Here is a 71090-nt window from a genome sequence, read left to right on the forward strand (position 1 = left end):
TGACAAGAGATGATTGCAAAAACTTGACATTTATGGACTGCTAGATTTATTGTTAACGATAACAAATTAACAACAATTTTTATTGAGGTTTTCCAAATAACTCATATCTCTCTCTCTCTCTCCTCATAACTGAAATTTTCAAGTGAGCAGAGGCGAATGTTCTGGGGCAATAGGGGGTATGTGACCCAAAAAGTATTTTGGTTGGTTGGTTTCTGTCTGTCCTCATTCTTGAGCAATTTCTCCTTCACTCTCCCGCTCTCACATTCCTTCTCAACCAAACCCAACTCTCTCTCTCCCCACCACAAACCCATCTCTCCCTCTCTCTTCTCCACCTCCGCTCACGCCCCCACTGCTTGCAGTTATATAATAATTAATTAAAACATCAATGATTGACCAATTAATTAAAAACACTGCCTTAATTAATTGATTATCAATCCATTAAGATAGTGAACTAATAGAAGTTTGGCACAGAAAATTTTCATCGATTTTCATTGGTGACTTTAGCACAAGAAAGTTGCTTGTCATAACTTTAGCACAAGAGTGACTTTCAGAGTAATAGCAAATGGATTGTTAGCAAATCTTCTAATGGCAAATGGTAGATCTAATGGAACGAGAAGACGGTAATTTGCCGTGATCGAAGGCAAATCTTTTGAGTTCGAGTGGGGGAGAAATGCGTCAAGGAACGAAGAGGTAGGAATTACAGAGAGAGGGAGGGGAGGAGTCTTTGTCTGCTCAACCTCGGTCTGAAACAGAAAATGGTTGGGCGGTTTGCTATGTCAATTCAATGTTCTTTGGGCTTGATCAAGGCAGGAACATCGGTAGGAAACTTAGATGTCTCTGGACAGTTGTTTGGGACCGTCAGACACAATGATAGAGGCGAATTCTTGCAGGTGATGTTTTTCTCTAGAACTCGTTTAGAGAGAACCAAAACACTATGCTTCCCAGCAAGGAAGGACAGCAATGGATGGGCTGACGCAGGTGCAAAGATATTGAAACTTTTGAACCCCCAATCAAGTGTCGTGGTCTCAACTAATCATGTCTTAAGTAATGGAAAACCACAAGGGCCAAACCTGGAGAGGAGAGATTTAAATCCTACATCTGAATGGCGAGACCTTACAACTCTAGCGTGGGAGGGTGGCGTGCCAAGAGTTACAGTGAGATCAACGGGGTCTGTCCTCAACTCTTCCTAGTGGACTTTGACAGTGTTATGTTCTTTTTCTAGTAAAGGGACATCGAACTGGGTTTGGGTCAAAAGTAATCTTGAAATAGTTTTCAGCCAAGTTGACTTCAGGATCATGGAAGAAAGAGATGAAGCGCTAGTCTTTTTTCAATCAGAAAAGGATGTTGAGAGACTTATCAAGATGCCGCATCTTCAGTGTGGCGAAGGAGAAATCATTTTTAGGCGATAGAACCCCGAAGTCGGGAGTGTCAATGAAAATCGTTTGAAGTTGACGAAAGTTTGGTTTTCCTTCTCAGGAGTCCCTATTCACTTGAAAACCAAAGAGATTGCAAAGGCTCTAACTAAAGCATGTAGTAGCTCGATGGACCTAGACGATAACTCTCTAGATGTGTGCAGAAAGAAGATTCGGGTAAAATCAAAGGTGGGAGATGTAGGGTTGGTTCCTAGAATTATTCGTTTGGAGGAAAGGGGGTATATGTTCCCTATTTGGGTTGAGATGGAATTAGATGGGGGAAAAGGAGGGTTGATATACCTAGTTGGCGAACGTTGGTAGTGTGGTGGCGGAGAATGACACCGGAGAGGGAGCAGGAGATCATGGTGATGAGTATAGGAATATAGCTAGCAGTCCAGGTGGCAGCCATACACTGGACGCATCAGCTAGTCTGTTGGGCATCGCGGTAAATGCTCAGAATTCAAATTTTGAATTGGGGATATTGTCGCAGGAGCATCCTTTAGTTGTACAAGATGGTGACATCCCTCTAGCTGGTGATTGTCAGCATCACGTTCTGGCAGAGTGTGAGGCAAGGGATATTGAGATGAGTAGTACTGAACAACCTCGAGCTGTGTACCAGGGTGTGATAATGTGGTTAGTGAATAGGTGGCAAAACATGATAATATTGAGAGTGAACAGTGGCGAACGGGGTAATGTTGAGGTGGCCACACAATCTGTACCTCAAATAGTCCAGCTAGAACACGAGTCTTTAATTGTAGCACAAAACAGGATGTATGGGGCCCATAGAACAAGGGGGAGGAGACATCTTTCGGTGGGTCAAAAAGAAACCCATATGGGTAAGGGTAGGAGATCTCAGTCAGTGGATGCATATGAGCTTCTACCGTGGCCTAACAAAATTAATTTGAGAATGGGTATTTCTACTGCTTACAAAGGTAGGGGTAGGCCTGCGAATCTAGCCCACCATAGAAAGAGAATTGAGGTAACATATCCAGACCCATCTTTGAGTCTTAATGAATCTGACTCTTCGATCAATAGAGCAGATAATGCTCTTCCATGTCGTGAACCGATTGATGGCCAACCTATAGAAGCTCCCAACGACACTCCAAGTATGGGAAATGTGGCAGAAATTGCTAGTAACTTATATAGGTGTCAAAATCCAGGAAATGTGAGCGATTGGATTAGATTTATGGTGGTTCCTCTTGCCGTAAATCTCGGTATTTCTACTCGGTCGGGCAAAACTGGTCTAGAAAAACTGTTTGGGGAGTTGCACGGCAGCAGCAATGGTGGCATTGGACATGTTGTGGTGGACATGGATGACGTAGGAGGTCAGGATTCGACTATGGCGGGGGATAATGTAGATACCCATGTCGATTAAATTTGTGTCTTGGAATTTAAGGGGTCTTAAAAACGATGAAACATGCAATAACTTAAGGTTACTGATAAGGAATCATAACCCTGTAATTTTATTATTACAAGAGACCAAACTGGGGGAGGGACAACATTCTGTTCTTGGGGATTTGTGGAGACAGCCATGGGAGTATGCATGTGTTCCAGCAATGGGTTTAAGTGAATTGTCAGGGGAAATTATGGTGGTATGGAATTCATACTTAGTTAAAGTTACAGACAGCTTGTTTGGGGCATACTCATTATCTGTGAAGTGCAATCTTAAATCGAACGGTTTTTCTTGGCTTATGACTGGGGCCTATGGTCCAAATAATGATAGTAGTCGCACCCATTTTCTGAATGAGCTGGAAGATATAAGGGCGTGGTCTGATTTACCATGGTGTATCGGTGGTGACTTTAATATTATACGGTTTAGTCATGAAAGAAGTGGTGGGAGTAGACTTACAAAATTTATGTGTAAGTTTGATGATTTTGTTTCTAGGAACTGCTTGGTCGACTATCCTTTAATTGGGGCCTTGTATACATGGACAGTTAGGTGAAGTTTGAGTAGGATAGATAGGTTCCTTGCTTCAGTGGAATGGGATGAACAATTTCCTCAAGCTAAGGAAATTGCCTATCCAGCTATCCTAAATATATGTCTAACCACTGGGTTATACTGTTGGATTGCAGTCAGTCGACAAGAGGACCTTTACTGTTTCGTTTCGAGCTTATGTGGTTCGAAGATGAGAATTTAATGCATTTGATTGATGAGTGGTGGTCTTCCTTTGCTTTTGAGGGTCCTCCAAGCTTTGTGTGGTGGTGCAAGATAAAAGAACTCAAGAAAAAATTAAGGGTGTGGAATAAAGAAGTCTTCAGTAGGGTGGACTTGCTTATCAAATCTAAATCTCAAAAGATTGACAAGCTTAACAAAAAAGATGAAACATCTACACTATCACTAGATGAAGAAGTGTACAGGGCGTATCTTCGGAGTGAGCTGAGAAGTCTCATGAGGAAGAATGAAATATGCTGGAGGCAGAAGTCTAGAACTCGGTCATTTAAAGAAGGTGAAGATAATACTAGCTATTTTCATAAGTTTGCTAACACGAGAAAAAGAGTTAACAGTATAAACCGTTTGGTTATTGGGAACGACGAAGTTAGCGATGAAACAGCCATTCAAGATCATATAGTTGAGTTCTATGAAGCGCTTTATTTAGAAGATCCGATAGTGAGGCCAGAGATGGATGGAGTGGAATTTAGCCAAGTTTCTGAAGAGCAATCAGCGGGTATTGAAGCCCCAATTGATGAAACTGAGATATTTGCTACAATTAATGAATTGGGTGGGGAGAGAGTTTGTCACACCCCGAATTTCGATAGAATTCGAAAAAATAATATTTGTTCCCGACTCTTCGATTTTCGAGGTGTGATGTACTCTCAACTTCCAAAAACCCATAAACAGTTTAAATATGCGGATAATTAAAAACCAATAAAAAATTTAAATTAAACAAAATTCCTCTTCATTACAAAAATTCACAAATAAGATTAGGTTACAAATCTCTTTTCAATAACTTTTTATTTAAAATTACAAATGAAAATACAAATAACATTGTCTCAACTGAAAATCTATATCACCTCAAGGGAAAACAAAATCTATCTTGAAATGTGACGCTAACGCAAACCACAAGTAGCAACCAACCTTCTTCAACACTAAACCTGTTAAGACTTATCAACTATGTATATTTAATGAACACACCCGATAAGCAAACATGCAAATCGGGTCAGCATTATAAAAATGCTGGTGTGAGTAGCTCTAAAATACAATATATACTTATACATATACATACACAATCCATCAGGCAGTTAGTTCCTCCACCGAGGCGTCTTAACTTCCAACAACTAATACGACATTCTTAACTACAAGAAGTAAGGCAGGTAGTTACTCTACTGAGGCGCCTTAACTTCCCACTAACCACACAACAAACCATACGCATAATAAATAAGGCATGTAGTTCCTCTAATGAGGCGCCTTAGCTTCCCAATAATAGTAAGGCATTTAGTTCCTCCACTGAGGCACCTTAGGTTCTAACTAAACCAATAACCAGCCAAGCATATTCTATACTTACCGCATTCCATGCTCAATTACAGAGTGGGTTGTCTCTGCACAAGTAGTTAGTTTGACCCACCATTCTGCAAAACCATATACATTCATATATTTAAAGATATTTAATTAACCAACATATTACCATAATTATATTATTTAAGGTTTTCTTTGTGTGTGCCTAAAATCACGTCGTATCTATGTCTTACCTAGTTTCCCTGGCTACCACAATCGCTACCCAACGCCGAACATGTACATCCACATGCCTCCCCTCACATAATGAACCACTTCGTGCGTAGCTACCCTAAGCGGGATATCGCATACCATGTAACCCTCACACGAAAGCCATTAGGGTGAGTACTGCCACTATTCGGCATAAAATTAAATATCGTGCGTCTCGTTCTAGTTTTGCGAACGGAATAATCAAGCCACTATTCGGCTACGCCAGAAGGGTCATTCAGATTCACTGAAACGCCAGAAGGGCCAATCACATTACTTACGCCCGAAGGGCCATTCAGATTCACTGAAACGCCAGAAGGGCCAATTATATCACATAAACCCATCACTAGGGCCAAATCACATGAGTTATGGTAGCTAGGTTCTAGGATTTTCGTTACGTAATTTATTCAGATGTCCTACCTTAGTATCTCATAACCATTTCATTCTATCACGTGTCAAATAAATTATTGCACTAAACCACCATATTTGGAAAATCTCAATAATAATTCTTGTTCTATCTCATGCCAGTATACTTAATTGTACTGAAGCTCAACGTTTCTCGTTAGAATAAAAATCCACATTATCACGTGCCAGTACTATTCATTGTGCGATATCCAAGCATCTCTATATCAAATCTCAAAACTTATTATTTCACATGCCAATCATATATTGCACTACACCGTATGGAAGGTATCAAGCCTTCATAAATACTACAATTCATTTAAGTGACAACTCATAATAGTAATCAATCATGTAATGTATTCGTTCAATATATTTATGCGAACTCAATTCACCATCAGAACCCAATACTAAAGTCCATGAATCTAAGTCCGTATGTAGTTTAATTATCATAAAAACGTACATATCTAAGTCTTATAAGAATTCTCCTCTTGTTATGTGCCAATATTTATATGTTTTACACACTACTTACGTCAAATCTTAATTAGATAATGACAAACAAGGTTATACAATTTTCAACAACATTTTATTACTACATTTTTCCATATTCTTAAATATGTGAAAATCTGGAAAAAGTCAACATTCCACAGTCAACGGTCAACGATCAATGGTCAACGGTCAATGTCAAAGTCAACCTGTCATTGTCAAAGTCAAACTCTCATTTCCATGTTCAACAGGTTCGGGGTCATAGCCATGGTTCATGGCTAAGGTCAAAGGTGCATGTCTCATGGGCTCATGACTAAGGAAATGGTTCGGACCCAACTAGCCGAGCCCAAACCCAAACCTTATAACTCGGCCCCAAAAGTCTAAACATTTAAAGACACAATTAGATCTATTTTAATTATATGGACAGACATACCCCAAACAAAATAGAAACTGGCCCAAAGAAAACACTAGTTAGGTTCGGCCCAAGCCCAAAAGTCTAAAACCAACTTATTTATTCCACCTGACCCAATTGGGGACATAAGGACCAGCCCACATCAATTAGAAACCAGCCCAAAGAAAACTAATTAGTTTTGGCCCAAACAACTTAAACTAAACCGGGCCCAAACTAAACAATCTAATCCCAAAAACTGAAACTGGCCCAAACCAAATAGATTTCGGCCCAAGGCCCACGAACCAAACAGTCGTCTCTTCCTCCTCCTTCTTCCTCACAGCAGCCTCCACCACCGGATCGACCACCACCAGCTCGTCTCCTCTCCATCCCATTTCAACCCAGCGGTTGGGCTCCTGAAGAAAACCCCTAAAACTTTAATACCTACAACAATCGAGTTTGTTAACTTCCGAAAACACTCCCTAACCGATCTCAACCGCCATTAACAGCCATTACCAACCCTTCAAAGCTCCGAACAACACCCAATCTCCAGCACGCCATCGCCCCACTACCAATCATCCATCAACCAACCCATAACACCATACAACAGTTCAATTACTATACCACCACCATAGCAGTATCACAGTATCACACTTGCGCCCCCATTATCGCACCTTCAAGCTTCAACAGCCTCATCCAATCAACCAACAACCCACATCAAATACTTAACCCCCAACATCAATCAACAAATTCAAAACCACAGCAAAGAAAAAGAGTTCAAACAGAAAACATGACGATTTCTTTATGTTGGGCTTTAACTGCCATTAACGGGCCATAAAGCTTCGACAGCCAATTCAGAGTTTCAGATGTAACAGTTCATCAATACAATAAGAGGAAAAGATTATCGACAGTAGGCGTACAAAAAAAATACATTTAATGGAAACAAAACTCTAACAGCAGTAAAGCTTCGTCCCCTTAGGTTTGGTGAAATAGATAAAAATGTAGCTACTCACCTGTATTAAAAACTCGACGAATCCCTCATCGTTTGAATCGTCGCGCTCCAACGCTCTAGCAATCAAGCTTTTTTTTATCTCTGCCTCCATTTTTATTTTTATTTTTTTTTATCTAAAAACTCTATTCTCTGGAAAAAAAAATATGTATATATACTTGGGTTTGAAACCTAAGCCCAACACAAACTCGGGCCCAAAAATCAGGCCCACGTATCCCAAATCCAGTCCAACAAATTTTAAATAAATAAATACAAATTACAAATACGGGAGTTACATAGCTCCAGGGCCAGACGGTTTCCAAATGACCGTATTCCGGAAGTGTTGGCAAACATTTCGGGTAGATTTTATGGCTGTTGTATCTAAATTTCAGGAGTTTACGTCTATGGACAGAAGAAACAGCTCAACTTTCATTACCTTAATCCCTAAAAAGGAGGGTGCATTATCTGTTGGTGTATAGACCAATTAGCTTGGTCGGTAGTATTTATAAGGTAATCTCCAAAGTTTTGGCTACACGGATTAAGGCAGTTTTACCGATAATTGTGTTGTGTGTGCAAAGTGCATTCATTGGTGGTAGACAGATATTGGATGGCCCTCTTGTTGCCAATGAGTGTATCGACGCCCGTCTTAGAATGAAGGAGTGTGGCATATTATTGAAAGTGGATATAACCAAAGCATACGATTGTCTTAACTGGGATTTTCTTGATTACTTGATGAGAAGGATGGGGTTTGGTGATAAATTCAGAGGGTGGATCAGATTAAGTATCTCTTCTGCCTCTTTTTATGTGCTCATTGAAGGTTTGCCTATAGGGTACTTTAGAAGCCAGCGGGGTTTGAGGCAAGGAGACCCAATATCTCTGTTCTTGTTCAATATTGTGATGGAGGCTCTCAGCCGTTTAGCCTTAAAAGTTATGGACCTGGGATATATGAAAGGCTTTAAACCAGCTTTTACTGGTCTGGAGGTAGGCATTCTACAATACTCTGTTTATGATAGATGCTTCAGTGTCTCAACTTTTGGTTGTCAAAGTGGTACTTCTGATTTTTGAGGCGTTGCCAGGCCTCAAGGCTAATATGACGAAGACCAATATGTATGAAGTGGGTAAGCACTACACCATAATAGGATATTTGCAACACGCACCTTTTTTGCTTTGCAACGGTTATTTACCGTTAGTAAGTTACCAACGCTATATAAGCGTTAGCAATGTTGTAAAACGTTACTTTATTTTTTTGAATTTCTGGAATTAATTGCTAACGCTTGAAAATCGTTTGGGAAGTGTTACAAATTCAAAAAACCAAAACAACATCGAAATTTCAAAAAAAGAAATCGCGCTCGGTATGTAAAAATAGAAAACCTCTCTTTCTCTCTTACAGCCGCTAGGTTAGGGTTTTCTTATCTTTCTCTCCTTCAACCCCTCCTCTTCTTCCCCAGAACAATCACTTCCTACCTTCTTCTTCCTTTTCTAATTCCCAACAAATGGATTGTGTTGAAACCAATCCATCCCGTCTTCTTAAAAAAAAAAAAAAAAATCTTGACAGAGCTCGAAGCTAATAATAATAAATCAATCAATGGCTAGAAAATCATCAATCTCTTCCTCATCATCCAATAATCATTGGAGATATATTCACTCATATTATTATCTGAAACGTCCTAAACGATTAGCTTTCCTTTTCATTTCATTCGTTTTCCTCACTTTCTTCATTTGGGATCGACAGTCTCTCATCAGAGAACACGAGGTAACGCTTTATTCTTCTTCTTCCTTATTATTATTATACTTTTAACTAATTAACATGATTATTGATTGGCAGGCAGAGATGACCAAATTATCTCAAGACTTGCTTCCATTGCAGAATCAGCTGCAAGAATTTAAATCTGCTTCAGGTGAAACTATGATTACGAATGTTCTTAAAGATGATCCGGTTGATGTTCAACGGAGAGGGAAAGTCAAAGAAACTATGCTTCATGCATGGACTTGTTATGAAAACTATGCTTGGGGACAGGATGAACTTCAGGTTTGTTTTTCTTTATTTCCAGTTACTTAGACTACTACTTCTTCATCACGTTCAATCTTCTTGTTTGCAGCCATAGACGAAGAATGGTGTTAATAGCTTTGGCGGCCTTGGAGCAACTTTGATAGACTCTCTTGATACACTATACATTATGGGGTTAGATGAGCAGTTCCAAAGGGCTAGAGAGTGAGTTCCACCTTTCTATTTTAGAGCTCAAAATTAGCAAGGGAATTATCTCATCTTGTTTATCTCGTATTGATAGTGATTGCACAGCAGGAACCCATATTGTTGTTAGAGGAAGGCACATAAAGGTGAGTGTACTTAGTTTGCTGACTCCAAACCAATTAAATAAATGTTATGGAGGCATCCCCAGACATCCTTGTCTCACCAAATCTCTCGCATCCAGTTCAGATTCCCAATCATCCAGGCGAACCAAACAACAGGTATGAAACTCAACTTAACGCATGGATAGTGTCGATTTTTGTCCACAGTTGTACTTTGTTTGCTTAGTTTAAATCATTCAGCTAGAATGCCTGCTGCCTCTCGTTATACATTGTTTTTGTAATTATATTTGTAAAGTATTAATGTCTAATGATACAAGTAATAATCTGAGTTCGAGTTACGTAAATATGTGACTTGGGTTCTCTAATCTTTGTCCTCCTCGAAGTCTATTGCAACGAAGTCCGATCGATGATTCTATGAAAATTGTATTTTATTCTTTTTCTGTTCCATTTGACACGGTGTTTGCATAGTTAGAACTAATAAACATATTTTCTTCTCTTGTTTATCCCAGTAGAAGTAAAGAAAAGGCATCTCTACAGTTTGATAATCCCTTTGATGCTCGACGGACAATATTCCCAAGAGCGGTGACATTTACTGAAGGAGCCTCGTATAGTCTTATCATACTTGTTGGGCTTGGTGTTGTTCTTCTGTCAGCAGGATATCTTTGTTTTAAAGAGCTTATCTTCCAACCGAAAAGAGTGAGTGTATTGTATTCCTTTCCCTTGAAATATCTTTTGTCTAAATTTTGAAGGTCAAAGGAGTTGATTATGGATTAAAATTTAACTGCAACCTCATCACTCCTTTTAGGTACAAGGTTTATGGGAAGGCTCTGGAAAGGGTACAAGACGACGGTCAGGTTGGTTGAAAGGCATTTCGTTTCTAGTAGGAGTTGCTTTATAGTGAGGATTCCTTGAACTTAACATGGATAGTTCTAAACGGTTGGGGGTGGGGGGATTGACTTTTTTTTTTCAGCCTTATTTTATCGCATTAAATTTTATTTGTTTTCTTACAATGGTGCTTTGAACTGATTTTTCATCTGCTGAGTACTTGTGGCAGAGTGAAATTTCTTATCTCTTCGAGGGTTTCTTGAGTTTGATTTAATTCAACGTGCCATAAAGGGTGTAAAGGTGTAGTGTAGACTCTATTTCATGGCTTATTGATAAATTCTTAGCCCTGACTCATTCCTACCTTACACACTTTGGTTCATGATATGCTTCATGCAGGAGATCAATCATGCGGGAGCTGGTGGGATATGGGCAGAACTTGTAAACAACAGAGGTCAATTCTAAATTCCTAAAAACAGTTTGCAAGTAAAATAGATATTTATGTATTAACATGAGTCACATGCCCACTAGATTCCAGAACATATGATACAACTTAAAAAGGAGTTACATGCCACTTCAAATGAACCTTATATGTTGTTCTCTTGTTAAATTCCCCTTCAAACTTTGTTGTGTCTCTGAAATGTGGTGACACATGTGGTTTTTCTGCCTAGCAGTAAGCATGCAACAAAAGATATAGTGCTTTTTCTTTGGCTCAATTTTTTTGTAATTTATAAATGATATATTATCTTGATAGCCGAATCCCTATCTGATCCAGCATGCTTAATTCCTTATTTGAATATAAGGACTTTTACTCTTTAATACTTTATTAGAGTCTTCACAGTTTTGATTCTTATGTATGTATAAATTTTACATGGCAGAACATCGAACAAGAAAAGAGAGGAAGTCTAGGATCTATTAACCAAGTAAGTTTGTCTTTTATGTTTTTACTCTCAATCGTGATAGTGTTGTTTGTCATTAATTAGTAAGTTAAGGATCAATTAGGTTGATTAGATCTTTTTGTGTTTTGTAGCTCTCTGTCACGCTTGGCATCATGTTGGCTTATCTATTGGGTCTTTTTGACATTATTGTCTTTTTGGTCATGGACCATATATTGGAATAGCTGATGGTCGTGTCATTTTTTGGAATAGTGAGTAAAGATGTATCAATTTTAATGAATTAATTACGACTAGCGGAGATTGCACCTAGAACAATTCATTATTATGTGTCAAGTGATTCTGTAGGTCAATAAAAGAACGTATTATCTTTTAACCTTCAATTTTATATTTTTTTTTTGTCTGCTTACTATTTGTTTGATCAAATGTTTCTTTGGTAATTTTACTGTTTTGTTATGTTGTTATACGTGTTAGGCGCTTATCTTATCTAAGCTGGAAATGTTGAAACGTCGTGGGAAAGGACCACCCAAGAAGGGACAAGGAAGGCGAGCTATCAAATGTAGCAAGTAGAGGTAATAAATCGATATCTAGATTAGTCCACTTCACTGTTTGAGTTGATTATACATAATGATATCAATTATTTCATTTGATCGTTAAATTCTGTCGACTAGGTTGTCTGGATCTCTTCACAAAGACGATGCCGCATATGGGCGCTGAGGCTAACAAGCTTTTAGTCACTTGTTCTCTTTGAGTTTAGGGTTGTCTTTCCTTAAACTATGTAAGCAAAAAAACTCATTCCAATTGATGATAGCATTTGAACCTCTATCTGTTTGTTTTTACGTAGGAAATGGATTGTCTCTGCCTTTAGTCAATTTTTTTACAAACATTGCGTGATTGTTTGCCAATATATATGGTTTAATCATAAGGTGAAAAACTTACACAGACAATGGCTTGCAGAAAATGTAGAGATGTTTAACTTTTAGTCAATTTGAACTGTTGAAGCAACACCTAGATTGCCAATGTATCACCTCTTTTACACCAAAAAAAACACAGCTCTTTTAGCACACATGGCGATGTAATGCATATGGATGGATGTGCAATGGCGATGCATCAGCTCTTTGACTGAGCTTATGTTTGAAGAAAGAGAGATGTTTGGTTTGTGGATGCCATTCATTTTTTGTAGGTTTAGCTGGTCTCGCTACAAAATATGAGAATTTTTTTTTTTATCAGCAACCCATTAGCAACGGTTTATAACCGTTACAAACGATTTTTAAATTAATTTTTTTAATTAACTAACAAATTTGCAACGGTTAAGAACCGTTGGTAATATTTTTAACAAATTACTAACACTTAAAAAGCGTTTGTGAAATCAAAAAACCGTTGCAAATGTTTTAAATTTGTGTACGAGAGTTATAAAAAAACATTGGAAATTTCTATTTGCAACAGTTAATAAGCGTTGGAAATTTCTATTTGCAACGCTTACTAACCGTTGCAAAAAAATTCCAACACTTTACCCATGCCATATTTGCAACACTAAAAAAGCGTTGCAAAAATTATTAGCAACGGTTTTTTGTCGTTGCAAATAGCCTGTTATGGTGTAGTGAAGGCTGATAACCTGGAAGAGTTGGCTCAAATTATGGGATGTGGTATTGGTACTCTGCCTTGTCGATACTTGGGATTACCTCTCGGTGCATCGTACAAGAATAAGAAGATATGGGATCCCGTGATAGAAACCGTTCAAAGAAGAATGGGTGGGTGGCAGAGGAAACTTCTTTCTAAAGGTGCGAGATTGATTCTTATGCAAAGTGTGTTAGCTAATTTGCATGTTTACTATATGTCCTTGCTTACGATCCCGGTTAGTGTGGCTGAGGGAATCAAAAGAAGGGTTAGAGATTTTCTTTGGGGTTCCACATAAGCTAAAAGGAAGTACCATTTAGTGAAGTGGAAGATTGTATGCACACCCAAGGAGAGTGCGTCGTGGTCTTGGTTACCACAACCTTGTGACAATGAATAAAGCTCTTTTGGGACGTTGGTCGTGGAGATATGGAAATGAGGTTGATCCTTTATGGAAGAGGGTGATTGTTGCGAAATACGGAGTTAGTAGGTATGGTGGATGGCCTAACCAGGTTACACACTCACATGGTGTATGTCTCTGGAAATAAATTCTTGCAGCTCTCCCTGACTTTTGAAATGGCATATCCTTTGTCTTGGGGAATGGTAATAGCATTCAGTTTTGGTCGGACCCATGGATTGGTGCTGAACCGCTACGAGTGAAGTTTCCTTTCATTTTTCAGGCTTCAAGTTTGAAGAACGACATGGTTAGTGAGTTTGGCAGTATGGATTCGACTAGTATCTCGTGGAATCTTCATCTCAGGAGAGCTAGCAATGACTGGGAAATGCAACAATATGCAGAATTTACTGCTATGTTAGGCAACATTGTCTTAACAGATCAACGGGACTCATGGTGTTGGCGTTTGACTAATAATGGTGTTTTCTCTGTGAGTTCCTTCTATGACGCCTTGACGGGAAGTAATACTGGCAATGCTCACGGCAGTACAAGCTTCCCCACAAAGTTGGTCTGGACAGTCCCCATTCCACTTAAAGTCAAGTTCTTCTTTTGTGTAGTAGTGCATGGACGAACTTTAACAGCAAACTCTATTATTCGTAGAGGAATGGACATCTCCCCTATAAGTTCTATGTGTCAAACCTTTCACGAGAATATTTTTCACCTTTTTTTCATTTGCTCTTTTACACTGGAATTGTGGACGCTTATGATGCAGCCAGTATGCATTGCATTTCCTTGGATAGCTCGGGTAGATTCTTTGGAAGTATGGCTAGTGGCATGGCCTAAGCTCAGAGGAGTCAGCTTCGCTACTAAGGTATGGAGAATGACTCCGTACGCAGTGATTTGGGTATTGTGGAAATCAAGGAACAATAGAGTCTTCAGAAACAAGTGTGTTACGGCTGAAAGAGCTTGTGTGGAAGTGAAGGCTTTCTTATGGTATTGGTCCTCGGCAACACTAGAAAGGAAGGACTACAGGTTCAGGGACTTGGTGTTTAACTGGCAGGGGATCATAAATAGTGCTTTGTAAATGGTGGAGTGATATCCTTCAGGTTGAAGTATTCTTCTAGTTGGTGTAGCTCTTTGTTTCTTTCATGTTTGTGGTAAGGGTGATCCTCTCTGTCACCATAATACATCAAGACTGTTGGTTTGTGTGGTAAGTATATATAGGTATGTAATTGATCCCTTCCATTAATCAAATTCAATTATCAAAAAAAAAAAAAAATTAATTAATGGATTTTGGTTAAGTTTGTTAGAGCATTTGCAATGCAGGTGATAGTTTCCCCCCCCCCCCTCTATCACCGCCACCTCATCACTTTTCACCCCCCTTTTCACCAACCCGGTGAAAAACAAGGTGAAGTTGTGCAATGCAGAGGTGATAAAAAATATTTCGGACGGGATGTTGGATTCCGTCTGGAGGTTTTTGATACGAGACGGAATGTAACATCCCGTCTGATATTTTATAACGAGACGGGATGTAACATCCCGTCTGATGGCTCAATATCAACAGACGCGAACAGGCTCCATTTTCACTTCATTTCCAGCCAAAATTCCGATTTTGTAGCCTCCATTAACAACCTTTTAACACAAATTTCCATTCATAATGACTTCTCCACCCCCCAACCCATCCCCACCAACCTCACCACATGAAGAGCATTCCCGATGGTTTGGAAATGTTAAAATTTCCAAAAAAAAGGGGCAAAAAGGATCGTCGTCGAGAACGCGTAATGTGGGCGAGGAGGACGAAATTGAACTTGGGTTTAATTTTCCACCGCGTTGTGAAATCGAGGAACACCCACCATTAGCGTCAACATCGGTCCGACACGTAGCAAATCGAGTGGTGGAATCTCAAGTAAGTTTTTGATTTTTTTTTTTATGTTAATTATTATTATTTATGTTAGTTTATATCAAGTTTGTTGTTGTGTAATTAGTTTGAATTTGTCATATTATTTTTAAAAAAAAATAGTTGTAATTATATCGTATTGCGTGTTTGTTGAATGTAGGAAGTACACTTATGGAAAGTGCGTTGTGCACTTTCAAATATTGTGTCGTGGTGGCGTTGTATGAAATCAAAAACGGATCCTAATTTTGTCACGGTTACCGATATTATATCCGCCACACCATTTGGGAGTTTTTTGAATTCTAATTTGGGACAAAATGATCAGGCGTTGTTGTTTGGGATAGTTGAGCGGTGGTGGCAAACTACCCACACATTCCATTTCCCATGGGGTGAGCTTGGGATTACCCCTCTTGATTTCACAATGCTCACGGGTATCCCAATTGGTTATGGAGATGCCGTTCCTTTTTGATGAAACTTTAGAGGTTTTACTACGGCGATGAGTTTCTTTGAAGGTTTTGATTTGGTTGAAGATGATGAGCAATCTGAGTTTTGAGATTATCGGCCGAAAGCAGTTTAAGGGAGGAGCTATAAATATGAGTTGGTTTACTTGAGATATTTGAATAGACTCAAGGAGAAGCCGAAAAGACTATCATATTGGTGAGGAGTCGATCCACGAGTATGTGCGTGCCTTCCTCTTCTACTTTGTTGGTGCGGTATTATTTGGATATCTTTGATAGTTATTTACGTGTCGGGTGGATGGCCACTGTCTCGGGCGTAGAGAGGATGTGGGATTATGATTGGGGTCAATCCATCTTGGCATACCTTTACCGGGCTAGACCTCGCGAGTTGAGACGAAAGCCGCTAAAAGGCAATTTGTCGCGGCTTTGTTTGGATTATACCGTAAGTCTTATTTATTAAGTTATTGTTTCATTTCATTTATTTATCTAATTATTAATGTTGACATGTTTATATATATATTGATATTGTATTTTATCTATTGATGATGATATTGGTGGTATGCGAGCATTTTCGTGTGATGCATCCCCGTGTTGAAGAGGTTGGAAGAGGATGAGATTCATGACCTGATTCCACGTATTCAAGCATGGGGGTTTCATCGTAGGCAGAGGGGGTATGGGGACCTATCGCATAATATTCATAACACTCGTCAGCAGATTGAGCTTTTAAGAGCTAGTCGAATTGAGTGGCAACCCTGGGCCGAGTCCTTCATCTTTCAGACCCCTTATGCGGATATTCCAGATGTTCCAGAGAACACTGAGTACCGTAGACTATCATATATGTGTCATAGAGCAAGGTTTCTTTCTCAGCGGCGAATGATACTTATAGGGTCAGTCACTGCATGGTACCTTGGGGACAGATGTTGGCGGCAAGTATCTGGAGAGATTGTTATACCTTACCCACCACCTATAGATATGACAGCCTCTGATATTCTTCCTGCTGTTCTTTCACACTATAGAGCAAACCCAAATGAGTGGCCAGACGCATCAGCTTTCAGTTTTACGGGCGACTATGACTTATATTGGAAGAGGGTTGGTCGAGGTCTCTTGCTAGGTGCGTTATACCGGGGCACCAATTTTGAAGGGGTTACTTCTGGAGCATTGAGGCCCGACATTCATTTCCCAGGAGGAGTGGAGTTGCCACAGTCACAGCCCATGGTGTTTCATGATATTCAGATGCCGCAAAGAACTCCACAGATATTTGATGATGATGACCTTTGGCATTGGAGCATGATTACTTCTCAGGGGCAAGATATGAGAATACCTATTCCACCAGTAGATGCCGCAGTGGTAGCAGATTTGTCAGTACAGTTCGAGCAGTTAGCCGAGGTTAGTATGATTTGAATTTATTTATGATTTGTTATTATTAGTATTCACTATAACCCCTAACTTTCATTTGTTTTGTTAAACAGGATGAAGTAAGGTCAGAGCTCCTTAACTACAGCTCTCTCAGTTATGCCATGCGTGAGTCCTTCATGGAGTCCTCTCGTCGCAGTTTTGAGTACTTACAAGAAGAACGTGTCGAACTTTGCGTTCCGAGAGGCGTGTGCAAGAGTTGGAGAATGCTGGAAGTGGAGTACCTCAAGCTCAAGCTCAACCAGAGAGGCGACAACGACGTAGGGGGGAGAGCTCTTCAACCGAGCCTTCTCGTAGGGGGAGGAGGTCTCAGTAGATATTTTTTTGTAGTTTGTAATAACTGTGCGCCATTACTTGTCTTATGGCGTTTGGGATTGTTGTTTGTAATGAATTTTTGATTAGCAGGTTTTTCTTTGATGAGTTTTGGATATGAATATGTCATTAAACAAAGGAGGTTATGTCCATTTTTTTTTAGAAATTATAAGTTAGTTTTTTACCGAAGTTTACGTGTTAGACTTGGGTGTTGTTCATGATTGTTGTTTGTCTTATTTATTATTTTCAAAGTATATTCGCAGGTTTTTATATGAATATGTCAATAAAACAAATGAGGTTATGGCCAAAAAATTAAAATTTATAAGTTAAGATGTTTCCAAAATGGAACATTCGTTTATTTCGTTTCACATTCGTTTCACTTTCGTTTCACATTTGTTTCACTCATTTCTGCCTTTGTTGAAACAGAAAATTTTTAGTTTGGAATATCACTCATTTTGCGGTGGTTTGGTTCCTCGGCGGTTCGGCGACAGAATAGTGTATGGGGATACCGGTGGCGGAATGTAACATCCCGTCTGGTTTTTATAGACCGAGACGGAATGTAACATCCCGTCTGGTTTTTAAGCCCTCCTCCCTGCACATTTTACTATTCCAAACAATGCAATTATGGATGGGGATGGTGGCCCATTTGGAATTATTGAGGGTACATTTGGATAGACATTTGGATACAATGTGTTGTCACTTGGAGAGTGAACAAAAATCTAATAAAATGTGTTGTCAATTGGTAAGTGGAGCAAAATCGAAGTATCACATGTGACCTTACCTTTCATATTTCGTTTTACTCTTCTTTCTTTTAGATCAAACAAACAACACAGCCATCTTCTTCCCCACAACCAAGCTAAAAATAGGGAAAATGTCTAGAGAAGAAAGAATTGCATATAACCAAAGGTTATGGGGAGGATCTAGTAGTAATAGTTAGATGTACGGTTTCACCGGTCGCCTTACGGTACTTCACAAGATGACTACATGGAAAGAGTAAGAGATGAGCATAATGATATGATGAGGCGAAGGAGGAGGAGGAGGTTGCAGTTATTATCCACTGCTGGGGCATTAATGACTCAAGCAGCCATTGAAATTGAAGATGTGGATACAGACAAACGCGGTGGATCTGTGAAAGGCAGAGAGTACACGTTTAGAGATGGTGGTGATTTCAGTAAACAAAAGATAATGAGGGATTACTTCACAACACCTTGTAGGTGGCCTCCTCATAAGTTTAGACGAAGGTACAGGGATGACAAGAGAGCTTTTTATGTATATGTTGCATACTGTTGCATCATTCGACGATTACTTTAAAGACAAGGTGGATGGATTGGGTTACGGCAAGCAATTTACGGGTTACAAAAGGGACTAGCTGCGGTTGCACAATTAGCAACCGGTTGTTCTTCTTCGATTCAACGGATGAGTATTTACAAATTGGAGATTCCACAGCAAATGTATCTATGAAGCGTTGGTGCAAGGCAATTATCACGGGCGTTTGAGGAAAGAGTACTTGAGACGACCAAGTGAGGCGCATTAATCGCTAGGATATTAGCTGAAAATGCGGCAAGGGTTTTCCAGAATGCTTGGATCAATCGACCGTATGCACCGGGTGTGGAAGAATTGCCCAAGTGGATGGGCTGGAACACATGTAGGGTACAAGAAGGAACCAACTTTGATACTTGAAGCCGTTCGCGGACAAACATTGTTGGATCCGGCATTGCTTCGCCTACCAGGTTCGCGATAATGACATTAACGTGCTTCATCGTTCTCATGTTTTTGAATCATTAGAGCAAGGTGAGGCTCCTGGCATTGCATTTAATGTGAATGGTAATGACTATGATATGGGATATTATCTTGCTGATGGTATTTACCCAAAATGGGGCACATTTGTTCAAGCCATTCGTTATCCAAGAAATAAGCATGAAAAGATCTTTACTCAACGCGTCAAGAAGTCGCAAGAAAGGATGTTGAAAGGGCGTTTGGAGTTTTGCGAGCACGATGGCATATTGTTAAGGCTTCTGCGTTGTCATAGTGTTGTTGTTCTTGGAGATATAATGAAGGCATGCATTATAATGCATAATATGATTGTTGAGAATGAACGTGAAAGTGGAGTTTGGAATTGGAAAGGTCGAGAAAAAAAAATATACCGCTCTTTTCGGGAAGATGATGGTTTTCATTTTGTCTATCGATGATTGAAGCAAGAAATAAGATCGAAATGAAGTTACACATACTAATCTTCAAAAGGACTTAGTTGAACATGTTTTTAATTGGACTGGCATTGAAGAAACAGCAGATCCGGTACCAATTTATGATCCAAATTGGTCGGATCCAGATGAGGGAGAAGGAGGCGAAAATTAAAATGGAAATGAAAATGTATTTCCTATGTATTTCCTAACGTGAACTATTAAGTTCCAACGTATTTCCTATGTATTTCCTAATGTATTTCCTATGTAGTTCCAACGTATTTAATCAGTTGTATTTTAATAAACTATATTACAATGTATTTTAATTTTATTTGTAATTGTATTTCTATGAAAATAATTATATTGGACAGAACATACATAGTGCATTAATTAAAAAAAAACAGTTAGATAAAAATACATAGTTTATTAATTAAAAATACAATGAAATTAAAATACATAGTGCATTAATTAAAAAGACAGTGAAATTAAAATACATAGTGCATTAATTAAAATACATAGTGCTTTAATTAAAATAAAATACTAGATAATTAAAATACATAAGCTTAGTTAGAGCTAGAACCACCTCTAGCTCTTCCCCATTCAGCACGTATCGGGATGGAGGACACTTGTATCGGTCGCTAAAATCTTAGCTTCATATTGCATCTTTTGAAGCCGATTTTTTTCCAATTGAACCTGATTTTTTTCTGCTTGAATCCGATTTTTTTCTTCTCTTGCCATCACAGTTCTTTGACCATATGCAAGTTCCCTTTCCCTAAGTTCTAAGCATTTTTGTGTTTCATTTGCATCCTGTGAAAATGTATCCTCTAAACGTGTAAAGTAACCCTCCAACATACCAAATGATTTTTCTTGGTTCCTTTTGGACTTGGCTTTCTTCGATCCAAGAGGGGCGCTCCATTTCTTTTGGACGCTCTATTTCTTGAGAACCCTCCAATTCAACTCCACCAACACTTGGTGAATTAGAAGTTGAATCTTCACCATCATTTTTACGACCTTTTCCCTTTGTGGGGCGGCTTGACCTTGCCTCAAAAACGTTACTCCACTTTGGATTATCCTTGAGTATAACGTAACAATGATCAAGTGAAAAAGCCGATTTTTCTTGTAGTTGGTACGTCATCCTTGCCTCGGACAACTAAAAAAAAAAATGGTGGTAATTAGACTAAAATAATCACTAGGACTAAGATAATTAAACTGCAATAATAATTAGACTAAGATAATAATTAGACTAAGACTAAAATGGAAATAATAAATACACTAAAATAATTAGACGAAGACGGAAATAATTATACTAAGACTAAGATAATCAATAAATTCCAAATTGACAACGTTGTAATTACCCGGCTTTGTATTGTTGTACCACTTGCATGTCGAGCCTCCACCGCATTCACAATTGCAACAAATTTGTTCATCATTTTTGAAATATATTTCCACCTTCCGCTAATTGAATCGAGACCTATCCGACCCGTGCTTGATTGAACTCGTTTGTTACCGCGATTTCAAAATCCTTTTGCATTTTGGAAAGCACCAACAATAGAGTCTTCACTAATTTTTATCCAAGCAAGACATAGAGCTTGATCATCGGACATGCTAAAGTGAGCTCTCGCTTTTGCTTGAGTGCTACCACTTGCTTGAGATGCTTGAGTTGATGCCATTTGATATTTGGTTTTTTTAAGAACTGATTTTAAAGAAGAAGAAATATGATATATGATTGTTGGAAGTGTGAGTTGAAATGAAACAAATGTTGTATATATACCAAAGTTTTTTATTTTGACCGTTATGACTTTTTGACCGTTGGTACACTAGCCGTTAGGACTCCGGACGGGATGTTGGATTCCGTCTGGTGAGTTTTGTAATCCGCATCGAATCCAACATCCCGTCCGGTTAACAAGTCGATGATAAACTTCGGTGGTTGGTTTCACCTTGTTTTGAACTCGGGAAAACTATCACCGAGTTTATCACCCAGCATTGCACAGCCCTTTTGGAGGAAAGTAGGTGATAGTTATCACTTCCCCCCCTCTATCACCTGCATTGCAAATGCTCTTAGTGGCAGGCGGACGACTACTTAAAATCTGGGCTTTTTCCCGAAGCCGACGCAGGCCCATTATTGCGAAAACAAAAACAGCCCAAAGAGGAGAAAGACTCGATCGAGCCCTACCACGCCACACAGTCTAGTACTCTAGTCACTAGTGAAAGAAGTAAAGAAAATAGAAAGAAATGGCAGCAGTACATTTTGGGAGAACGAAGAACATAACGAACAGGTCAAAGAAGTATTTAGAAGAAGCATTACACAAAAGATTATTTAGAGATGGAAGTTCCGATAAAGCCATACGAACTGAATTGAATCAGTTTTTAGATAGTAACAAACGTGTTTATAAATGGGAAGTCGGTATGTCTGTCAAAAAACTCCGCCAACGAAAGCGTTTCGCTCCTGCCTTGAAGGTACAATGCCCATAATTTCATTATTTTTTTGCCCATTTTAAATTTATGTTTTAGAATATGGAGTGTCATGTTACTTATATAAATGTGACTCAATGATCAGTTTATGCTAAAATAGTCGCTGGGATTTACTCAAATCTCAGAGGCACCAGTATCAGCAATTTAGCATACCTGTCCAAAGATAGTTTGATGAGGGAAAGCCTGAATTTTAAGTTAGCTTGTAGTTCCATATGAAGGTCCTGAATAGTTACTTGAAGCATATCTAAAGGAATTCTGTAGTGAATTATAGTTTGTTGATGCAGAATCGGTAAAATTAGCTAACATATGTAACTTAGATAGCGGATTTTTTTTCCCGGTAAGCATGACTCATCCACTGATGAGTGATGACAATCTACAGCTAGATGTCCTGTTCTACATAGATTTGACAAATTGGTCTGTTCCTTTGATGAGTGTAATTGCTCTGCTGAAACAATACTTGATAGTGATACCTTCCTTGTCCTCTGCAATTGTTGCTAATACCTATATAAGTATCTCTATTTGACTGATTATGGAAATTCTGAGGTGTAGATTCTCTCATTTTAGCGAAGGAATGTGCTGTAGTTTCATTTATTTGAATACTTTTAGTCGTCTGTTCCAATGAAAATTCTTCACTAAAGAAGTAGACTGCGTAATTCATCTGAGCTCACCTGTTCTCGGTGAATTCGCACTGAAATGCTTTTTATTCACTTGGCAATCCATTGCGTACGTTCAAATACTAACTCCGTGACTCAAGTGTAATTGGAATTTATATTTTATCTCTGATCATGGTTTCATATTTTGACTTTTTTAATTATTTTCTTATTTGGAAGAAGTAAAAGTTTGCCAATGTTAGACTTGTCATTTGATTTTCATGAATGTCTATATGACTTGTTTAGATGCTAACAATTTCTGCTGTTTCTTTTGAAACTCTGCTTTCCAAGGCACAGGATACGAACTAACAAATCTGGTTCTATGCAGCTTGCGGAATCAATGGCCAAACGTGGCATGAACATGACAGTCAGTGATCAAGCTATCCACCTGGATATTATAGCCAAAGCCCGAGGCATACCTGCCGCCGAAAGTTTCTTTGTGGGTCTCCCTGAAGCATCAAAGAATCATCTCTGTTATGGTGCACTTCTCAATTGTTACTGCAAGGAACTAATGACAGAGAAGGCAGAAGCCCTCATGGAAAAGATGAAGGAACTGAGGTTTGATTCAACCTCGATGGCATACAATAGCTTGATGACCCTCTATACTAAAGCCGGTCAGCCAGAAAAGGTCCCAGCCATCATACAAGAAATGAAGACCAGTAATGTTATGCCAGATTCTTACACATACAATGTCTGGATGAGGGCTCTTGCTGCTGTCAGTGACATCTCTGGGGTTGAGAGGGTCATCGAGGAAATGAAGAGAGATGGTCGAGTTGCTGGAGATTGGACCACATACAGCAACCTAGCATCAATATATGTTGGTGCTGGCATGTTCGAGAAGGCAGAGACAGCACTCAAAGAGCTAGAAAATAGAAATGCTTGCCGTGATCTGTCCGCTTATCAGTATTTGATTACTTTGTATGGTCGTACCGGGAATCTGCTTGAGGTGCATAGGGTATGGCGGTCCTTGAGGCTGGCATTTCCAAAAATGGCAAACTTGAGCTACCTGAATATGATTCAGGTGTTGGTAAACTTGAAAGACGTGCCTGGTGCCGAGAAATGTTTCCGTGAATGGGAATCCGTGCGCTCAACCTATGACATTCGGATAGCAAATGCCCTAATCGGAGCTTATGCCAAAGAGAGTTTGCTGGAGAAGGCTGAAACACTCAAGGAGCGTGCCCGAAGGAGTGGAGCAAAACCGAATGTTAAGACTTGGGAGATTTTCATGGATTATCATTTGAAGAAACGTAACACAAGTTTGGCAGTAGATTGTGTTACCAATGCAATTTCTATTGGGAGGGGGGACGGCAGGAAATGGGTACCACCACAAAATGTGGTCCAGACTTTGATGTCACACTTCGAGCAAGCTAGGGATGTTGAGGGTGCAGAGAGCTTTCTGGAGACTCTGAAAAAGGTTGAGGATGTTTTTGGAGCTGATGTGTTTGAATCACTAATACGCACATATGCAGCTGCTGGAAAGACAAGTCCTTCATTGCGCCGCCGGTTGAAGATGGAAAATGTGGATGTGAGTGAAGCAGCTAAGAAGTTGCTTGAGGTGGTTTGTGTTGATTAAGTTTTGCACTATAATACAAAGAGGTCTGTCATTGTCTGACTTAGATGTGCAGAAACCGAAAATATTTTGTAGGGGTTACCACATATATCCACATCATACAATGTGGTTCGGGTATAGGCATCTCTACCTTTGTTTGATCCATTACCTTGTTTAATTCATGAGTCCTGTTACGGACAGACCCCATATTGTGTTGGGCAGACCCCGAGTTGGGCGGGGGTCTGCCCATTGTGTTGGGCACAACTTCGAATCATACACCCCCCAAACCAAATACCAAGAAACCGGAAAACCGGCTACAACCCTTCGCCCTTCAAACCCTCGATTTCACGATTTCTCTCGACCAAAAACCCACAAAATCAAACTCGCGATTTCTGTTTCAATTCTTTGTTTCCATCGAACTCTCGATTCTTTATCTCGATCTCGATCTCGATCAAACCCAATTACTGCTCAATCTTCGTCGATCAACTAAGCAGTGTTTCACTAAAACCACCATTAGTGAGTTCGGTGAGTATATGAAACCACCTCAAGCTCTTTTATCAACACCAATTTCAAAGTGAGTTTTTTGCTTTCAAAGTGAGTGTTTTTATGCATTGTAGTTTGTTCACACATTGTAGTTTGAGTGTTCAAGGTGTTTGTTTATACATTGTACATTGTATTTGGTTGGTTCATACAAGTCAAAAAACAATGTCGTAGTTCATACAATGTCGTAGTTTTTTATGCCGTAGTTTCAAAGTGAGTTTGTTCATGTATCGACCAACCAAATACACGTAAACACGCTTCAACACCAATTTTAAAATGTTAAGTTTGTATGAAGTGTACGTAAATTGTATTAAGTTTGTATGAAGTGTTGTAATCTTTGTGCGACATTGTTACTTGTAATTTGCTAGACTAATTTGACGTTATAGATTGTGTTTCTATTAATATCTTTGTGCGGTATTGTTGGGCGTTAATTGAATCGAGTTAATATTTGTATTGGGTTAATTATTAATTGATGATATATTAGGTGGAAGTTTTTCTTGTGGTTTCCCATTGACGTTAATTGAATGTGTATTATTAAGTCTTAGATTATGTGTAATACTTCCATTTAAGAGTTGAGTTTGAATTTTGAATAGTGCGGCATTGTTGGCTTATTTTGGTATATATATTGAAAAATGACCTTGTACTAATTTTGAGAGCTAAGTTGAGTTATTGTTCTTTTATCTCAAGACGTTATACTAAGTTTTTTATCTCGAGACGTTATACCAAGGCATGTTTTGTTGGCAATAAGGAATGATGAGGAATTGGGAAGTTACTTGCTAGTGTAACTATTGCACATGGTGGTGTTTTGCCTAATATTAATCCTATTTTGTTACCAAAGAAGAATGAGAAGGCTGACAAGGTTGAAAAGGCTCCTAAGTCTCCTGGCAAAGGAACTAGGTCACCCAAGAAAGCCTGATGTTGGGGTTTTCTTGTTGTGACGGTGGAAGTTTAGTTTTTATGTAATGTTGGGGTTGTTTTTATGTTTTTAGATTGAACGTGAAAGAAGAGTTTAATATAGTAAGTAGTAGTGGTAGTGTTGTTGTTTAGGACTTAGGTGATGTGGAATTAAAATGAAGGAAAACATCTTGTTTTGTTTCTTCTATGGATTTGTTTCTTGTTGTGTGTATTTGAATCTTACAAATTTGTGCATCTGGGGTTTTTGATATAACAAGATTATAGTCTACCACACATAATCAATCAATTTACACATTAGGATCTCATATTTTTGTAAGGGCCCATATTTTTTCTCGAAAGCTTTATAGTTGGACGTCTCAACTTTTTCTAAGGTCCCTGAGCTTACTATATGTTCCGATTGTTTTCAATTTGAATTAGTTGAATGTGTTATGGATATGCATGTTTTAGACTTTAGTTAGTGAACTCCAAAGTTAATAAACACTTACAAGTTGAATGTCTTAGTATTAGAAGTTGTGCATTTGCTTGTTAATAAACAATTTGAATTAGCTGAATGTCTTGTTTTTAACTCCTATTTATTTTGTAACAATGCCTCGAACAAAGAATGTAAATGTGAAGAATGTAGCAAAAAGTGTTTTCACGGGTGCTAAGAAGTTGTTAGATGGGGGGAGTAGCACTTCAGGTCGCGATGACCCGCCTGAGAAAAAGAGAGGAAGGGGAACAACTACCTCGGCATTAGTTCGTAGAGGGGATTGGAAAGCGGATGATCCCAGTAATATTGTAAGTGGTGTAGAGTTAGGAAATCAAAAAATAAGAAAGGAGACAGTTATGAGTGATGTATATGTAAATGTAGATGTAGATGTAGATGTAGATTTAGATGTAGATGTAGATGTAGATGACGATGACATAAATATTGATCGTGGGAAGATTGTAGTTGTAAGTCATGCTGATAGTGAAGAAGATGACGAAGAGGGTGTTGATGATGTAGAAGAGAAGAATGACGAGGAGGAGGAGGACGCGGAGGAGGAGGAAGAGGAGGAGGAGGATGACGAGGAAGTCCCTGAAGTCCCTGTACTTGTACCTCCAGTGAATATTGTGAGAAAGTCTAACAATGAGTTGGAGTTCCAGATAGGCGTTTATGGAGGTGGCCTTCATGTGTCACATCTGTTATATGATTATGCGGTGCACGTGGCTCGCGATGTTTGGGAGGGGCAGGTAATATTATCATATATTGTATATTAGTATTTAAATTTTGTATTATGAAACCTTGTGCATATATTAATACTGAGTTTTTGTTGTTTTAGGCGGAGCGAGGGGTGTTGAAGTGTCATGGGCACCTAAACAAGTTGGTACAATGGGATATCGTCGGAGAGTGTTCAGACTGTTCTAATTTTCATGTGGAGCTTCAAAGGACCGGCTTATGTACTCTGGTCTTAGGTGTATACAGGCATAAGGATCCTATGTTGGTCTCTGCGTTTGTGGAGAGGTGGCATCCAGAGACCAACACGTTTCATATGTTGTGGGGCGAGATGACAATCACGTTGGACGATGTTTTCCAACTCCTAGGAGTTCCGATCAGAGGCAAAGCAGTGACTGGGGACACTGATTTGACCCTGGAATAGACAAAAAGACTCCTCCACAAAGGTCTTGGCATACCCATGGACAAGATAGATGCGGAGATGAAATCCAATAAATTCACTTCCAAAGTTAGGATGGATTTCTTGATGAAGCAGTTTGCTGGGAAGGTAATGGATGAAGATTTACGGGATGAAAATGAGGTTGTTGTGAAAAAGGCGTCAAACCAAAAAGAGTTGCAGTTTGCTGTGAGAGCTTATCTGTTATTTTTCTTTAGATGTACTACCTTTACCGACACGTCTGGAACTGCAGTTCCCATTTGTTATCTGAGACTGCTTATGAAATTTGCCGAGATCAGAGACTACGCGTGGGGTGCAGCCTTACTGGCTTACTTGTACAGGGGTCTTGGGATTGCCACAAGTGCCAAGGTGAAGGGTGTTTCAGACTATTTCACTCTCTTACAGGTATAAGTTTTTTTGTTTTTCTTTTCAATGTCAATTTTATCTATCTATTACAATATTAACTGGGTGTCTACATTAATCTAGGCATGAATTTATGAGTACTTCCCGGTGTTCAGGCCATTCCCAAACGAGGACTATCAGTTGAGCATATCGTGTGCTCATGGTTACTCAGTTACTCAGTCTTTTTATGCTAGCACAACAGCTGCATTGAAGCATACCCGAGCGAAGATTGATAATATGACTTGTACTGATGTGAGCATTTTTGTATGTAAATAGTTTTATTTATTAATTGATATTATTAGTATGTGGTTAATGATTAATTTCCTCGATCATATGCTATTTGATAGGTTGAATGGTATCCCTATGCTGAAGTCCGAGCTACACGGGCGGTGGATGAAATAGCATTTTTCGAGGGATTTATATACTTTATTGATAATGTTGAGCAGTACAATGTTTCGAGGGTTGTGCGTCAGTTAGGTCATATGCAGTTTGTACATTCAGATCCCTCAAGACCAAAGACCTCGATGCGAACTACTTCCGGACGCTGTGCAAGGCGAAATTTAATATTATGGCTTCCCTCTCGGAGTAAATGGCGTAATCACTTGATACAACTTGAACATCGAGGACCCATTCCGTCTTATCCATAGGAGTGTGTTAGTAGATACATGAGTTGGTACGAAAACAATAGTCATATTCGAATGATATACCCTGATCATTCGAATCACTACTCCCTACAGAGTCTTTCATATCATAATCTGGTGAGTTAATACCTTACAACGTTAGTTTTGTTTTTTTTTTGTTTTGGTATTTTATAAATGTATATACTAATGTAGTTTTTCGTTTTGGTATTTTATAGCACCTCATGGTCGATGAAGTTTCTCACTTGCTCATTCAAGGCCTGCAATTGGGTGGGACTGCGATTCCAGACAATGCACGGAACGAATTCATGGAGGCATACAATTTGACCCAGTGCAAGTTCATTGGCAGACGATATCGTGAATGAGCATAGGTGAAGAAGCAACTTGAGCATTAATCTCAACTCTGGAGTTCTAGTTTAGATTGCTTTTGTTGTACAGAGTGACGTTGTGATATTTGTACCCAAATACTTGTTTTTGTCGTATGTTATTTCAAAATATCATTTGATGTTATGTGAATTTGGTTTTGATGTTATGCGATTCCATTTTATTTCAAAATACTTGAATTTGATGTTGCGATTCCATTTTATGTGTTTGGTTTTGAATTTGGAAGTGTTAGAATTGTTGGAATATAGAATTTGGAAGTGTTAAAATTGTTGGAAGTTGAATATGGAAGTTAAGAAAAAAATAAATCGAGGTTCGGCAAATTTCAGTCGTCCCAAACGACATGGCCACCCGATCAAGAGGCAAAAAAACAGAAGTTTGGGATTTTTCAAAGTTCAAATCCCAAACAACATGGCCACACCGTTGGGGACTTCCCCAACGGTGTGGCTTAAGTCCCAAACGGTGTGGCCATGTCGTTTGGGATTTGAACTTTAAAAAAACTTAGTTATGTTTTTTTGCCTCTTGACCGGTGTGGCCACTCCGTTTGGACTTAGTCCCAAACGGTGTGGCCATGTCGTTTGGGACTTGAACTTGGAAAAAACTTAGTTCTGTTTTTTTGCCTCTTGACCGGTGTGGCCAAATCATTTGGGATTTGAACTTGGAAAAACATAGAGTTATGTTTTTTTGCCTCTTGACCGGTGTGGCCACACCGTTTGGACTAAGTCCCAAATAACTTGGCCACACCGGTCAAGAGGCCAAAAAACAGAACTTTATATTTTTTCCAAGTTCAAATCCTAAAAATCCAAACCATCCAAATCAAACAAACATACATCCATACATCAAATTTGACCAAAGAATACCATCAAATTTAAGAAAATTGTATCAAAAACCAAATTACAATTCCAACCACATGAACATTAATTAGATAGACTTATTCCTAGTCAACATCTATTATTGGTATTTCCGACCCATTATTAGTGTGCTCGTCTTCCAATACTAAATTGGGAATGTTCAATGCCGTAAATTGCGTTTGTCTTGCTTGTAATGCAGTATCCCAACTATCTGCAATTAAGTGTCGAGCTCTACGCCATCTTCACATCGGTTTTGGAACCGGACAATCATCAACAAGTTCAACATGGACAAAATGACATCCTTGTACGTAAGTGGTACCCAACACTTTCTTTACTCTGTCAGGATTTGCTTGGGTTCTCAGTGGCAAGATAAGATGGTAGCACGTATTTCCTAAATGTACGAGGACGACATTAAATCTCGAAGCAAATAGATATCCAACAAAGGGCATGGTCATCCACTTATTATAGGGTGCCCAACCACATGCATGAGAAATTGTAGGTTTCACAAAACTAACCTCACTGTGAGTGTACAATGTATAGTATAGGGGGAGGTTGTCATTAAGTTCTTGTAACAACTCATTTCTCATCCACGGCCACTCTTCCTGACTTCTTCCCAGTGCAATGCACATTGCTCTATACCCGCAATTGCCATCACCCACAGGGTCATCCACTTTAACAATATATTTGTGCAGTTCTTTTAGAATATCCAAATCGTAATGTTTCGGCCCCCTCAGGATGCCAATGTCTAGCTTTTGAGGTGATTTTTTAGAAGAGTTATTCCGTGGTGTGGTTGCTTTAGGTGGTAAATGTGATTTTTGAGAAGAGTTATTCTGTGGTGTGGTTTTTTTGTGTGGCAAAGGTGGTTTCGGAGAAGACTTCTCTGCAGGTGGGTTTGGAGTAACGTATTTCGATGGTGTGGGTGTTTTATGAGAAGGCTTGGAATTTGGCGTACATTCCGATTGTTGCGACGAGACCCACTCTTCATGCTCACGTTGGGAATGTTCAAAACCAGATGAATCTCGCTTTGAATAGTTATCATCCTCAGTTATAAGTTTTCTCTTGCAGCTACCCTTAGGCTGACCTTTGGTTTTCGCCTCCTCATGAGGTGGTTCTAGCTATGTACTTTCTAGCACAGCAATCTCCATAAGTTTCCTAACCATAACTCTCTACTATTCTTCAGAAGCCATTTCATACCTTTTCATAAACATATCCATCGAAGGTCTACAATCGGGACCAACACCCACCGACACACTTGGAAAAACAAATAGAGTTTTCCAAAAGGGATCGATAGCACTTAAAGATATGGAACGTTCTTGCTTTTGAAGTTCAATGATTTCGTTAGCACATGGCAATCCATGACTGGTGCGCAAATAACACCCACAAATGAACTCAGAGTCCTTAGCAGCACGTCTTACTTGGGTATCTAGTTCTTCATAAAGCAAGTCCAAACATTTTCTTGAGACCAGATTTCTGAGTTCACGAAATAAAGAAATCCGGTGGTGGTGCTGGGTTACAATCAGACTCTTCTCAAACGTACCTTTAATCTCAGACAGCTGGATCTCTAAAATCGGGTGGATCAAGTAAAACATACTTAAAAAATCATGTCTGTTTGTGTTTCCTATAACACGTTTCACCTGAGCATGAGACCGCCCGACTCTATTGGTCATTTGTACTCCCAAAGTGAATGTGTTGATCGTCAACAACATACGAATCGATCCTTGTAAAAGGCAACCAAGTCTATCGCAGATAACTAACAAAATTGAGTACTCAACTCTATACCGTTTTTCAAAAGCAATTCTGATTGAAGATATCTTCAGTCCTCGATTTCACTATAGTGTTCCATGAGAACTGGCCTTTGTCTATAAGTTCTGTGGTGGGAAAAAAATCATTGCATTTCTGAAAGACACACATAGAGATATGCCATCTACAGAGATGTTTGTGCGCCGTCGAAAACACAATATCAGCGGCACTCATCAAGGCCAAGTCCCCGCGGACCGCGATCACGGATGGCCTTTCTTCACCCAAAGAAGCCGTTAAACCGACGCTGAAGCCCACTCCACGATCTATCGCTGTTTGGTTTGGAGCAAACACTTGACGGACCGTGAAAGACTTCCAGGTTGAAGTCACCCCCACAAACTGTACAAACGGCCACCGATACTCATTGGTTTTGTAGGTTGCGTCTATGATGAAAACTTTTGGAAAAGTCCGAGCCATTTTAACACTGTCCGGATGGGCCCATAACAATCCCGTTATCTCATCCGTATTCGTATCCTCTCTCACCTCCTCGAAATAATGGTTTTTTGCTAACAACTCATGCAATATCTGCATTTGCGAGCGATCGTTTATATCCAATGTCCTCACCTTGTGCCTGGCATTGTAGACTTGATATATGCTAGATAGGTTATCAGGAAATCTATGTCTGATGGACTTCAAAACTTCTTTAGGCTTAACTCTATTTTGAGTCATCTCTGACAAGAACTCGAATTGTGGAACAGTCAATCGAGTAACAAATGCATGTCCTTCAAGGGTCTTCGCCAATGGATGGTTGTGAACACCATTAAGAACGACAATTTTCCAACTATCGATAGTGCCGCGTTGGAAAATACATCTTAACTTAAATGGACATCCACGTTTCTTGGTTCCCGTATTTCTCTTATTAGCTTTCTCTGCTTTTTTGTGTGAACGATACACGCCCGAACTCTCGCAAGCTAAATCCAGCCTTGGTCCTCAGTTCCCTTTAGCATTCTGCGACTTCCCAATTACCACAACCACATTATATTGTTTTCCTCGAGTAGTTGCCCAACCAATTACGTCATTACGTGTATGAAATACCTAAATATATGAAAGAAAACAACAATCAATAAACTAATATAATTTCATTTAGAAAATAAAAACAAGTGAAAACAATGCCTACTATGTATCTCTTCCGTAGTAAATATTTCTGTTGTATCTATTGAAAGCGGTTGAACATTATCCACGTCATTCGAGTTTCCAGAGTTCTCGAAACACACTGAAGGATCCTAAATGAAAAACAATTGTTAATTGATGTCTGGCTTAAGTACTAAATGCCACAAACACACCGTTTACCACTGTTTGTGTTTTTCTATGTTCAAATCATAAAACAGAACTTCATATCCCAAACGACATGGATACACCATTTGGACTGAGTCCCAAACGGTGTGGCAAAGTCGTTTAGGACTTAGTCCAAACGGTGTGGTCACACTATTCAAGAGGCCAAAAAACAGAATTTCATATTTTTTCAAAGTTCAAATCCTAAACGGCATGGCCACACCGTTTGGACTGAGTCCTAAACGGTGTGGCCATGTCGTTTGGGACTTAGTCCAAACGGTGTGGCCACACCGGTCAAGAGGCCAAAAAACAAAACTTTATATTTTTCAAAGTTCAAATCCCAAACGACATGGCCACACCGTTTGGGACTTACGGTGGCCATGTCGTTTGGGACTTAGTCCAAACGGTGTGGCCACACCGGTAAGTTTTTTTTTTCAAAGTCCAAATCCAAAATGACATGGCCACATCGGTTGGGACTCATTCCAAACGGTGTGGCCAGACCGTTTGGTGTGCAATACGAACGACCTAGCCGGGTCGTTTAAGCCTTCAAATTTTCTCTATGCGTCACTGTACATATCACTGTACACATGAATAATTACTATATGCATAATTACGTTTAATTTAGATTTACCTTATTCTTATTAAATGTATCATCATCCATTCCTCTATTTTATTCACTTTGAACTTGTTCTATATTTTCTTCTTGAATGGGGTCAATTGGAACTTGTTCTACATTTTCTTCTTGAATGGGGTCAATTGGAACTTGTTCTACATTTTCTTCTTGAATGAGGTCATGATGCATTACATTTTATTCTTCATCTTCATGTTCTAAAATGGGTTGGGCTATTTCATTATTGTTTAGTGTTAGTGTTAGTTTTATTTAGGGTTTAAGGGTTTAAGGTTTTTTATGGTGGAAGAGAAGAGAATATAAGAGAATAGAAGAGAAGGGTTGAAAATGTTGTAACAAGTCAAATTCACTTTGGTTTGGGAGGTGCCCAACATAAAACAACTTTTGGGACCAATGACACATTTGTAATAATTGTTTTTTTTTTGTTCTGCCCAACACAATATGGGCCTGCAGTAACAAACACATTAATTCATTTGCTCTAGAAATTATGTTTCTGAGAGTTACGTTGTGAGTAGTTTGCCTTGGGCATAACAGAGATGGAGAAGGGGATCCGTCAGCTGTATTGTTTAGGAGTGCATTTCTTGCAGCGGTTATCATTTGCCACATGCCAGCCCTACTTGTCTTTCCATTTTCCATGACCCTTGGTCCATTTGAGATATTATTTTTCGTTGTAATCAATTTTGTTATCTGAAATTCTGAATAAATAGAGCTAACGATATATAACGAAATTTATAAAAATACGTAAGTACGTAACACGTGTGGGGGCGATATATATCGTAATATCTTCTCTTCCAAGAGTTACACACCGCCATTTTCAGGCTTCCCCTCAAAACACAAAACAGTCACTACTTTCTCTGTCTCTCCCACTTGAAAAAAAAAAAACACACGAATGGCTTCGAAATCAAACACAAACGTCGTAGGAGAAAAGACAGAAGTGCGAGTAGTAGTAGTAGGTGACCATGGAACGGGTAAATCAAGTTTAATTGTATCAGCTGCAAATGAGGCTTTTCCTCAACAAGTCCCACCTGTTTTACCCATCACTTGTTTACCCGCTGATTATTATCCTGATCGTGTCCCTGTCACCATCGTAGACACGTCATCAAGGTATAATAATAACATTTTTAGCGGTTTGTTATGATTGAAATAATATATTGATATTTTGGTTTTATCTGTTTGTAGTTTGGAGAATAGGAATAAATTGTCACAAGAATTGAAACTAGCTGATGCTGTTGTGTTAACTTATGCGTGTGACCAACCTGTTACGCTTGATCGGTTAAGCACATTTTGGTTACCGGAACTGAGGAGACTTGATGTGAGTAGTTTTTGAGACAGCCCCCCCCCCTTTTTTTTTGTATTGGTGTAGTGATTGTGTTTTTGGGTGTGTGTGGGGTATAGGTGAATGTGCCAGTGATTGTGGTTGGTTGTAAGCTGGAGGTAAGAGACGATACACAGACTAGTTTAGAGCAAGTTATGTCCCCGATAATGCAACAGTTTCGGGAGATTGAGACTTGTATTGAGTGTTCAGCAAAGAATTTGATTCAGGTATTTGTTGTTTTGTTGATTTGAGTATAACCATGTTGATCCTATATTTGATATATTGAAACTTGTATCGACTCTGTATAACAATAAACTTGTTCTTTTGAAGGTCCCAGAGGTGTTCTATTACGCACAAAAGGCAGTGCTTCACCCAACTGGTCCACTATTTGATCAAGAAACTCAAACCTTGAGGCCCCGCTGTGTAAGGGCACTGAAAAGAATATTTATTCTTTGTGACCAGGATAGGGATGGTGCTCTTAGCGATGCAGAGCTGAATGATTTTCAGGTTTGTTTTATAATTCAGATTAGGGAGAAAAATGGTGTATTTAACTGTATTGAAAAGCTCGTGCTCATGAAAACTTGTAGGTCTTACTGTGGAGTGATGTATGAAACATTTATATTATTTTTATTACCAATTGAAATGAGTTCTTTATACTTGTAACAGGTGAAATGTTTCAATGCGCCCCTGCAGCCTTCTGAAATAATGCGTGTTAAGAGGGTTGTACAGGAGAAGCTGTCGGAAGGGGTTAATGAAAATGGTCTGTCCCTAACGGGGTTTCTTTTCCTCCATGCACTATTTATAGAGAAGGGGCGTCTTGAAACAACATGGACGGTTCTAAGGAAATTTGGCTATGACAATGATATTAAACTCAGAGATGATCTCATTCCAGTTTTGTTCAAACGAGCACCCGATCAGGTGTGTTTAGCTGAATTTAAAATGTTTCTTAAATTCAATTTGTTTATTGCGGCTCATATCAAGAATTGATTGGGTACATATTCGAGGAACTTGTGCTTAAGTGGCGGTCTGCAGTTGATACTGTTTTTGCTGTTTTCCTGGCTATTAAAAATATATTGGTTTGAATAAAGAGGGAAAATTCAGCAAGAGTTTGTGATTCGGTGTTTGGGTTTAGACAAATGACAAGATGGTACAATTTTTAGTCATGGTTTGAGTGTAATATTTCATAGACTTGAAACATTTTGAAACTATACATTCGAAACTTTATTACCTTTTTTTGGGCGTGTATTACGTAAATCGTCATCTGTTCGAATTTTATTTTGAATGGAATTGTATTTGAGCTTAGGGAGTAAGGGGTCATTCTGATGGCAGCCACAATCTGTCTGGTACAATCTTTTTAGATGCATTGAATCCCATTACAAGATTCTATGAATTTGGTTGTATCTACCTTGTGCAACTCAAGTTTTTCGCACGTTTTAGTGCAGGCATCTTGATTAGTTACCAATATTTTATTCCTAGTACTGTATGTGCGTAATGGTCTCGCTCTGAATCAAGCAGACTGACATGTTGCAGTGTGTGGTACACATGAAGCTATTCACATATTTTATATTCTACTGTATTAACGTACATGTGTTTCTGTTAGGGCTTAATGATATATATGGAGTATGAAACCTCATGCATCTTGACATCCAAGCAGGTGTGCAAGATGTCAGAGCATTTATATTTTAGGCCAATGTAGGTGATATTGTAGCCTTAGTAATGTGTTGTTATATATTTCTTTATCCTATTTGTGTCCTTTACTTCATTGTATTACTGAGTTTATTGAAAAAACAAGTTCATTGTATTACTGACTTGTGGTGAAGGCGTGAAGCTACTTGAGTATCTCGTGCTGGTATAGATTACTTACGCCTATGCTTTTTTCTTGTAGAGCGTGGAGCTTTCTAATGAAGCGATTGAATTCTTAAAACGCATCTTCTGCTTGTTTGACATTGATACTGTATGTACTGTTTCTTACCTATCCTTTTGCATCCTGCCAAATTCAGATTCTAATTGCTGTTGTCATTAATACATTGAAAGTTATGCTAGTGACATATGTTTGTTGTATTTTTGTATCTTCCATTGATATTTGTGAAGAAACATTGACGCACTTCTTCCCCTTCCCTCTATATTGTCAACTAAAACCGTGGGTCTGTTACAAAAGAAGTTAGATATAGTGTGAGAATGTATTTTACATAGAGGGGATTGAAAGCCTGAAACTGCAACAAGAAAAGACAATATGTGAAAGGAAACGCCATAATAGTTTTCATGAGAAAAAAAATTAGATCAGTGGCCTGTATTAAGAGGTCAATGTTGATTCATATTTGTTTTCCATTTCAATTGCTTATAATGGAAAGTGTAACTATTGTCTGTGTAAACCAAACCATCAAAATCCCCATGTTTTGTGGAGAGATCTCTCGTTTTGTAGTCTTTTTAGTTCTGTTATGTGCCGGGTATAGTAGGTTTGGAGGAGTGTCTTTCATGATACGCTCCTTTATGTCTTTTAGTTATTCTTTTTGTTTGTTGTATTTGTAGGATATCTCATCCTTCTTCGTGTAATAATTATTCTATATTAATATAAATTCTCAGTTTACCGATAAAAAAAATAAAAATAAAAATCCCATGTAGTTTGATATTTATTGGGTTTAATAACCACTTACGTCAACAGTTTAACATATGAAACTAAGCCATCAAAATCCTCGTGTTTTTTTTACTTTAAACAGCGAGTCCCTTTCATCCAATTTTGTAGTAAATAATGTTTAAGGAGTTTGTAGTCTTCGAAGAGGCTTGGCAAGCTGTAATAATGACCACTGGGATTTATTTCACGATGTCTAGTACAAATTGCACATATTTTGACTGATAGTACTCATATGAGCTCATTAGTTCAGGTTTATCATTTTCACTGTTTTGTCTATTGTTGAGTTTCTTGTAATTCTGATTTGTGGAGCTTGGACATTCAAGGATGGGACCCTACGACCTGCTGAGCTGGATGATCTCTTTTCAACTGCTCCTGAAAGGTGAATTTTCTCCCTTTTATGCAACAGGAGTCCTTGATATGTGTTTCTTCTGTGTTTTTATATGGTACTTTGGTCAATGCCCTTAACTTTTGCAATTGCATCTTGCTTGTAGAAAAACTTTTTATGTAATTGTGAAGTTTCCTTTGTTAATTGTGTGTAATGTTTACTTCAGTCCTTGGAATGAAGCCCCTTATAAGGATGCTGCACAGAAGACTGCATTAGGAGGGTTATCTCTTGACGGGTTTCTTTCTAAGGTGTGTAATTGCTGCTCATGCTTCAATTGTTATGCCTTTCACAATATTGCAATCGATGTGTTTCTCTCCATGCTATGGTTTGTGTTAATCTTGTGTTGAATTTTTGTCATCATGTCAAAATGTATCTTAATGGTTATATTTTATGAACGGAAATTGGTAAACTATCAAAATTTATTGAAGAAAGGGGAAAAAGCTAGTGGAGCAAGTCAAATGCAATACCATATACATCTGTATATAGTTATATATGCAATTCTTTCAAGAGGAGGAGAAGTCAGTTCTTTATCTTTTATTTTTATTTTTTGCACAAGAGGCGTGGGAGTTCCTTTTTTGGCTGGTTGTTGACTCCCCTAGCAGCTTCGCCTCTGGCATCTGTTTGGATCACCGTCTTGTGTTGGCCATTTTAGGTGGTGAGCTCTCGATGGGATAACTCACATATAGCTGGGAGCTCAAAGGTAGTGTTTGTTAATGTGGATGCTAGTTCTTGCACCTGTAAGATCAGCTTTCATCATATGTCATTCTTTCCTGCGAGAGGTTTGGGATTCCCTTTTTTAGCTGGTTGTTGACTCACCCCGACAACCATGGTCTTTGACATTTCTTGGAAGGGCCGTCTTATATGGCAGGCTCTCTTTGGTCAATTCTAATGTCTCCTTTTATAATGTTTCTTATAAAGCCTAGACTTATTTGTGCAAGGAGAGTGTTCTTTATCTTCGACGTACCTAGGTGACTAGGTTCTTCAAAGTAATGTGGGTATTCTTACCCTTTCAGCATTGTGATATCTTCTATATATAAGTATGGCAATGATATAATCTAGAATGAGACTTTTATGTAGCGAAAAACCAAACCCTCTTTATGGTCATGTTGGTTATGAAAGTGGAATGCCTATTTTATGGATGTTGTGCCTTGTATTATTTATTTTCTAATCTATTTTGGTGCCTGAGTCTCTGAGCTGACCCAACAATTATTATTATTACTCTCATGTATCCTTGGTTCGATTGTTCTGTAACAGCTTTCTTCTAAACAGCATCCTCCCCCTCCCCCCCTCTCTTCTCCTCTTTTTTTTTTAGCAATTCTACCATTTTCTCTTGTAGGACTTGGCTATTATCTTTGAATAGATGAGGTGTGATTCACATTTTAAGTTTTTCCTCTCTTCGTATGTATGTGTTTTGTTTGTAATCTTTCTGAGTAATACAAGTGCTGCAGTGGTCCCTCATGACACTTCTAGAGCCAGCTAAGAGTTTGGCTAATCTGATATACATTGGCTATGCTGGTGATGCTGCTTCAGCTCTTCGTATAACTAGGCGAAGACGAGCAGATTGCAAGAAGCAACATTCGGAAAGAAATGTATTCCAGTGTTTTGTCTTTGGCCCTACAAAAGCTGGAAAATCAGTATTGTTGAATTCGTTCCTTGGAAGGTATAGAAGCTGCTGAAGTTGAAGTCTCTCATCTATTTTGTGTTATATTAATCTCTATCATTTTCATTTTTCTTGTTACTTATGTTGTAAATACTGGATATTCTTTTCTTTTTCTTGTTTATTTGATGCCCTTGCATTCACTGTTGATATTCATTTGCAGGCCGATCCCTGAAAGTTATACTCCAACCACTACAGAGCATTTTGCCACGAGTGTTGTTGATAAGGTTGGCGTAATTATCATAAAACCCTTTTGTCTGGTATTGCAATGTGGATCTGCAAGGGCTCCCACTTACGAAATAGAAATGATAGATGTCAACATGGAATGCCATTAAATTGAACTAAACATTAATTGATTTGATGTATTACCTATTTACCTATTTACCTGTTTTTTCCCTAAGTTACATTGACACAGCTAGGTGTGTCTGTATCCGACATGGATACGAAGAGTCGGACACGGCGAAATATAAAAAATTGAGGAATATCACATACAATATGTGTCCGACACGGACACGTGGATACGTATTCGACACGGATTATTTTTGAAATGTGGCGTTTCCATGTTACATAGGTTTTTTCACTTTTTTGTTACTTGCATTCACGTATAATGTTCATTGTGCATGCTTGAGTGGGGCGTTATCTGTCTGGGTGGTTGCGCCTGCAATTATTTTTTGGAAATTTCACTCTGTATATTTTTTCTTTTCTTCGGTCTAGATATGAAAAACAAGAAATAATTTGGTTAATTCCTTACTAACATTTACTTGGGAAGTTTTTGAATCCAGCCTTTTGAGGTGCGACTGTTTGTTCTCGTGTCAGTTCTAAGTTTCTTCTTATCTGTTTCAAAGGCACTGGCAATATTATTAATTGGACCTATTATGAACCCACAATAAATTGTTCTTTAAAATAATTCCCTGTCCAAGGTTGATCATATCGTACTGTTCTGATGGACACCAACTGTTGACACCTTTTCCTTTCGCTGCCCTTTTTTTTGTTGTTATAATTTTGTTTAGGGTGGTGCAGAAGTTGTTTGGAGTAAGCACTCAAACGGTTGAACTGGGATGCTTATTGATCCCAGCCCCCAGCACACCCTTATTTCAGTTATACATGTGTATGTTATTTGTGCATGCTATTTTTATTTGGTATTTAAAACCTTTTGATATATTTCTGGCAGTCTGGCAGATTTATTTGTAGAAGGGCACATTGAGGTTAATTCATTACACATTTAAATGCTTGGACTGCTGGCCAAGCCTCGGGAGGTTGGGACCAAGGTCTTGGGGTCAATCCCACTTTCGGAGGGAACGGGGTATTTATGGGCTTAGGAAAATAAAGTTGTAACAATGAAAACGAAAATGTTTCTCCCATTTTTGCTATATGTGCATTATTTATTTCTGATTCAACCTCATTTTTTCAGGCCATTATTTCAAGGCTCTTCTTCTTTATATTTTTCAAATCAAGTATTTTTTCTAGTATGAATGACTTTTTGTTGTGTTTATAGGAAACTAGGAAAACCCTTATATTGCGAGAGATACCGGAAGATGGAGTTAAACCTCTACTTTCTAGTAAAGAGTTCTTGGCAGCTTGTGATGTAGCAATATTTGTCCATGATTGGTATGTATCCTTTTCTGAAATACTGTTTTGGATATATCTTGTGAGATCTTTCAATGAACACATTTTTTTTTGTTCTTTATTTTAATTTCAGTTCTGATGAGCAATCATGGAAGAAAGCTACGAAAATGCTTATTGATGTTGCTAGTCATGGTGAAGGTAGTGGTTTTGAAGTGCCTTGCCTCATTGTTGCTGCTAAGGAAGATCTTGATCCCTATTCAATGGCTGCACAGGATTCAGTCAGGGTATGTATCTATTGTATCTATTCAGACTGGGTATCGAGTACAAATTTCAATACTTTTTGTGTTGTGTGAAAATTTCATTTAAAAAAATTTCAAGTTAGTGCTTGATTTTTTAGAATCCGTTTATTAGGTTTTCACATACGAACCTATAGCAGTTCTCATCTTTATCTTGTTGCATTTATGCTGTTGTAGGTTAGTCGTGATATGGGTATCGAGTCCCCTATACCTATCAGCACAAAATTAGGAGATCTCAATGATGTGTACCGCAAGATTATCAGTGCAGCTGAGCGCCCCCACTTGAGTATTCCTGAAACTGAAGTGGGAAGAAGTCGCAAGCAATATCGTCAGCTTGTCAATCGCTCTCTCATGTTTGTATCAGGTACTTTTTTTTCTAATATCTTTGTGTACTCTTCAAAAGTTTTATTACAAAAGGATTCTCTTCAAAAGAATTTTCACTTGATCTTCTGGGCCTTAACTATGGGACACAAGGAAATATTTTGCCATGTCAAAAAGGCAGCCCATCTTTACACGTAAAAAAGTGTGCGTTTGCTATTCTACTTTTTGATAACTGAAGCCTGAAGGTGAGACATGGATTTTGCATTGTGGTAACGTTTTCTACTTATATATTATATATATATTTTTCTCTTAAATAAAGTTATTCTCCTGACTGGACTTACTTTTGCAAAAACAGTTGGTGCAGCTGTCACTGTTGTAGGATTGGCAGCTTATCGTGTATACGCGGCAAGGAAGAACTCGTCCAGTTAGAAATCTCCTCGTGGAAATTTGGTTGCATCACCTTTGACTTGGATATGGTTTGTTGCATGTAGCTTTGATCCTTTTGGGATCGACCTTCAGTCTCAATTTTTGGCATTCATGGAATGGAAGTTGTATATCTTGATGGCTTGGTGACTCCTCTTTACTTCAACTATGGAGACGGCCGGGAGAAAGAGCCCAACACCGACACATTGCAGCTGTTTTATGCCGGAGGGGTGAATGGAACGATAATGACCTCATCATAGAGGGGTAAAAGAATGGCCATGATGAAGAACAGAGGGACCTCGGTTTGGTTATTATAATCAGTTCTAGAGCATATTGTTTTATAAGTGGACTCATTTAAAATTTTGCGTAATAAGAAGGTTAAAAAGTATCTGGTGGATACTAGATCGATGAATTTCATTATTGTAAAATACAAATGATAAACCAAAATGCCATCGATTAATTCGATATATGTCGAAATATCACAAATATACCGACACGAAAGTTTGTCATTCTCCTCGTATTAGCCAAGAGTCAAAAATCAGAGACTCGTTTCCCTCTTTTAACCGTTGATTAAGTAATTAATTAATTAAAAAAATCCACGTAAGCAAAGTTTTTCAATATTTTCAAAATAATTTCCCCTTCCTCATTTCCCTCTCTCTTCTTCACTCAAAACCCTAAAATTGAAAAGAGAATAGATCTCAAGAAATGATACAAGATCTATTCGGATCAGTTCGTAGATCATTAGTATTCAGAAGTCCAGATAATAATAATAATAAAGAAAATGAAGAAGAAGGAGAAGGTTTGGGTTTTGGTTTAGTTGATAAGATCGGTTCTGCTATTCGTAAATCTCGTGTCGGCATTTTCAATTCCTATAATCATCGTCCTAGTAATCTCCCTCTTCCTTCTTCTTCTCATTCTCCACCTATTAATAGTCAAAATAAGAAAAACAATAGTAGTAGTACTAGTTCGAATACTCCTTCTTCGATTCGATGGAGGAAAGGGGAGTTGATTGGTTGTGGTGCTTTTGGTCGTGTTTATATGGGGATGAATCTTGATTCTGGAGAGCTTCTTGCTGTTAAACAGGTCTGTTTGTCTTTCTTCCTTCAAGTTTTATTTCTTGTGATTGATACTGATTAATTATCTTTTTTTGTAGGTTTTGATTGCTGCTAATCATGCTTCAAAGGAGAAAGCACAGGTTTGAATTAGTGTTGTGCTCTTTGTGTGGAAATTTAAGATAAAGTATTCATTTTTAATAAATTTTAGTGAATTTTTAATAAGTAGGATCATGTAAGGGAGCTAGAGGAAGAAGTGAAGCTTCTTAAGAATCTGTCTCATGAAAATATTGTGGTAAGTATGTATGTGAGATCTCCTTTCTGTGATGACTGTGAATATGGGGGACTGTTACTTAACTACGTGTTTTGTTTATATCAGAGGTACTTGGGAACTACTAGGGAGGATGGGACATTAAATATTTTATTGGAATTTGTACCTGGAGGATCCATTTCATCATTACTTGGCAAATTTGGTTCCTTCCCTGAAGCTGTAAGTTGTTGTTGTTATTATTATTTGTGCCTTTGAAGAAGGGTTGCTTATCAGTATTATGTAAAGTTGTATGGAAGGTTTGTTCATATTGTTTTGTTGTAATTCATTGTTGAACAGGTAATAATAACGTTCACGAAACAGCTGTTGCTGGGGTTGGAGTATCTGCATAAGAATGGGATTATGCACAGGGATATCAAGGTAACTCTTTTTTTTTTTTTTTTTTTTCTTTTGTTGAAGAAATGTACTTATTAGATAAAAATGGTTACATATTCTCTTGTTTATTATTATTATTATTATTATTATTATTTTTTAAACTGATTGTTTGTGTTTTTCCACAATTCAGGGGGCAAACATTCTCGTAGATAATAGAGGAATCATCAAGCTTGCGGACTTTGGTGCATCTAAGAAAGTCGTCGAGTTGGTATAATTTTTATGTTTGGATTGCTATTTTCCATTTTTGAAATAAAATTCTTTTGGGGAATATCTTGTGGATCTGGCTTTTTTGTATTGTGTAGGCTACTATAACTGGTGCAAAGTCCATGAAGGGTACTCCATACTGGATGGCTCCCGAAGTTATTCTTCAGACTGGGCATAGCTTGTGAGTATTCCACTGTGCTTTGGCAACTTAAATATGTTTACGTTTTTAGAAATGTAAACAAAGAGGATTATACTCAAGCTACTGAAATCGCCTCAGCCTTTTATGTCCCTACTCCCTATCTTGTCACATTAAGCTGCCTATTTGAAGGTTTCAGCAAAAAGAAAGGAACTGGAGCACAAAACTAATGGCCTAATGGGGACTTGCTTGATTGCTTGTCTTAGAGATCAGCTGTTTTAGACTGAAAGACATGCTTAGACACCCCATTATCTCAAATAAACATATCTCATCCATGTTCATACATCAAAGATTGTTTTGGTGGTCTCACCCTCAAGTAGATGTTATATCCATAGTTGTCAAATCGTATATCGTATCATATATCATTTTTCATTTTTTGCATATCGTATCATGTATCGTATCGTGTATCGTAAGATACGACATTTTTAAAATTAATTAGAAAAAATATGTATATATGAGTTTTATATATATATGCAATAGATTCATACTTTGCAGGAAAGGGTATTAAGGATTGAAGAGTGAAGACTCATGGTTATAGTTTTATATGTGTTTGTGCATGTGTATGTAAGTTTTGCACAAAAATAGTCTTATCACACACTATAAAATGTCATCATTTTCAACCGCTAGGCCTAAATTAGTATTAGACATAAAAGGATAGGCTAGCTATTAGATGAGTAAGCTAGTTGTTGCTTTTGCATTACAGTTGTTGTTTATCATATCTTAAAACCTTAGATGGCTTTCTAAGGTTTAGAAATGAGAAGAAAAAACTAAATAAATCTTAAAAACTCATTTTCGAATAATTTTTTTAAATATTTCATGTGTTTGATTAGTATTGCTTGATAAGGAATGTATCGTGTATCGTATCATATCGTACGATACGCTCCCTGTATCGTGCGATACATAAAACTTTCGATACACTAGTGTGATACGTATTGATTTGCTTTCGATATGATACGTATTGTGTATCGTACGATATTAATAACTATGGTTATATCCATCAACTAAGAGTGCGTCATATGGCTCACCGTTAGCCATATCCCACGAGCAGTGGCGGAGTCAGGAAATTCCTGTAGGGGGCCTAGTGTGAAGTGCTAGGTGGGACCCATTTGAGGTAGTGATCGAATGACTTTCAGTACAGCCGGTGCTTCTTACTTTGCCTTTCTTCGGTTCAATTTTGGGTATGCTCACTCCAAACATTCTTTTAGAGCACGAAGACCACTATTTCCCAAGTACTGGGGAAACCAAGCCTTAGTCCACTATTTCCTGGCCTGGCCCAGAAATGACAGCATCGAATACAGAAATAGAGTCACCAGTGCAAACCAACCCTCTTCCTAGTGCCTAAGTGGGCCTGAATAGGTGGGCCTAAACAAGTTCTACTAATTTAGTTTTTGTCCCAAGTTCAAAGGGGGGGGGGCTATACCCTACCTGGCCTCCACATAGCCCTGCCCACGAGGATATGGAGTGAAGTTCCACCTGCTAAGGATCCAGTGCTCTAGTTATAAATAAGTGAAAATTGTAAGAGGAAGACACTCTTTGTTCAGAACTGCATATATACAACGGAAGTACTCTTTGTTCACATAGACATGGAGAGGTCAAGCAACATAATAATCAAGTGAGCGGAGTGAACGATCTAGGCTGGGGGATGTGGCCTAAAATTCTATTTGGTAGGTTTCTGTCTGTCGTCATTCTCTCTTCTTCGCCAAACATTCTTTATTCTCTCCAACATCTCTCTCTCCGCTCGGAACCCATCTCTCTCTCTCTCTCTCTCACTCCGCAGGTCCGCTCACTCCCACTGCTTTGCAGTATACTAGTACAGTTCCGCATGTCAACAATCTGATGGATCAAAATCACGATTACCCATAGTGGCCATCTATTAATTGGAGGGTGTTCATGATGATTGTGTTATGCATCACAATACACTTATTTCTGTCCTTAATCCAGTTGTTAAATTTATTTTATCGGAATTCTCTTGGTTTCTTCGGGTCGATTTCATTTTCCTGTACTAGATTTTTAGAATCTTAGAGAAAATCTATTATGTTGAAGATTGCTTCTTGTAACTTGCAATCAACGTCTGCTAAAACATAGATGCACTTTTATTTCCCTCCATGAAATCAATGCTGTTAACGCATGACAGTCTTGTGTGTCTGTCATCAGACTTTGAAATTCTTACTTGCAATTGAAAGAGAATCACATTTCCAAAGATACTGGCTATAGTTGTTAGAATTTTGAAGCATTATCTATCCACTATGAAGGTCTTATTTTTATCTAAATATTTTGTGATTCAATGTGGTCTATTAGAGATTAGCTTCCTGCGGTGGTACTTCTCAATGTCGAATTCATTGGGATTTGTGTTTTTCTTTGTTTTCTATTTACACATTTGAAGTTTTCTCATTGATATTATGCAACCAGCTCTGCCGATATTTGGAGTGTTGGATGTACGGTTATAGAGATGGCCACTGGAAAGCCTCCTTGGAGTCAGCAGTACCAAGAGGTATGTTGGCACTACTATCTATATCAATATATAACAAGTGGTGCCAGTTTCTATTCTAATCTGTATTTCCCCGTCAGTTAGTTTCTTGAGTTATTTAGCAATTAGTGTTTTATTAAATCTAGGACAATTAATTATCCTCTGCATACTAACATCCATGCTTGGTTTCAGGTTGCTGCTCTATTTCACATTGGGACTACAAAGTCTCATCCACCTATTCCTGATCATCTTTCGATGGAGGCAAAGGACTTCCTACTGAAATGTCTGCAAAAGTATAAATTCTTAATCTTCTGTATAAGTTTTTCCTTGTACTGCTATTAATTACGATATTATAATTTTCTTATCATAATACTAGTTACTACATATGGAGTTCATAATCTTATTTTCAGCTATCATTTGGTTAGTTCATAATCTTCACTTTGCACATGAAAATATTTCCCCGATGTGCAACTTTTGTCATGGTGGTTGTATATAAGGAGGACCTGTCTAGGACTTCTGTATTGGTGTTTAACATAAATACAAGATGCCTGAAGCCATGAAAAGAGTCATTGCCTTCATAATTGTTACCCTCCTGGTTACGTTGTTCGTAACCAGGAATCTCTTTTCACCTTAGAAAAATTATAATCCCGAAAAGAGCAGTAGCCACTATAGGATAACACATTGGAAACTTGGAGACACCTTGAGTACGTGTGGACTACCTAAACAGCCACATATATATTTCACCCCCTTAATTGGATACATCTTCAACTGTGACCCCATCTCATACACAATAAGAAGGATTGATAAAGTATGTGCATTTCATGGAATGCATAAGTAACACTAGACTTATATATTATTTGGTGGCAGCGTCCTCGCCGTTCCAGTATCCTAGCTTTTTAGGATTATCCTTTTTGCTGCGTCTGTAAGATATTGGGTGTGGTACTCCTATTTGTAAGCGTGCTTCCTAGCTATTCATGACACCTAGGATAGATACCTGAAGAATAAGTTTGAGATTACATCTGTAGAATATCAATACTGTAGGCCATAAGATTAATAAGATATAAACATTTTGTGTAGTATGTATTTATGTAATTAACATAGAACTATATAATTTTTCATTCCCGTCTCCTCGTTGTTCGAGGATCCTAGTTTTAAGATTCCTCTTTGGCCTTGTTCGTCACATATTGGATAAGACACTTGTATTTATAATGTCGTTCCTAGCTATTCGCAAAATGCAGATACCTATGAGCTATGAGAATAGATACACCATTCCTCACTGTTATAGTATCATAGTCCTAGCTGTTATGACTACGATATACTTACAGTTTTCTCATTTAAATTGAAAGGCTTTTAATGAAGAGTTGCATTTTCCACTCTTACTCTACTGACATATTGTGGTCGCAGGGAGCCAAACTTGAGGCCAGCTGCATCTGAACTTCTACAGGTGATTTATTATTTTTATAATATTCCTGTTTATTTAACCAAATTGACTTGCCCAGTTTACCAGTTGCAATATGGTTGCAACTTTGAATGTGCGAAAAGCGGATGTGACAAATAAATAGACTCCTGAGATAATAGTTGCGTGCTTTTTCTGATCAATTTAGTTATGTATTTACTGATTTCCTGATTTCCTGCAGCATCCCTTTGTTTCTGGTAAATCCACTGAAACTCATCCAGTGTTACGGACTGCATCCTTGGTTAGTATATACTAGTATATCACTCACACAGTAAGTCGTATCTGAGTTTCCTTTTGCTGATACCATAAATTTTACTACTTGCTTTTAGGAGAACTCTGGAAACGAGTTGTCAACATCTGGATCAAATAACTGGTAAGTATTGTGTCCAATGTCTTGGATACTTTTGCACGTTCCTACTTCCCTGGAATATTTGTTCATGAGTTCAGATGTTTTGATGTAGTGCTAGTCCTGTGGTCAGACCCAGGAAAACCTGCAGTGGTTTGAAGGATGTTTGTGACATGGGTGGTAGTAGTGTGCGGTGCTCAACTGTCTATCCTGAGAAGTTCTCAGAAGCTTTACCAATTTGGGGATCTAACAGCGACGATGACATGTGTCGGATAGATGATGATGATTTTGCATTGGCAGGGTCATTAAAATTCAATTCTGGATCAATGTCTGACGGCTTAAACAAGGTGCAAATCTGCTTCCATATACCATAAAGAACCTCTAGTTTTTGGCAGAAAAAGGAGGCTTTATCAGCTAACTGGTTTCATTTTCTTTGACTTGTTTGAATAGAGTTTTAATCCTATGTGCGAGCCCTCTGATGATTGGCCTTGCAAGTTTGATGCAAGTCCAGAACCAGAACGTGGAATGGACTCTGATCAACCAATTGATGGTGCTTCTGGAAGCTTTGGAACTCAAGGTAAGGTGGATAAAGACTTCACGTTTCCTTGTGAGCCATTAGTATCTGAAGATGACGATGAAGTTACAGAGTCGAAAATCAGAGCCTTCCTTGACGAGAAGGTATTGGTTTCTTTTGTTTTGTTTTTAGTTTTGTCTTTCCTGATCCCTTAACTAATCTATGTTGCATTGCCTTCTTGCAATGACTTTTGTGCTTGAAATGGAAAGTTATAACACTTTTGAATTGCTTTCAGGCTTTGGATCTAAAGAAGCTGCAAACACCTCTATATGAAGAGTTCTACAACAGTTTAAATGGCTCTAGTCCCTTGGCTGCTGTAATGAATGCACACAATGATAATTCTACAAATTATTTAAAGTTACCTCCCAAAAGCAGATCCCCCAGCAAGGTGACAGGTGGATCACCAATGATGGCGACAGATGCTATGATTTCCAGAAGTCCTGGGAGTAGTAGCAGGCGTGAGTCGAATATTGGTGGTACAGATATAAAAAGTTTACAGGATGTTCCCTTGCCACAGCTTAGTGAATGGAGAGGACTTCTTGATTCTCAACAACAACCAATAAATCCAAGGTTTGTTTAATTTGTTTTATCCTGCCTTTAATCTTCTGTCTAAATGAGATACTAAATGTGTGCATCTTCAGTGCAAGTTTTTCAGAGCGAACAAAGAAGTGGAAAGAAGAGCTTGACCAAGAGCTTGAGCGAAAACGAGGTAAGTTACTTGTTATCAATGAGATTTTTTTTAAGAGAGATATATGACAGGTTATTGAACCACTAGTTATCTATAAAGGGCTTAGTAGAATCAAGAACCTCAATCTGCGTAGATAAGTTTCGTGTGTGAGGCTTGGTTTGTTTATGTATAGGGTTCAGTAGACGAGTAAGTCCAGATGGTAATGTTCCGTTTTCGTCCAAGATACTTTTATAGTTTACAATCATTTAATATGATCTGAGGAAATGTGAAGAGTTGCGAGGGCGGTCCATAGGCTGCCACATGTACTGCTGCCGTCATTACTTTGTTAGGAAACTATATGACAATATCATATGTTATTTTCATATTTCAAATTCCTGATTGAGACTGTACTAGTAGATTACTGGTCAAAGAGTGGAAAAAAGTTATAAAAATTTGAAGAAAGGTTTGTCACACTGGCTTGGACTGGATACAAACTTTTCTCAACCCTAACGTGCTGAAGCAATTTAACTTGTTAGTTATCCATACGTTAATGATGCTAGTTGGTGTGTTTTGTCAACCCTAAGGCATTGAAGCAATTTAACTTGTTAGTTATCCATATGTTAATGATGCTAGTTGGTGTGTTTGTTCTGTTGCACCTTCTTTTCAAGGTTATGATAGATACATAATTGGTCTATGCAGAGTTGATGCGCCAGGCTGGTGTCGGAGGAAAGACCTTGTCTCCGAAAGATCGAGCTTTAACTCGGCAAAGATCACGGTTTGCATCCCCAGGAAAGTGAATGCACTTATACTTTTATCTTCATGTGCATATGAAGGTTTGTTCCTCGATCAAGAGAGTCCTATTGGTGTATGTAGCAATATTTTTGGTGCAGAAAGGTTTATGGTTTATGGTTACAGTGGCCTGCACGGAATGCAACATTCAGGTTCCTGGTTGTTGTTAAGCCTTAAGATTACTGAAAATTGAGTTTCACCCTTTGTATGATTTCCCTTTATACAGCTAAGCTTGTGTATGTTATCGCGAGTCTTGAAAATTTTTAAATGTGTTTTCTGGATATATATATATGTTTGGCCCGAGTTATAAAATGGATTTGATGTTGTACCGGCCATTCTTTTAAGGAATTAGTTTGGATTTCCATATATCCTGGAAATGTATGTAAATCGTAATGGGTTTTGTCGTTTTGATTCTTATTTTACAGATAATAAGGGAAATGACAGATAAGGGTAATCGATTGCTTATCTTTTGTAAAACAAAGGAATTTGTGTGAATTTATTTACGATATCAGTTATTGAACAACTGGCCCGCTGACAAAACCTTCCGAAAATTATTTTCCGTTTAAAAAGTATTCACAATTCACACTAGGTTACAGAATGAGCTGAACATAGGTTAATGGCTTCAAGCTCTATCAACTTGAACACGTAAGGTTTAAAACTTTGAAACTTGAAACACAACCCAACAGGCAACGAGTTGTACCCTAGATTCCCAGAATTAAATCTAGCCTAGCGAATGTACTTATACTTTGAAACTAGAAACAAAGGTCAAAGCAAGGAATCAAGCTAAAGAAAAAGCCCAAAATAGAAAACGACAGGCTGGTGTAGTGCAAAATCTGGAGCTGGATGCTGGCTTCTTTGTAAATTGTAATGCTGTCATCCTTAAAGCCCGTCGAAGCAACAGACCCAAACCAAACATACAATGCTACAAAGCAGAAGACTGGATCACTAGAAGAGTACGAGGGATTGGTGAAATCAAATGAGGAAGATGACCTGAGATTTCTACCAACTAGAAATACCCCGAATTAGTTAAAGGGTAACATTGAGAAATTGTGAAGAAAACTACCAAAGTAAGATTAATTTTAAATGAACAATGGGGAGAAATCACCTCTGGCAGATTTAAAAAAAGGGTGAACTAGTGTTACCCCTACTAGATAAGCCAATTAGGATTTCCCCCCACTAGATGGGAAATTAGGGTCTTCCCCCTAAATACACACAAAAAAAATTTCGGTCAACCCACTTTGACTTTTTTTTTGTGTGTATTTAGGGGGAGACCCTAATTTCCCATCTAGGGGGAAATTCTAATTGGCTCATCTAGTGGAGGGTAATACTAGTTAACCCTTAAAAAAAAAACACACATAATGGCGGCCTACCTTTTAAAAGGAATGTTAGGGGGATGAATAAATTTCTAAAGCTAAAGAAATATGTAAGTTCAGTATGCAGAACAAGGTTTGCCTGCAAGGTCTTCTCGAGGCAAAAGTGAGAGAAAGTGGAAATGTAGATGTGAGAAAGGTGTGCTGGCCTACATGGCAATGGATACACAACTATACAAGTGATGTTAGTGGTCGAATTTGGCTTTTATGGGATGACAAGAGGATAAATGTGCAGAAGATTAAAGAAAGTGCTCAATTTATCCATTGTAATGTGACATTTTTGCACAGTGGTGCTTCTTTAGTAACAGTAAAAGAGCAAGACTCATGCTATGGGAAGATTTAAAGCTTATGAATAGTTCCATCCTCTCTCCATGGATACTAATGGCTAACTTCAATAATGTACTATACTCTTATGGGAGAATAGGTGGCGAACCTGTACACCCTAGAGAGGTAGCTCCTTTTGCCAAGGTTATTACTCAAGCAAATTTGTCTGACTTGAAGTCAACTGGAAGCTTCTTCACATTGACAATTTTTAGTGAAGTAAGAAGGAAATGGTATAAGATTGATAGAACTCTTGTTAACAATCTTTGGCTAACAAAGTTTAATAACTCAGTAGTTGAGTTCCACACTCAGGGCATCTCTGACCACTCTCCTATGGTGGTATGCCTATGTGAGAAAGGGAAAGGATATTACCCCTTCAGATTTTGTAACTACTGGGCTTTGCATCCTGACTTTTTGGGGACAGTGCAGCTGTACTGGGACATGGAAGTTTATGGCAGCAACCTATATATACTTACTCAAAAGCTAAAGGTTCTTAAATCTAAGCTTAAGAGTTGCGCAAGGCAACATTTATCTAAACTACAAAAAAGAGTGGAAGCAGTGTGAGGGACTAATATACACAACCAATGTATATTATACACGTGTTCCGCATAAATAGAAATATCCTATCGACCTCATGTCCTCGTCCTCCGAGCTCGCTTCATAAGCAGCTTGCCTCATGTAGGTGGTCTCCTTCACCGCTTCCGCTCGAACTTGCAGTCGAATGATGACCTCAAGCAGAACACTTCACCTGATGACACCATCCCTTATCCAGATGTAATCATTACCAGGGCCATACCTGTACTACCAATCACCGTAATGTACTAATGTACGACCCACTACAACCACTCCCCATCATTACGAAATTCCTTCCAACACCAGCCCTACACGCATCCCTGATCTCAACTACAAATCTATACTCGTCAGTACACGTGTTAAGCAGATCTTCATGCTTAACAACTATAAATATCTCCTACATGAACTACTTCAGAGCTGATTTTTCTCTCCCCCAGAATCGAGAGATAGATACGTAGGCAGTTCTCTCAACAGCGAACTCGGTCTTTCCCATTTCTAACCCCCTTCTCCTCATTCTTCACATTTGTAAGGGATAACTAAAATGCTCCTTTACATTGGCGCTATTTGTGGGGACGATTTCTTGAGAAACCACTTTACATAAACAAAAATTCTCAAGCCCACGAAGCATGGCAAGCCTCGAAGCTCAAATCCACGCTTTGCAATGTACGATGGCAGGACATGTCCCGGTCAACACGTAGCTCGATACATTCAGAGCCTTGTACTATATAGTGCAATTATTTTACTCTATGCATTTCTAGAATTACTACCGCATCTATGGTGTTAGCTCACATTTTTTATAGGTCGATCAAGCTCCAAACTAGGAGCTGGGAGCTAGCCACAACCATCTCTGGACTGAGGCTCATTATTGTCATCTAAACATGTTCAATTATGTTATTATGCTCCATGTATCTCCAAAATTACTATTGTTAGTTCGTACTAACTCTTTGGTGCTAGCTCATATCTTTTATAGGTCAATCCAGCTCCAAAGCTGGGGATAACTATAGTTACGCCAATTCAAGGCTAGCTATCAACTGCATCCCCAGAGGTCGCCTCCGCTCTTGTTATCAAGACCCCAGAGGTCATAGCCTCTCCAATTCCCACTAGTTGAGGACCTACAACTGTAGGATCAACTCAGTGAGAACGCTCTCTACGAGCAACACGCTCTCCGTGAACAACATACTTTCTTAAGCTAACACGCTCTCTTGAGCTCATAGGCTCCATAACCTCTCCAATTCCCACTAGTTGAGGTCCTCAACTAGTGGGAATTGGAGAGGCCTACAACTGTAGGATCAACTGTAGGTCCTCAACTAGTGGGAATTGGAGAGGCTATGAAGCCTATGAGCTCAAGAGAGCGTGTTAGCTTAAGAAAGTGTGTTGTTCACGGAGAGCGTGTTGCTCGTAGAGAGCGTTCTCACTGAGTTGCTCCTACAGTTGTAGGTCCTCAACTAGTGGGAATTGGAGAGGCTATGGAGCCTATGAGCTCAAAAGAGCATGTTGCTCACGGAGAGCGTGTTAGCTTAAGAAAGTGCGTTGCTCACGGAGAGCGTGTTGCTCGGAGAGAGCGTTCTCACTGAGTTGATCCTATAATTGTAGGTCCTCAACTAGTGGGAATTGGAGAGGCTATGACCTCTGGGGTCTTGACAACAAGAGCGGGGGCGACCTCTGGGGTCTTGATAATAGCTCTGGGGTCTTGATAATAGGAGCGGAGGCGACCTCTAGGGTCTTGTCAACAGGAGTTAAGGCGACCTCTGGGGTCTTGTCAACATGAGCTGGGGAGACCTTTGGGGTCTTGATAATAGGAGTGGAGACGGCCTCTGGGGTCTTGTCAACAGGAGTTAAGGTGACCTCTGGGGTCTTGTCAACAGGAGCTAGGGCGACCTCTGAGGTTTTGATAACAGGAGCTGAGGTGACCTCTGGGGTCTTGATAACAGGAACGGAGGCGACCTCTAGGGTCTTGTCAACAGGAGTTAAGGCAACCTATGGGGTCTTGTCAATAGGAGCGGAGGCGACCTCTGGGGATGCAGTTGATAGCTAGCCTTGAATTGGCATGACTATAGTTAGCCCCAATTTTGGAGCTGGATTAACCTGTAAAAGATGCGAGCTAGCACCAAATAGTTAGTACGAACTAACAGTAGTAATTTTGGAGATACATGGAGCATAATAGCATAATTGAACATGTTTAGATGGCAATAATGAGCCCTAGTCCGGAGATGGCTGTGGCTAGCTCACAGCTCATAGTTTGGAGCTTGATCAACCTATAAAAAATGTGAGCTAACACCATAGATGCGGTAGTAATTCTGGAAATGCATAGAGTATAATAACTGCACTATAGAGTGCAAGACTCTGAATGTATCGAGCTACGTGTTGACCGGGACATGTGCTGCCATCATACATTGCAAAGTGTGGATTTGAGCTTCGAGGCTTGCCATGCTTCGTGGGCTTGAGAATTTTTGTTTATGTAAAGTGGTTTCTCAAGAAATCGTCCCCACAGACGGCGCCAATGTAAAGGAGCATTTTTAGTTATCCCTTACAAATGTGAAGAAGGAGGAGAAGGGGGTTAGAAATGGGAAAGACCGAGTTCGTTGTTGAGCAACTGCCTATGTATCTATCTCTCGATTCTGGGGGGAGAGAAGAATCAGCTCTGATGTAGTTCATGTAAGGGGTATTTAGATTTGTTGAGCATGAAGATCTGCTTAACACGTGTACTAACGAGTACATATGTGTGGTTGAGATCAGGGATGCGGGTAGGGCTGGTGTTGGTAAGAATTCTATATTGATGAGGAGTGGTTGTAGTGGTTCGTACATTAGTACATTATGGTGATTGGTAGTACAGGTATGGCCCTGGTAATGATTACATCTGGATAAAGGATGGTGTCATCAGGTGAAGCGTTCTGCTTAAGGTCGTCTGTTCAACCTGCGTTACTCTGGAGCGAGCTGAAGGAGACCACCTACATGAGGCGAGCTGCTTATGAAGCGAGCTCGGAGGACGAGGACATGAGGTCGATAGGATATTTCTGTTTATGCTGGACACGTCTATAATATACATTGGTTGTGTATATTAGTCCCTTACAAGCAGCTAGAGAAGACTTAAAAGACATCCAGAAACAATTGCAAGGTAGACCTTTAGATGCAGTGTTATGTAACAAAGAGAAAGTAGCAAGAACAAGACTATGTTTACTTCTGGACATGGAAGAAGAGGATCATAAACAAAGGTTTGAATGTGACTTGATGCAACAGGGAGATAAATGCAATGCTTATTTCCATAATGCAATCAAAGAGAAGAAAAATAGGAACTTTATATGGGCATTGGAGGATCTTCAAGGCAACTTACATGAAAGGGCAACGTACAACAAGTTTCTTTAGCTATGACTAGACCTGTTCTCGGTCCGGTTTTTACCGGTTCCTATAGAAACCGTAGACCAAACCGATATACTCAGTTTTCTAAAAGCCTAAATCGAAACCAAACAGAATTTGAACAAAAATCGAGATGAAACCGATTCGGTTGTTGGTTTGGGCCTTTTATCAAGCTTCAAATCAAAACCTATATGAACCTACTGATCACCAGCCAAGTGAATTTTATTAAATATATTGAATAGTATTGATGTCAGTTTAGGCATATTGGCAAGTTATAACGCCAATCACAAAAAACAAGTATTCAAGAGTTCAATAACATGAACCATTTAGCTAAAATAAAAATAGTAATAAAAAACCTCTAAAATATATATATACACGAGCAGATTCCATTTACCACACTTTTTATACCATGCCCCACAACTTTACGCACAACATGAATTATAACCTAATTTTTTGTGGATGTGTTCAACCAACCATAAAGATCATTTCTACAAAATTTCAATTCATTTGATAATGTTTAACTATGTCAAAAGATGATTGCAAAATCGAAAAATCTGTGCCGTTTAAAAAAAATAAAAATTGAGAACAATTTTTAATTAGGTTAGAAATTTCTAAATGATACGAATTTTTGTGGAGATATCATCAATGGTTAGTGGATCATATCTACAAATTATTAGCACTTAACTCATTTTGTAGATGAGTGTGGTATAAACTATAGTATAAAAAGTATGGTAAACAGAACCTGCATTTTGGAGAGGTGTGAGATTAGAGTGTCACTATATATCGGTTAGGCTATATATATATATATATATATATATATATATATATATATATATATATATATCGGTTAGGCTATAGTGACACCCTTAGGGTGACACTCTAATCTCACACCTCTCCTGAACCGTCCGACCTAATCTAAGTCTCAAAAGATCTAACACTCCAAATTTCAAACAACAAAGTGGGGGTAAAAACGTTTTTTACGTCTCATCTTCTCAAAAACAAAAGAAAAAAACCAGATCTGGATCAATTCCGTGAAAGATTTAGTGAGAGGATCAACAACTCGAGAATAAGATCAGTAATCGAGTTGCATCTGGTCCAAGTTACGGTTTCGAATCTTAGTAATCAAGTTGCATCTGGTGTAATTGGGTTTTTATTGATGAGCCTGAGATTGTTGGGTTTTTGAATTTTAAGGTTGCTGTTTTTCCATCTAAGAGTTTCACTAACACTTTATGAATCACCATTAGAGAGAGATTAATAAGTTTTCACGACCATCTTCTCCTCCCTCCCTCCCTCACTCACTCACTCTCTGTTTGGTGAAGCATGAGCGCGCACACGCTTTTCTAACACCCATCCAGAGCGCGCACGCGCTCATGCTTCACCAGACGCAACTCGAGAGAGAGAAGAACTTGAGAGCGCGCACACACGTACTAATTCTTAAAGACAATACATTGTGTCAAATGTGATGAAATAAGCCTTTTACCAAGATTTTACAGTTCATCATCCAAGAAAGCACAAACTTCCCTACTACATTTGACTCATCCCTTCTATTTAAAAGGAAATTACCATTAAAAGGAAATTATGTTATCACGTAAACCAGGAAAGATCATCTAATTGCTATTATGAAGTAGCTTTAGTTGTGATATTCATCTAATTCAAATGAATTTGCTGGAGAAGAAGCTACGAAATCTAATTTTGGATTTGAGAAGAAGTTACAAAATGACGTGAATACCCCCACATGAAATATTTTGAAATTTCAAAATTTCACATTTTTTAGTAGAATTAGATCTGATAATCTTAGATTAGATCTGACGGACTAGGAGGGGGGTGAGATGAGGGTGGCAAAATAAGGGTGTCACTATATATATATATATATATATATATATATATATATATATATATATATATATACAGTTTTGCTCTTATACGGACTGGTAAATTACAGACTGTGCGAACTCAAACTAAAAACAAAAGAATATCACGTGTGTTTATTATTTATGTTTCTCTCGCACAAAATAACTCAGGGCCTTAAAAACAGTTTTCTTAACTATTTCATTTTATATCATTCTCTCTCCCGCGTCATGTTCTCTTCCTCTTCTTAATAGTATAAACTATAGAGAATTTTCTTCTACTGCACATTCTCGCCATTCACCTAGTCTTTTTGCTGATGTCTTCAATTGTACATCATTAATTAAATATCTTCATTGCTTCGATGATTTGTTGATTAGACACATGCACAATCGAAACTGATGATGAAGAGTAAAAATTAATGGTCAATCGACCAATTAAGGTAGCTGAGCTTAGGGGTTCCAAGTTTTACTAAGTTGAATTTGTTTGAAACAAGTAGATTGCTTGAAAGTTGAAACCCCATCCTCAGGAGTTTGGTCGGCAAGGTAGCCAAAACCATGATTGAGATATTGTTTTAAATCTGTAAATGGCCTGTGAAGAAGAAAGCAGCCACTACTTCGATTTTGACCGACCTCTCGATGAAATTTGGAATCAATTTTGTTTTGCTTTCCCTTCAAGGCCTACTTCTCCAATTGGTCTTTTGGATGATCACTATTTATTCCATTGGTTCACTGAGGAAGAATTTCTTTTAATGTATTCTCCACACATTCTTGATGGAGATAGTGTATACTATTCGGGGGAATTCAGGACACAATTTTACGCTTCCAAAGTGCGTGGATTATTCCTTGTTATCTGAGTGTGAATTCATTCATCCTATAAAGAATACTCACTCTCTAAAACCATTCGCGGCATCCAATCCAGATCAAGTCAGATGTATGAACAAGTCGATCAGAGCAAGTCAAGTGAGTCTCCTCTCTGTAGAACAACCATGCTTACAGCCTAGTGTGACTATATGCTTCTAAGTTTTGTTGTTATTAAATTAGAGGAGAGAGAGAGGAGAAGAGAGAGAATACAGAAAGTCACGTTTTTTTTTTGGTCCTGATTTTAATTTGTGCGGACTGATCCTGACTAGAGCATTTTTGTATATATATATATATATATATATATATATATATATATCGGTTTGGCTAGGATGACATTCTTAGCGTGACATACTTATAGTGACATCCTACTGTTCACGTCCTTCAAGCCCGACCCACGAACCAACAAAACACAAAACTGAAATTTGTTTATAAACCTTCGTCAAACAGTGTCCGAAACCGAAACCAAACTCTAAAAACTCCAAACTCCAAACTCCAAATTGAAAAACCCACTACGGCCTCCCACTCCGACATACCACGTCATCGCAAGCTTGAAGGACAGGTTAGTTACTTCTCTTATTTTGGTACAATCAGCTATGTCTTCATCAGTAACGACTGAATTAAAATCATTGCATCTGTTTTGATAAATTTTCGTTTTTAGGACTACTTGATAAAATCATTGCATCTGTTTTGATAAATTTTCGTTTTTAGGACTATTTGATAAAATCATTGCATCTGTTTTGATAAATTTTTGTTTTTAGGACTACTTGAATCTGTAACCATGACTCCTTGTTTCTAAAGGTAGTAACTAGTAGGAGGAGCTAGTTTTTAAAGACAAGATTGAAGTTTGAATGGTGTTTACTTCAACCTTAAAGTAACAAGATTGAAGTTTGAAGTATGTCGTAAAGTAACAATAATGAGTAAACTGCTGGATTATCAGTTTGGAACTAGCATATTCGGTGAATTGTGTCAGAGTTTTGAACTAGCATATTCGGTGAACTCTGTTAGAGTTTTGAACTCTGTTAGAGTTCGGTGAACTCTATCAGAGGTCGGTGAAGTATCATATTTGGTGAACTCTGACAGAGTTTTGAACTAGCATATTCGGTGAACTCTGTCAGAGTTTTGAACTAACATATTCGGTGAACTCTGTCAGAGTTTTGAACTCTGTTAGAGTTCGAGTAGCATATTCGGTGAACTCTGTGACTCTGTCGAAGTTTTGAACTAGCATATTCGTGAACTCACGAGTTTTTTGATGTTTAAGTTATTTACACTGTTTATGTACATTGGGATTTTTGTCTATAGTTGTTGTCACTCGTGATATTGTTGGCAAAAAATGGTTCAATCAACTTAGAGGCAAGGCAATTGCCCTTCACTCACAGGTACAACTACTTACTCCATTTTTTCTTCATTCAAGAAGCTAAACATACATTTCACCCTGTGGTGATGCCTCGATGAAAGTTACAATCTCTATATCTTTCTAAGAGCAATAGAAGAACAGAGCAAAGACACACACACACACGTAAATGCAAGAGATTTCATTATAGTTGATATTGGTGGATTCAACCTTGTCATAGGTAATTACTGAATTTTGCAAATCAATTAGAGCTGATGCAAAGCAAAGACAAGGACTCCATTCGATTAGCGAAGAAGAATGGAGAAAGACTTGGATTCCTTGCTTGAGGAAATAGTTTCATTCATTCATGAGAAATGCATGGATTTTAGTTTCTTCAAGGAATTCAGATGTATATACAATTAATGCGGGTTTCGATGAGAAAATGTAAACCGGGAAATTCTATATGTCCAATATAATCGCTTCTATCCGAATTTGTTTTGATTATATCGGTCGGTTTTATCTTCTACTTCCGAAAGAAACATAGGCTACGCAGTACGCAAAACCTTATTGGACAATGTGTTATATAGTTCTTTTCAGGCTTTCACTAACCCGACAGATGATTTAAAGTGGCAAAGATTTTGGAGCACCACACACCAAGCATCACCATAAGCCGACTTGCATGCAAAGAGCGAGTGATTTTTGCTCCCGTTCTTGCCTCCAAGGGCTCCAAGCAAATTAATAGCCACACACGTATCACTAGTTCCACAAAAAGGAAGCTACAAAATGAAGATTCTCAAAAGTTCTGAATTTACATGTTTGTCCCTCCTCCTAACTAAAAAGGAAAAAAAAATACTGAAAATAAAGAAACGTACATGTATTCATTACTTGTGGGCTATCTCTTATCGGGGGTTAGGATTTGGTTGATCCTACATCATCTTTGATAATCAAATATGCATTGTTACTATGTCAAACAACTAAGGAACAACCGAACCTTTTGAAAAATGATGTTATTACTTATCGAAATTCAATAGGAAATCTGCAACAAAGTAGGATCATTGTTTCTCATTCAAATACTAACTTTAAACCTTGACAAACTTTGGGTATATGTTTGTTTCACCTAAATAATACTCATGCATAGGAAGTATTTTTATGAGAGAGAAGTGTTCGCTTTTGGATTGGAGAAGAGAACTGGAAATATGTATGGGAAAAAGATGAAGAGGTTCGATCTTTTTATCTTTTGTTCAAATTCTTTTTTGTATTCCATCGCCCGCTTTTTAGCCTTTTGATTTTGTTTTCCTTTTTTTAAGAAGGACAAATCAGTAAAACTGAAATTTTGATAATCTTAACTTCCCTTTTTTGTGGAACCGGGTGATACGTGTGTGGCTTGTAATTCGCTTGGAGCTCTTGGAGGCACTAACGCTGAGCAAAAAATTCACTTTCGCAAAAGAGTCAGATACCACATTTTAGCACACTCGTGTCCTTAAAAATCAGTTTTGCTTCACAGTGATACTAACTACCGATAATGTTGCAATTAAGGAGTCTTTAATCGGATTTGGCTCTAAAAAATTTCTTTCCATTTTCAAAAATACCCATCTTGCTTAAAACAGCGACACTAAACGATCATACGATCCAAAACCATTGGACAAATTCAATGTAAACGCTTTGAACAAATCGTCAATTCCTCCCGTATTTAAGTCGAAAAACCTATGTTTCAGATAGTTCGACTTTTGCAGTGTGTAAAAATATAAATAAGAGCAATTTCAGCAAAACAAGAAGACAGAACACATAAAACATTTAATGCTAACAATCGCGAAATGTGAATAGCAAAACCGATCAATATCGCTTTCCTCTTAATAAACCTGTTACATCCAAGATTGTATCTCATGTACTCATTACTCGCTCAAGATCGAGTTTTGAGGATAAAAGATGATCGTAACATTGTTGCAATTTGTAAAACCAATTGAGTAGCTGCCTTTTCCCAAATGATGTAATAGAAACTTCCTCATACATTGTATCGACTTCTAGTTGATTTGTTTTCTTTGAATCATCCCGTGACAAGATGGGTAACAAATAGTGAGGTTCGAGATAAACAAACCACTCGAGTTCATCAATTGAATGATACTTACATGGAAGCCGTATGTGATCCGATCAAGAATATCAATGACTTCTTTCCATTTCCTCCCAATGCTCATCCAATAATGTCAAGATACGACGACAAAAACATCAATCCACAAAAGCAGAATATAGGAAAAAATATAATATTCTTCCTAGTCATTTACTAGCGGCGTTCTCTTTAATCTTCCCGAGTATATGCAACTAGAACTAGTGAAAGCATCTCACAAAAGTACCCGAAGATTGGTATTTCCTAGATTTATTATTAATTTACAAATACATGTCTCTTATTTCACTGCATAATACATTAGACCAACTTAAGAAATCATATTACTGGACTTCAAAAAAGTAGGTAAACAAAAAACTAAAAGAAAAATTACTGTTAACTCTTCAAAATACTTCTCAAGCAGGGCCGTGTCAGAAAAGTGCACGGATACAATCTACCCACAAAAAAATTCCCATTTTGGATAAGTAAATACTATGCTTCTCACAAAACAACAAGTTATAATCTTTAATGTGCAGTCATGGATAACTACCGATTTCTGCTTAGTGACGCTCAACCTTTTTACTTAAAGAATCCCTAGTTAATCTTTCAATACCAAGCCGCTTAAGAAAATAAAACGCATAAGTGAAAGTGCACACATCCACCTCCCTAGTGGGTATGAAATAGAATGATCTTTTTATTCCTAGAGATTTTAGAACTGCTAAATTTTCGTAACTATAGCTTATTACTTCTATTGTAACTTTAAGATTTGAAGTGTTGAACTGAAACCGCGATGTCCAGAAGGCTCATGTTTTACAAAACCGAGGAAGCCCTCTAGTGCTTTTGGGTTACTGAACAATAACATGGGAGTGGAGTAGTGTACAAGATTTCCCAAACTTCAAATTACATGTTTGCTCAATAACTAAGTCTCATCAAACATCTTGGAGTTTGTACTTTCAAATGTGAGAGGATTACATCTTAGAGACAAGAAGGTCTACAACCATAACTAGATTCTATGGGTCTAGCAACTCAAGAGGACTTCAACCTTGACTAGTTCGTAAGAAGCTGCAGTAGTTCACCGAACTCTGACAGAGTTCAAAATTCTGACAGAGTTCACCGAATATGCTAGTTCAAAACTTTGACAGAGTTCACCGAATATGCTACTTCACCGAACTCTGACAGAGTTCACCGAATATGCTACTTCAAAACTCTGACAGAGTTCACCGAATATGCTACTTCACCGAACTTTGACAGAGTTCACCGAATATGCTAGTTCCAAACTGATAATCCAACAGTTTACTCATTATTGTTACTTTATGACATACTTCAAACTTCAATCTTGTTACTTTAAGGTTGAAGTAAACACCATTCAAACTTCAATCTTGTCTTTAAAAACTAGCTCCTCCTACTAGTTATTACCTTTAGAAACAAGGAGTCATGGTTACAGATTCAAGTAGTCCTAAAAACAAAAATTTATCAAAACAGATGCAATGATTTTATCAAGTAGTCCTAAAAACGAAAATTTATCAAAACAGATGCAATGATTTTATCAAGTACCTAAAAACGAAAATTTATCAAAAATTTATCAAAACAGATGCAATGATTTTAATTCAGTTGTTACTGATGAAGACATAGCTGATTGTACCAAAATAAGGGAAGTAACTAACCTGTCCTTCAAGCTTGCGATGACGTGGTATGTCGGAGTGGAGGCCGGAGTGGGTTTTTCAATTTGGAGTTTGGAGTTTGGAGTTTTTAGAGTTTGGTTTCGGTTTCGGACATTGTTTGACGAAGGTTTGTAAACAAATTTCAGTTTTGTGTTTTGTTGGTTCGTGGGCCGGGCTTTAAGGACGTGAACAGTAGAATGTCACTATAAGTATAAACACGCTAAGAATGTCCTCACAGCGAAACCGGCCGGTTTTGGCTAGGGTGACATCCTAACTGTGACATCCTTATTGTACATCCTATCAAAAAGTGCATTTCAACAATGAATTAGTATATGATTTTTTGTAGATATAATTTACTCTTCATGGATTAGATCTCTACAAAAATTAGCTCAATTCGATATTTCTAGCCTTGTCAAACTTAAAATTATTTCTAGACCGTTAGATAAAATTGCAAACTTAAACACTGGCAATATATATATATATATAGCCCCCGCTTACAATCCTTACATACAGACATACTTAACTAAAAAAATGAAATTTCACGAAATATAATCACGAAGGGTTTTAGAAAATCCCAAACCTCTCTCATATTCCCTCTCTTCTATTTTCTCTCCCATGTCTTCATTTGTGACTCTCTCTCTCACTCTCTTACCACTCTTTCTCTATCTCCCTTAAGCTCTCATGTTTTCCTCTTTCTCTTTTTCAAAACTTCTAAATTGTTTTTCCTTACGAAGAAGACAATCGAAATTAGTGTCGTTGAAATTTCCAATTTTTTTGATTTCTCAAACATCAATTTCTGTTTTCTTATATTAGTTTATAATTTCACAATTCATATGACTCTTGATTTTGATTTCGTTGCACTTATAATGGAGAAGCAGATCTTTACTCATGTTCCGGTTATGATTCTGAACCAGATTTGTACAGGAGCAAACAGTAAGACAACGACAACAATGTTAAAAATCAATAACAGACTAGCTAGTAACAGGGCATTAGATAGAACATTTGGGTTCTTTTGAACATGCTTGGTTCTGTAATGTGATGCTTGGGCTTGAAGAAGGATTTTGATCTACGGACTAACATGAGATAGAGCGATGGACGTCAAAGTGTGAATCACACATTTTCAAGATGCATCAAACTCGTTGCAGAGCTGGTTGTCACTAAGATTTTCTATTTACACCTGCTAAATATTAGTACTATACCAATTTGGTTACATGTAAAATGAGAAGAATCTCACAGCAGCACTTACGTACAGAATAACAAGTTGAGCATTACAACTGGTGGTTAATTATTATAAGTTATATAGGATTGGAATCAGAAGTTTGGTTTTGGAATTTGGGGAAGGTTAATTATTATAAGTTATATAGGATTGAACAGGACCATGGTGACCCTTGTTGCAGGCAATCTCTACACCAGTATGGAAATCAAATAGCCGTATCCACATATCTTCTCCTCCAGCAATGAACTTATTGCCCCATTTTGGTTCCAAGGAAGCTGATTCCACCGTGCACGACATATCGTAGCTCCTCACCAGTTCATAATGATTGGCATCCCAAAACTTCACAGAAGATCCATCAGCAATTGTAATAAAACGGCCATCTTGACTAACTTCTGCACTAGTAATAGGCGACTTAGTCTTAATTGTTTGCACTATCTTCCCACTTCTGACATCCCATAACCTCACACCGCCCATATCAGTACATGAACTTAATATTGTCTGGTCGCTGTGAAGCCAGACCACAGTTCTAATTGACCCAGGAGAATAATCTACTTCTCTTGGAGGTGCATCTGGACGATTCAAATCAAAGATGCGAAGGACTTTTTCTATCCCACCGGTGAGCAGAAGATGTGTATCCTCTGAAAAAGTACAGGTAGGGATGTCCAAACGGGTATCTGACCCGGCCCGAACCTGACTTTTCGGGTTTTGAACGGATATCGGGTTATCCAAACCCGGACCGGTTTTCAGTAGGTCGGGTTCGGAGTTGAGTATTTTGTTGAGAAGTGTGACCAAATTCTACCCTAACCCTATATTTCGGGTACCCATCGGGCTTGGATTCGAGTTTCGGGTAGAATAAAGCCCGGTATAAATGAAGAAAGAAGACAATAAAAAACTTTATTTGAAGTATATATCTACATTTTATTCCTTCTTCGGCTATCCACCATTCTTTCAAACAAAATAAAACTTCTAATGAACTTGAAAGTAATTATCACTTATATCCGGACATAATTATTTGATATGCTTTAAAAATAGATAGACTCTGAATGAACTATAGACGCATGATCATGTGTAATTACTGAAAAAATTGAAAATTCCGACATAAATTTTTTCATAATCCAATATATTAAATAACTCATCATTGTAAACATGAATGAGATCATAATCAAAATATTTATCTAACTCATTCTTTTATATGAGATTAGTAGTATGCAATTGAAACTGGATTTGGGGTTCGATTTCGGTCTGGGTTCGGTTTCGGGTTTTTTTGCCCTTTTAACTGGTTTAGGGCTAAATTATCGGGTCGGGCTCGGATTGGTCCGGGTTTAGAGAGTGTGACCAAACCCTACCATATGTATTTTGGTTTGGGTTCGGGTTTGGGTTTTGTCGGGTTCGAACAGGGTTTGGTACGGGTATTTTGTTCGGGTTTTGGGAGGGTTTCGGGCAAGATGGGCATCCAGGCACGAACAATGTGCTTGTGCTCAAATGAATGCAACTCATCACCAGTCAATGCATCCCATATTTTTGCAGTAAAATCAGCTGATCCAGAAGCAACACGTAAAGCATTAGTATCAAGACAACAACTCCAAACAGCACCTTTATGTCCTTCGAATGTCCCAATCCAATCTCCCATCTCTCCATTCCTCAGCAACAGACTCGAATCTTTGCTGGCACTGATGAGAAAGAATCCATCAGGAGTAATAGGACTATATAACAAATCAATGACTGGTCTTGAATGTCCGTGACACACCAATGGCACCGCCACTTTCTTCTTTTCCAATATGTTGAAACAAAGGCCGGCTAATGGCTTTACCAACAATCAACCAAGATACAACACTGCATGTCTGACTCCACCTAAGCACCACCAATTTGTTTGAGAAGCAGGAAATTGAAACCAAAGTAAATTAAGTTCCACTGTTTGAGATTTGTCGAGAGCTCGAATGGACAAAAGAAATGTTGGAGTTATCCCTCACATGAGGATGAAGATAAAGGAGAGAAACAATCGCTCGGGTGAAGAAGTCCGAGCCAAGACGCTCTCGATTTGGTCGGACCAAAGGCCGCCCTTTGCTCTTTGCTGTGACAAAGAAGATAGTTTGTTTTCAGCCTCTCACGAAACAAAGTTATTGGACTTTTGAGTTTGAGGAAAATAAGAGAGCGCGCCCGTGCTCATGCCTAAACTTGTCAGTTTTTATTTCTATAGTAACCGCAAAATTGCAAGTTTAGTATAAAAACAGAAGTTAGGTTTTGGAAAACCAAGTCTTGAATAGAAACCCAATTTTGAGAGCAATCAAAATTGAGAGAAAACCCTTGTAAAGAGAAGAGCTTGTAAGGAGAGAGGAGTGATCTAGTACGGTGGAGAGACTTGTGAGGAGGGATTGTAATATTTCTTTCCCATACTTATAAAATGATTAGCTCTTGTGGAAGTAGACATCATTGGCTGAACCACGTTACATCTCGTGTTGTGGTATGCTTTACTTTCTTTGCATTACTATTACTTGTTTGTGATAGTTGTTGATTGCTTGGAAGGTTGGGTTTTGTTGTTGGTTGTAGTGAAAGTTTAGATTTTTGTCTGGAGTAGTAGTTTGTCTAAGTGTAAGTTATCTTAGTGGGGATCGATTGGTATCGTTTTCCCCAACAAGTGGTATCAGAGCCAGGTTAGAATAATCTAGGTTGTTATCCAAATTTTGCTCAAAAGGTGTTTGATAAAATTTCTGAGAAGATGTTTGAGTTGAAATAGTTTGTAGAGATGGACCATTCTATAAACACTCGCATGACTAGTCTGAATAGAGCTAACTATACTATTTGGAAAGCCAAGATGGAAAACTTACTTTATTGCAAGGACTTGGCACAACCTATTGAGAATGGAGGAGTAAAACCAGACGCAATAGTAGCAGCTGAGTGGACCAAGCTTGATAGAAAAACAATTGGGTACATTCGATAGTGGATTGACGATAGTGTCTTCCACCATGTATCCCATGAGACTATCGCTTTTGGCTTGTGGAAGAAACTCGAAGACCTCTATGAGAGGAAGTCGGCTGGAAACAAGGTACTGCTCATTAAGAAGTTTGCTAACACGAAGTACAAAGAAGGTTCTTCAATGTCCGAAAGCATCTTAATGAAGTACAGAATACCATCAATCAGTTGCACTTGATGAAGATTAATATGGGTGACGAAGTTGAGGCTTTGTTCCTATTAAACTCTCCACCTGATAATTGGGAGACATTAGCAGTTTCTCTTAACGGATCCGCTAAGGATGGAATCATTTCCATGAAGATGGCTACCGGGGCAATGTTGAATGAGGAGACAAGAAGGGGTTAACGAAGCAGCTCCTCTCACTCAGAGATCCTTGTCATAGAGAAGCAGGGGAGAGGTAAGAACAGAAAACCATCTCATTCTAGAGGTGATGACAGAAGCAAATCTAGGGAAGAAGCTAGAACTCCTAAGGCATAGAGACACTGTTACTATTGTGCCACCAAGGGTCACTTCAGGTATGAGTGTAGAACACTGAAGATAGATGAGAAGAATAATTATGTACATGAAAACATGGTAAAGAGGAACAGAAACATAGACCGAGATATTACCGCACTAGTAGACGATGATTTAGTGGGAATTGTGTCAGATTATGGTGAGTGGTGTGTTAGTACCTCATGCCAGGATACAGAGTGGGTGATAGATACAGGAGCATCCTATTACATCACACCGCACAAGGAATTTTTCACTACCTATAGCTGTGGTGAATTTGGTGAGGTAAAGATGGGTAACAGTGGAGTCTCAAAGATTATAGACATTGGAGATGTTCATGTAGAAACCAATGTCGGCTACACCTTGACACTCAAGGATGTAAGACATGTCCCTAACATTCGGCTAAGCCTAATTTCCGTTGGGAAGTTAGATGATGATGGATTTCAAAACTCGTTTGGTAACGGGGTATAGAAACTGAGAAGTGGTTCCATTGTAGTAGCCAAAGGGAAGAAAACTTGCTCGCTTTACAAAACACAAGCTAGTTTGTGTAAAGTAGAGTTAAATGCGGCATAAGAAGAAGATTCCTCCGAACTATGACATAAGAGACTGTGTCATATGGGAGAAAAATGCATGGAAATTCTTGCCAAGCAAAAGGCCTTGCCAAACATAAAAGGTACACATTTAAATAGATGTATTCATTGTTTGGTTGGAAAGCAACATAGGGTGTCTTTCCAAAGATTCCCTTCTCACAGAAAGGACAATGTCCTTGAGCTTGTACACACAGATTTATGTGGTCCTATGAAAGTGAATCCCACGGGGGAGCTTTGTACTTCTTGAATTTCATTGATGATGCGTCAAGAAAGATATGGGCATATAGTCTGAAGACCAAAGATGAAGTACTTGGCGTGTTCAAGACTTTCCATAACATGGTGGAAAGAGAGACAGGGAAGCCTTTGAAGTGTATTTGCTCAGATAATGGGGGTGAGTACATTGGGCCATTTGAAGAGTATTGCAAGAGTCATGGGATTTGTCATGAGCAGACCGTTCCCAAGACTCTGCAACGCAATGGTATAGCCGAGAGGATGAACTGAACCATTGTAGAGAGGATGAGATGCATGTTGTCTCACTTTAAGTTACCTAGAAGTTACTAGGTAAAAGCAATGTGCACAGCCGTACATGTGATCAACCTATTGCCTTTGAAGCCTCTAAGTAGTGATTATCCAGAGAGAGTATGGTTAGGCAGAGATATTGATTATGGATACTTTAGGGTATTTGGGTGCAGGGTATTTGTTCATATTCCAAAAGATGAGAGATCCAAGCTTGATGACAAAGCCAAGCAGTGCATTTTTCTGGGTTATGGGGATGAGAAGTTTGGCTACAAACTTTATGATCCGATTAACAAGAAAGTAATCCGAAGTTGAGATGTTGTGTTCTTGGAAGACCAAACCATAGCAGATTTTGAGGATGGTGAGAAGCTAGAAGTTTTCACTAATGATCTAATTGATTCAAAACCAGAAGTTCCTACTGTGGAACGTGCAGAAGGCATTGAGAATGCAGAAAACCATGGGTTTGAAGCTCATGATGATGATTCTATTACTCATGATGGGATAGAACCTATTGATATAGAAGATGCAGATGAAGTGCATGAACTACCACCTGAGCAAGCAGAAGTACATCCTCCTGAGGCACAAAAAGATAGGGGCAAAGAGGTTCGACATAGAGAGACAAGCTTCAACCAGGTATCTACCACATATATATGTTTTACTATCTGATGGTGGAAAACCTATGTACTATCAAGAGGCTCTTAAAGGTACAAACAAAGAGATTGAAGTGGTTGAAGGCCATGCATGATGAGATAGATTCTTTGCATAAGAATCACATTTATGACTTAGTTGAGAAACCGAAAGGAAGAAAAGTTCTCAAGAATAAGTGGATCTACAAAGTCAAACATGAGGAGAATAATACACATCCAAGGGACAAAGCTCGCCATGTTATGAAGGGATTCGATTAAAGGAAAGGTATTAACTTTGATGAAATTTTCTCTCTTATAGTTAAGATGACTTCTATCAGGGTGGTATTGGGTCTGACCGCAAGTATGAACCTAGAAGTTGAGCAACTAGATGTCAAGACAACTTTTCTTCATGGAGACCTTGAAGAAGATGTCTTCATGGACCAACCAGAGGGGTTTGAGGTCAAAGGCAAGGAGCACCTAGTATGCAAGATGATAAATAGTTTGTATGGGTTAAAGCAAGCACCGAGACAGTGGTACATAAAGTTTGATTCCTTTATGATGAAGCATGGCTACATGAAGTCCGTTTCCGATCATTGTGTGTTTGTTCAGAAATTTCCAGATGGGGATTTCTTAGTGCTCTTGTTGTATGTGGATGATATGTTGATAGTTGGCTAGAACATCAACAAGATATCCAAGCTGAAGAAAGACTTGAGTAAGTCCTTTGAGATGAAGGATTTGAGTCAAGCAAAGTAGATACTTGGGATGCGGATCACTCATGACAGAAAGAGTGGGAAGTTGTGGCTTTCTCAAGAAAGCTACATTGAGAAGGTGTT

The 71090-nt window shown here is 38.4% G+C and overlaps 5 protein-coding genes, 1 long non-coding RNA gene and 1 pseudogene across 7 annotated transcripts; 6 read left to right on the forward strand and 1 right to left on the reverse strand.

Annotated features, from left to right (window-relative positions):
* Positions 1 to 2968: 2968 nt before the first annotated feature.
* On the forward strand, positions 2969 to 8435 carry LOC147517963 (uncharacterized). Its single transcript, XM_086593760.1, has 4 exons — positions 2969 to 3333; positions 3486 to 4143; positions 7763 to 7837; positions 7971 to 8435. Exons 1-4 carry the CDS (start codon positions 2969 to 2971, stop codon positions 8433 to 8435), a joined length of 1563 nt encoding a protein of 520 aa, XP_086449886.1.
* A 2880-nt stretch (positions 8436 to 11315) lies between these two features.
* LOC147517964 (uncharacterized) lies at positions 11316 to 12364 on the forward strand. Its single transcript, XR_015213973.1, has 4 exons — positions 11316 to 11425; positions 11533 to 11649; positions 11870 to 11967; positions 12067 to 12364. It is a non-coding gene; the product is annotated as an uncharacterized LOC147517964 (long non-coding RNA).
* A 2383-nt stretch (positions 12365 to 14747) lies between these two features.
* On the forward strand, positions 14748 to 17669 carry LOC147517965 (uncharacterized). The gene is made up of 3 exons (XM_086589985.1): positions 14748 to 15309; positions 15461 to 17141; positions 17225 to 17669. Exons 2-3 carry the CDS (start codon positions 16593 to 16595, stop codon positions 17564 to 17566), a joined length of 891 nt encoding a protein of 296 aa, XP_086446111.1. The 5' UTR covers positions 14748 to 15309; positions 15461 to 16592; the 3' UTR covers positions 17567 to 17669.
* Positions 17670 to 21837: 4168 nt separating this feature from the next.
* LOC147517966 (large ribosomal subunit protein mL101 (rPPR4)-like) lies at positions 21838 to 24527 on the forward strand. The gene is made up of 2 exons (XM_086589986.1): positions 21838 to 22117; positions 23111 to 24527. The coding sequence occupies exons 1-2, from the start codon at positions 21893 to 21895 to the stop codon at positions 24353 to 24355; spliced, it is 1470 nt and encodes a 489-aa protein (XP_086446112.1). The 5' UTR covers positions 21838 to 21892; the 3' UTR covers positions 24356 to 24527.
* A 9624-nt stretch (positions 24528 to 34151) lies between these two features.
* LOC147517967 (mitochondrial Rho GTPase 1-like) lies at positions 34152 to 42393 on the forward strand. 2 transcript variants are annotated; one of them, XM_086589989.1, is made up of 14 exons: positions 34152 to 34490; positions 34566 to 34698; positions 34782 to 34928; positions 35032 to 35208; positions 35368 to 35619; positions 36587 to 36655; positions 37657 to 37712; positions 37885 to 37966; positions 39167 to 39378; positions 39539 to 39602; positions 40871 to 40983; positions 41075 to 41225; positions 41415 to 41601; positions 41914 to 42393. In XM_086589989.1, the coding sequence occupies exons 1-14, from the start codon at positions 34276 to 34278 to the stop codon at positions 41985 to 41987; spliced, it is 1932 nt and encodes a 643-aa protein (XP_086446115.1). In that variant the 5' UTR covers positions 34152 to 34275; the 3' UTR covers positions 41988 to 42393. The 2 variants fall into 2 exon arrangements, with proteins under 2 accessions (XP_086446115.1, XP_086446114.1); XM_086589988.1 differs by having other exon boundaries at positions 34167 to 34490; positions 41415 to 41803.
* A 209-nt stretch (positions 42394 to 42602) lies between these two features.
* Positions 42603 to 50763, forward strand: LOC147517968 (mitogen-activated protein kinase kinase kinase NPK1-like). The gene is made up of 17 exons (XM_086589987.1): positions 42603 to 43064; positions 43135 to 43176; positions 43263 to 43328; positions 43413 to 43523; positions 43641 to 43721; positions 43867 to 43944; positions 44039 to 44121; positions 46546 to 46627; positions 46796 to 46896; positions 48008 to 48047; positions 48241 to 48300; positions 48389 to 48432; positions 48521 to 48752; positions 48856 to 49083; positions 49215 to 49549; positions 49621 to 49688; positions 50346 to 50763. Exons 1-17 carry the CDS (start codon positions 42687 to 42689, stop codon positions 50441 to 50443), a joined length of 2127 nt encoding a protein of 708 aa, XP_086446113.1. The 5' UTR covers positions 42603 to 42686; the 3' UTR covers positions 50444 to 50763.
* A 14421-nt stretch (positions 50764 to 65184) lies between these two features.
* The window catches only part of LOC147517969 (uncharacterized), a 9096-nt pseudogene continuing 3190 nt past the window's right edge, over positions 65185 to 71090 (reverse strand).

The sequence above is a fragment of the Coptis chinensis genome, chromosome 2 (genome assembly GCF_015680905.1).
Source record: "Coptis chinensis isolate HL-2020 chromosome 2, ASM1568090v1, whole genome shotgun sequence".
Classification (NCBI taxonomy): Eukaryota; Viridiplantae; Streptophyta; class Magnoliopsida; order Ranunculales; family Ranunculaceae; genus Coptis; species Coptis chinensis.

Bases quoted from the DNA above. Each gene is read 5' to 3' on its own strand.
- LOC147517963 (XM_086593760.1), top strand. From the start codon at position 2,969: ATGGGTTTAAGTGAATTGTCAGGGGAAATTATGGTGGTATGGAATTCA. The intron at 3,334-3,485 runs GTATACATGGAC...GTTGGATTGCAG, and splicing joins TATCCTTTAATTGGGGCCTT to TCAGTCGACAAGAGGACCTT. The intron at 4,144-7,762 runs GTTTGTCACACC...TCTAAATTTCAG, and splicing joins ATGAATTGGGTGGGGAGAGA to GAGTTTACGTCTATGGACAG.
- LOC147517965 (XM_086589985.1), top strand. From the start codon at position 16,593: ATGTGTCATAGAGCAAGGTTTCTTTCTCAGCGGCGAATGATACTTATA. The intron at 17,142-17,224 runs GTTAGTATGATT...TTTGTTAAACAG, and splicing joins AGTTCGAGCAGTTAGCCGAG to GATGAAGTAAGGTCAGAGCT.
- LOC147517966 (XM_086589986.1), top strand. From the start codon at position 21,893: ATGGCAGCAGTACATTTTGGGAGAACGAAGAACATAACGAACAGGTCA. The intron at 22,118-23,110 runs GTACAATGCCCA...GGTTCTATGCAG, and splicing joins GTTTCGCTCCTGCCTTGAAG to CTTGCGGAATCAATGGCCAA.
- LOC147517967 (XM_086589988.1), top strand. From the start codon at position 34,276: ATGGCTTCGAAATCAAACACAAACGTCGTAGGAGAAAAGACAGAAGTG. The intron at 35,620-36,586 runs GTGTGTTTAGCT...TTTTTCTTGTAG, and splicing joins TCAAACGAGCACCCGATCAG to AGCGTGGAGCTTTCTAATGA. The intron at 39,379-39,538 runs GTATAGAAGCTG...ATTCATTTGCAG, and splicing joins TTGAATTCGTTCCTTGGAAG to GCCGATCCCTGAAAGTTATA.
- LOC147517968 (XM_086589987.1), top strand. From the start codon at position 42,687: ATGATACAAGATCTATTCGGATCAGTTCGTAGATCATTAGTATTCAGA. The intron at 43,945-44,038 runs GTATAATTTTTA...TGTATTGTGTAG, and splicing joins CTAAGAAAGTCGTCGAGTTG to GCTACTATAACTGGTGCAAA. The intron at 44,122-46,545 runs GTGAGTATTCCA...TTATGCAACCAG, and splicing joins CTTCAGACTGGGCATAGCTT to CTCTGCCGATATTTGGAGTG.